The following is a 72,089-nucleotide window of genomic DNA, read 5'->3' on the forward strand; positions in this document are numbered from 1 at the left end:
AATCGTGTGGTAATTTGCTTTGACAGCTTCATAGCTACATATATCCTTTAATCCGTATTTAGGTATCTGTTCTTTATGTTAGAGAAACGATTTAAAATAAAAATAAAATATATCTTAAAGGCTTGTGATATTGGCCTGAATATTTTATTATGTATTGTATTCAAATATTTATACAATAGCACATCACAATCACAAACACGTGTCTGTGATTGTGATGTGTGTGTGGAAATATTTAAAAGGTACAGAGTTCTTCAGAAAAAATGCACTCGTAAACAATTTGCGATGCAAATACTGGACTTTACTATGACGTTATTCAAGAAACTGACGTACGGTAATTTAGGTAATACGATTTAAATTATTTGACATCTATTCACAATAGCATAAGCAAGAAAAATATTTCAAAATTATCAATTTTCGCAGAATGAAGGGTGGAAAGGTGATCAATGCGATCTTTTTCCCAAATCTTCAGGACAAAAATATGAGTATTGTGTATTTGGAAGAAAAGAAGCGTTCTAAATACATACTTCTAAGAAAAAGTGTTAGACCGATGCTTTAGTATCTTATTAAATAGGACAAAATTATCAGAAAAATGATTAAAATTATACTCTCAATGTATGAACCTGCGCCCCAAACTATATTCTAGTCATTTTGCGGAGTTTTTGCGTTGATGTCACTTCAACCCTGTATTAGCATATTTTGACTTTAATATGAAATCATGAAATCTTACCACATAAATCATAGAAAATGAAATTATATGTATCTTGTATCTTCGCGAGTAACGTCGCCATTTTGTTGGCAAATATTGCTTCTATACTTTATCACTAAACTACGAACATCTAATAAGTAAACGAGCCTACTACAGTCACCACTGCACAAAGACTAAAAGCGTTGGAATTGAAACATTCATTATAAACATGAAGTAATGTATTCCCGATTTTAAATGAAAAGTTACAATGACTTGCTAATAATAATATACGTAAGTCAGTTACAATTATCGCTCGGGAACATCATTTGGCATGAACTAATAACGAACAACCCTGTCTACCTGTTTATTGGCTCAATTTTCATATTTCATTTTCCGTCAAACTTCAAAGTAATTTCGCATAACGGCCGCTGTTAGACCAGAAAGGGTATCACATTTTTTTATTTGTGAAAGAGACATCGCTCTAAGTCGTCCATTGTGCTATCCCACTTCCACAACCGCAATAATATTGATTCAAGAGGCGGTGATTGGTTCTTAATGAGTTCCGAAATATCAATTATCAAAATCATCGGCCTAGCCTTTTCCCAACTACGTTGGGGTCGGCTACCAGTCCAACCGGTTTCAGCTAAGTACCGGGAGCGACTGCCTATCTGACCTCCTCAACCCAGTTACCTGCACACGATACCCCTTGGTTACACTGGCTGTAAGACTTTTTCAAGCTTCTGACTACCTGTAACGACTGTCAAAGATGTAGGAATAACAGCCCGTACGCACAATTTAACGTGCCTTCCGAAAAACGGAGGAACTCGTTATGACAAAGATGGTCACCCATCTACGGACCAACCGCGTCAATCATAGCTTAACCTGTGATCGAATCACTTAGCTTAGTCACGAGCTCCTCAAATATCAATTATCAAAATAGGAGAAAATAAGTTAATGCAACTACTTTTTGAGAAAGCATCTGTTCATGTTACGAATGAAAACGTTCTATTAGTTCCAATACTCGGCCTTTTACTGAGGAAGGGCTTTGATCTTTCATCTCTTTCTGCCACTTTATTTTGGGTGTATATTTCTAGTATGCATTCATTGAGAATGTGTCCTTGATGCCTGACGTATTGGTAATGATTGAGCAAAAGAAATTTCAATAAATAATGATGAAGTAGGTACAAAATGCCGTGTAATGGTGACTTTTCCATTTTACTCTTACTAGCAATATCTTAAGTGAAACAGCAATTTATTGTATGTTGAGTTACCTGAAAAATAAAGTTGCTTTTCGGATGAGCTTTAGAAGTTAAAGAAATTTAATGAAAAAGACATTGATTTCATTAGTAAAAGTAGAATCACAATAAAATCTTACCATGTTATTGTTTAGTGAGGGTTATGTCATAAAATTTTTAGGGTTTCATACCAAAACAGTAGTCTGTCCGTGAGTCACCAAGCTGTGTGTAGCTAGCTAGCTAGGTAGTTAAAATGTTCACTTATAATGTACTTATTTTCTTTGTCGTGTTTGTACGGAACCCCCAGTGCCGCGGATATGACTCGCACTTAACAGTTTTTATAAGTAAGATACCGTAGTAGGTCGGTCGAAATATGGCAAGTAGGTCTTTGTCCTAATGTGCAATGACAAAAACAACAAATATTTAATAGTATGTTTTGATTAATATGAAACAGGAGAAAGTATATTATGTAGTAAGGTACTAAGTAAATTAATTGTAATTTTCGCATCTATTAGCATATTTATGTTGTAAGTTTTCAGGCTGATGGGCCGTGATATATTATTTTTTGGAATTAATGTGACGTGATAAGGTGAGTGTATTGATTGTCATTTGTTTTTATAAATTTATGTCTATCACATATTCGTTACCTGGGCCTTTGGTAGGTACTGGCATGGACAACTCTACGGCAAATTCAGAGATCTCTACTATACTTACTGGTGTGGGAATATGTGTGTCTACTTAGTGAATTTTAGCATTTCATTCAGCTTTATTTTCGGAATGTGAGTTTGGCCTCGTGTAGGACAAGGTGCATTATTGGACCCTCTTCTTATCATCTGGAAACTTCCATTTTGAGGAGATGTAGTAGAATTAGGTATTCTCGGTTAGAAAATTTTTACTGATGACGCTTTTATGAATTTTCATACGACATTACTGGAAGGTTACGAAATTCTTTTTAAGCAAATCAATTATTTATGAACTAGATTTGAGTATTTCTTCAGAAAACTTTTATATCAGATTCCGAACAACATTTATATGATAAGAATTATCTAGAGAGTCAAAACAGTTAGATCTCCAATACCCGGCTAAGTACTCGTATGAGGCATTAAAACAAACAAATTATAATAAAAATTACCCATTTATTTCTGATCCTCTTAAAATTACAAGTCTTCTGTGTTTGTTTAAGCAGTTTTCTTTTTTTCATATAAAATATACCCTGTATTCTCTGCAAAATATTTGACAAAGTACCTAATGACAAAACTGTATTCTAATGAATGTATTGAATTACTTTCTAGAACTTTGCATAATTATATCATGATTACATCATTGCAAATACATCATAATAAACGGTAATAAGTTAGAAGAGCTCATTTGCGAACCATCCCTACTGCGTGTTTCCGTATTTTCATGATTTTATTTTATTGGAATGACACATTTTTTTCATATTTACCTCTTCCTAAAATCGTTATTATTACTAGCCTGGAATGTCCCACTGCTGGGCAAAGGCCTCCCCACTCTTCTTCCACTTGTCTCTGTCATGAGCCGCGAGTGACCAGTTCGGTAAGAACGAATCCAGGTCATCCCGCCATCTCCGTTTGGGTCTGCCTCGCTGACGTCGGTTTTTTGTCAGGTAAAATCGTATTTAGAATATTTTGTAGAGAACAAAGGATAATTAAATTCGTTTAAATTTGTACCTTTCATTAAATTGATGTGATCAAAACTGTTTTCGAAATACGTTATCCTAAATTTAATATAACAACTTAGAATTAAAATAATATCGTATATCCAAAATAAAGTATTAGCTATTTTACAATGACGAAAATTCTGCATATAATAATAATATTTGTAATCATGGCGACCGAAATCATAAGTAATCAAAATCAGTCATTAAAGGAATAGTTAAATCAATAAAAATAACAACAAAATTAAAGGAACGGATTTAAATACAAAATAAAAATAAAAGAAAGTAACTTATATTAAAATAGAGTAAGATACAAATACTGTTTGATCTAAGGGTACATTTACATGCTTTGCGACCGATCGTGAAGTCATATTTGCGGCTGATGTGAAAAAGTATAAAAAATTTGTGTTGGGTGCAGGGCGTGATGGGGCGACGGCTCATAATGCCAAATATGGCGTCAGATTCCGGACTTGCCTTCCTCCTGTTGTGCATATTCTAAATTGTATTTGGTTGAGGACCATATTTACACTCAAAATGTATCTACAGATATATTTCTAATATTTAAATACTTAGACACCACAATTTTATTTTCCTGGAGTGTAAATGACCATTTCACCGTCACTAAACTGCCATCGTTTTTAAAGTGGGCAGCGTCAGAAATCTTTTGCATTAGCCATAAACAGTGTAGCGCATGATACATACATAAGTACCTTTTTAAGATATAATACTTTGATAACTTATTTTCTCTCTCTTTTTTCAATCATCTATGGGGTGCGTTTTGATCGGCCGTAATGCATGGAATTATACCAAGGGCAACTTGCATACTTATGCAAAATCGAAGTAAATCAAAGCGATTGAATAAAATTTAATATCGCAAAAGAAAATAATATAAAAGAGTCTAGGTATTACAACATTGCATTGACGCAGACTCGATTAAAAATGTATGGAAATGACATTCTCATTTTGACACTGACGTACTTTTAATTTCGCAGTTCATTACATCTGAAGGATTTAACATTCGAATTCGCAATTGTCTTATAAACTTTTATTTCAAATCTTTGATCTTCTTCAACCATTTAGGCTATGCAGTATGAGTTGCCCGTCATTGAAAAACTACAATATTTCTTAAGAAGATCAAATTAAAATAAGAAGCGTAATAACAAAAGGTCCAATGAGTACGGATATATTAATATAACATACCTTAACCGAACATCCAACTATTTGTACAAATATACAAACAACTAATCTAATAGAAGTAAAGTCTATTCAGAATGTCGTTGTACTTTGTCATATGTGTTTGGGATTTTGCCCATTTTTCAAACTATCACACTTTGGTTTGGTATAAAAATGTTAATTGTAAGAGCTTAGATTAAGACTTCGAACATCTTTGTAATCCTCTCTTATCCTCTGTCAAGCATTTCTATAGTTCTTCACTCAAATTGATGAAATTTTAAGCTACGATTCTATGCCAAAGTTCCACGATGGAAAATTTCTTAATAATAAATCAAAGTTCACAATAAAAAAAATATAGTTCTTTGTCAACATTCAAACAGCAAAATCCTGAACACATAAAATATATCACACAGCAAAAAGCCAGTCCACAACTCGTTTAAATCTTAAAAACTAGAACTATCACAATTGAAGTCTTTTACTAGCACTCTTTGTCTTTATCATCTACAGTAACTTGGTTCTTTTGGGGGTTTCTGCTCTTGACGTAGCTGAGGTAGTAGAAGTTACCAAACATGTAGATGAAGAGACCAGCGTTGAGGGACAGTAAGAAGTTAATGCCCTTAGGGTAGTTGCAGTCACCGAACATTACACTAAAGTTGTGGTAGAAAATGATGCAGAATTGTATCTGGAAATAAAAGAAGAAGGTAAGTTTCATAAACCGGTTAACGTTTGCATAATTATGGACATGAACATGAGAAAACATATACTACGAAAGATATTGAATACATTTATCCAAACACATTGGGTTGAGTTTCGTAACCATGCATGTCACAGCCACAAAGACACCAGAACATTCATGGATGAGCCAAAGGCTTGTCTTGCAGGGGATAAAGACCGTGACACGTTGGTTTGGCGTGCTGACCTATACCACTAGGATATCAAGGCAGCGATACAAATATTTGCCTTGTTATTTACCATTTCTAAAGAGTAAAGAATTTACAAATGTAGTAAATTAGTAATTTACATAAAATTAAACTTTAGCGGATGTAAGACTTGCAAATTAATATACTTGGTACGGTATTTTAATTAAATTGCATAAATAAATTTTGTGGTTTTTAATTTCTTTAATTATTTAGCATTTTGTTAATTTCAGAATCTAATATATTAGTTGGCTAAGTTAATGTACCTGACCTACCTCCTAGTACTTTGAGTTATTATTTTTTTCTACCACGTATCTAGTTTTGAACCAAATAAAAATTAAATCGTTTATATTTATCGTTATCAGAAATCTAAAATGAAATCAATGATTTCAGCGTATGAAAGGTGCAAAGTCAGTTGTCCCTATTGAAAGAGCGTCTTTCTTTACGATTTCATAACAGAAACAATAAAACTCCTTTCAAAATACATACCAACTGCAGAGTAGTGACGTGCCTCTTCCACCAAAGGTATTTCTGGTACTGAGGACCGAGACCAGAGATCAGGTAGTAAGTGTACATGATGATGTGGATGAACGAGTTGATGACTCCGAGGAGTGTTCCATGGCCACCTGAAATATCAGAAGAAGAAGGTTAGGAGGTTATGAAGTAGTTTTTGTAAGAGTTTTGGAATGAAAAATAGAATATTAACTGTATCTAGTAAAAAATTATGCATATCCTTTTCTTTATTTCTTTTTGATTGCTAGGCATCGAATATAGTTTTTTTCGGGTTTTAGTTTTTATTTCATTTAACTATCACAATTTTTCGGAAACTTTATAGTTCTGTTGGATGTGTTATTACAAGAATAATGTATCCCTTGATTTTGATTTCATAACATACCTGGCAAGAATTTGACACCGATCCATGCACAGATGGGCATCATGAAGTGGTGGTACAGGTGCAAGAACGTGATCTGTCTGTTCTTCTTTCTTAAAACAAAGAAGACTGTGTCCAGAAGCTCAATGATCTTTGCTGTGAAGTACCACCAGACTGCCGCTGCCATCTGGAAAAAATAATAATCGATTAAGAAGTAGCTAAGTATACGTATAATCCTGGCCCCCCTCGTATATAATATATACCACAAATATTTAAGAAATAAATTTAATAATTGTTTTTTTTGTAGGTCATAATTTCACAAAACAATGCTCAAATGCTTAATGCTTAGCTGAACTTATATCGTATAAATGTGAATTATAAATATAATTGAATAAATAAACTTATATGAAGCACTTACTCTGGTAGCCTTAGGGCTGTTGGAATAGTCAACTGGTTGGCATGAAAAGTTGTAGTCATTCCACCATCCGGAAGCTAAACCCTGAAAATGAAAATTATTTCCTCATGATTTTACATATAACATATATTCATAATAACCCATAAAAGGGAATAATCTCTACCAACGACACATAAATTTTAATGACCATAAGTTCTTTTCCTTCAACCTTCAAATCTTTCTAATACCGATAGTATTGGAAATTTTCTAGATCTGGTGTAGGAATTCCGATTGCCATTCAGAAATTACTGAACAAGCATAACTGTCGAGTCTTGGTTTAGTTTGATAATACAAATTCAAGACCGAATCAAAAACCGAATCAAAATAAAAACAGAACCAAACTTTGAGAGTTAGGGAATATATCTGGCTTGTTATACTTACCTCATAAACCAGAAAGACACTCATCAGGATCTGTGAGACATTATAGAGAGCAATGGTGTTCTTCAAGTCGTATGGTTTCCTATCTCTCATGTATCGAGGTCCGACTGAGGTGCAGAAGTAGAGGTAAGTAGCCAAGAGTGTAAGTAGTGGCCCTGGTCCAGACATTAGCCACCAGTTCTCCGTCCGAGGATCTGGAAAAATAGAATGCATCTCTATTAATATTGACAGATATATTTATTCAAGTGGACTTGGTCTTGTTAAGTTTGTCGCATAGAATCGAAGTCATGAGCTAAAATTACCAACAAATAGTCCATAAAACAAAACCAATTTCAGCGAGTCAAGTCAAGCGAATCAGGCAGAGATAGCGAGATGACCTTCGATATTACCGAATTGGTCTCTTACGGCTTTTGAGAGAGACAAAAAAAGAGGAGAGGACTTGTGCAGTGGAGCAATGGCTCGTAATAATTATGTATAACAATTATGTAACCTGTTTAATTTGATCCAGGACACAAGCTTGATACTAAATGATGAGCCTTTTCCTTAGGTATACATTACGATATTTAAATAAACTAAACATTTTGCAATTTTTCACCACCTAATAAACGATTGGCACAAGCAAAGGTTTTCCTCCGCAAATGATTGCTATTGTAATTCTGAGCGGCTCTAAGTGGTTATTTTAAAATTAGAATTAGAATATTCTTATTATTTTAATTATTATTTAGGTAGTTGTATCATGGAAAGGTTGACGTTATCCTCTGCATCAAAAAATATTCACAGGACTTTATGTTATTATTATAGAGCTAAACAAGCCTTGTAAACAAACAAGATTATACAGGAAAATAAATAATAACTGTCGTTTATTTTATTATCTTGTAATTATTCCGTTTCCGTAATATTACGTAACGTCATAAGAAAGAGGATAATATTTCAATAATGATCTTAGTCAATAATAAACAAACGGGCAGAAAATCTGGTTTCTGAATACCCCATAATTCTCCTTCCATTCCGAATTATCAGAAATATTTCGGAAGCTAGTCATAGCTTAAAGAATAAATTATTCAAAAGGTGTGATTACCATTTAATCGATTGTTTTTTGAATGTAGACAGGGAAGGGCCTTAGGCACATTACATTGTATAACTATTTCATTGCGTCTGGATTACGTCAAAATAGGCGGAAACAACACTAAGTTGATTACAATAATAATCATATTTGTTTGCGGGGCTGTGCGTATGCGCAGGTTATGGTACACGCATTTTATTATAAGACAGAGCGGTAAAATGTAAATGATCATACATTTTTTACGGGTTTTAAAGAATCGAATTCGTAATACAAAAAAGTTTATTCAAAATATTAAAAATTTGCATTTTCATTATTTTAAATAAATTTATTTTGGGATAAATGAATCTCAACTGAAATGAACGTTCATTTTTCTTTTTAATTATTTCTTGTCCTGGGATTATTAATATAACTTAGTTTTTTAAGGATATAAAGTATTTAATAATCACTATCATAGTAACGCATTTTTTTAAATAATATATTATTTTTAATATGCCTAATGTTCTTTAGTAAACTAATGTTAAGCTCGAGATTTGATATAAAAATTAAAAATATGATCAAATAAGGATCATCTCAACCAATTCAATATTCCATTGGATTATCTGATTTAATCAGATCTGACAGCGGATTCCTCTTCAAAATATTCAACAGACTTATTACTACAGGACGGTAACTATATAAAACCATATCCTTTCTCAAGAATAAACACTTCTATAGTAGTCCTTAGTCAAATAGTGATCCAATCCTTAGCATCAAAAAACGATTGTACAATTTCCTGGTTTTTGTCAGACACTATAGACCATTATCACTGTCATAAATTCCATTCTAATAAGCTTCAAAGTGCGCAGAAGACGTCGTTCAGATTCGAAACAAAAACACATCTCCTAGACCCACCACTAAGAATGTACTTTCAAGTCCTCACACGTTTGTTCAATAAACATAGTGACATCGTCGATGTAACGATTTAATCACCATATCGCGATGGGTTTAAACTGGTAAACATGGTCAGTGTACTGTAATAATAATATTGGGAATATGTGAGTGTTTATCTATCAGTTTGCTGATTTTTTATTGCTATAGAACGATGTTGCGTAATTTTGGAGTTTATTTGGCAGCATGCTAGTTTTCTGATATTGAAAAAGAAATATTTTATTTGAATAAGGAATCTCTAATTTGACTATCCATCCTCCTTCTTTTCTTAAACTTCATCTCGGTTTTTTATTCAAATTGATCGCTACAACCTATTTTGCTTGGAGAACATCAGTTTTGCAAACTGTCAATCTCGTCGAATTAGCGAAATTTTTCGACCGTCATGGCTGTTAATGAGACTAGACTGAGAGAAGTCAGTGACTTGCAGTCAAGAGCAATTTGCGTGCTTGCCAAAATAACAAGAGATCTCTTTAACATGCTAACACTTCCTCTTCTTTCCCTTCGACACCGAACATCTGACGATACCAAACAAAACATCTAACCTCTATAAACAGTGCCGCTAACATTGGGCATCTTCTGCATCACAAAGAATATGTCTTAACACGAAAACCACTACAGGAGTAATACAAACAATTTGTCAATAAGCAACAATAAAAAAGCTTTATCGTCAAAAAATGCATAAAAAAAATTGGATTTTGTAAGAATATGAGTTACAGACCATTTAATATAATCATTATTTCTTTGATCATGTATTCTTGGTACTCTAAGCAAGCGTTGAGTCACTTCGCGCAAAATTTACAACACAGCAATATTTAAGTATAGTTGCAATAAAACATCTACGGAAAAGGTGCGATCGATCCTTTTACTATGAACTGTTTGTGGGACCACTATCATTGAAAAAGAGGAATGCAACTATACAGCACACGTAACGGCGTCTTGCTCACACAACGACAACAGTCCTACTCTAGGGCATCATATCAGCAATCAGTTAATTGCAATGACATCTCCATTCAGACAATTTTAGTCATCAATTTATTAAAAGACCTTTTGCATCAAGATTGTTGGGCTCGGCCTAACCTTTGTGACGTTTATTATTATTAACAACTGTATAATTTTATTATGAAGCCATCTAAGCGTTAAGGTATGTGCCTTTCCGTATTCCACCTGGTGTGAGAGCAAGATGGAATACGACATGTCGTAGAGCGTTGTCTCGCTTCGACAAATGAAAAAGTTTTACTTTTAGAGGTGGTGTAAGGCTTTTACTTCCCCTTTGTCATGCAAAATAATTTCCTTCTACGTTTTGATTCGGATGAAAAATAATCAAAATTTCGAATTGATTTGAATCAGTTTTGTAAATATTGTTATAATCGTCATAGTATTACAGATATGGTAAAATGGAGTAAAGCAATATCTTTGATAGTTTTTGGCCTCCCTTATATGAATGATCAATATTACATATATTAAACGGACTTATCCCCCAATCAACAATTAGATACTTAAATTTTCTTTTTTAATTGCCCGTTTTTGATCAAATACTTGAGTATTTTTTTCATTCCCATGAACAAGAGTTTTAACAATACGACCGTATTTCACAAAAGCTCATTACACATCAAGATAAAACATGTGTTTTATTCTACCAAACGTCAATCATATCATCATAAGTATAATTATAATCACCACGGAAAGTCTTGCTATGCAAAAGAATTATAGTAATTATTGCAGCGTGTTACACATATTAGGCAAGTTGAACTACATGCAAGGACGGTGTAATTGTCTTTAAATATAATACTCTTTAGTAAACACCATAGAATTACAAAAGTGAAGTTCATTATTTAGTGTAACGGTACAATGGCGGGCCTATGGCTAATAGTGATATTTTCCGGACACCCTTTGCTTAGACAATAAAAGTAATATGTAAGACTTGTAAAAACGTACATAAAATAACGTAGAGAAACTTTAAACATTAAAAGCAGTTTGTATAGGTAAACTTTGGAGTCTAAACCGCTTGGACTAGATCACGACTATCAATCTCTTTCAAAGAAACAGTGAATTTATTTAGTTGGCAAAAAAATTAAACTTACCTCAACTGTTAAGAGGTACTTAGTTCGCCCGGACAGCTAGTATATTATAATTATATGATACAAGGATAGACTTGGACGAAAAATATAGCTTGCTAGGTCTAGATGCGAAAGGCAGAGGACAGCAGTGGATCGTGGTAGTGTCAGTTCATTGAGTAAAATATGAGCTGATGCGTCATTAACTCCTGTTCTATTTGAATCTAGAGTGGCAATCCCAATACATGTGAGAACACAGTTCATTAATATGAAATTAATTGTATAGAAGCCCAATACATGTCTTGTAGGTTGTTGATATTTCAATCTAAATTAGATATTAAATTGTTAAGGTAAACTATAGTTTGGATTAGAATTCAATCAAGTTCTTATTTCGACCTTATATTTCCTTATTTCCAAAATATAGGCAATAAAATTTCAAGATTGTTTTTTTACTTAAGATTTAAATATTTGCATTTAGCACAAATGATTGCTTGCATTAACCTCTAAACCGAGAAGGCTGTAGGAACAATAAATACATATAAAGCTAACCAAACAAAAGGATTGCCTCATTTATTTTAATAGCCATGAAAAATTTAATGCCAATATTTTCACACCTCAAAATTTATGAATGCAATTCGATTTAAAATTTTATTGTATTTTACACACCTGACAAATAATGAATGCATAGAAATAAGGATGTCTGTATTAATCCTTCAAAATTTACTTGTTGTGCTATAAAACTAATGGCTTTTACACCTACCATCGTCTATCAAATTAAGGCTCATTTAAGTAGGCGAGATATCGTGCTGATTGCTGTACATTGCGGAGTCGGGTAGCTATGATATAAAAAGTGATATAACATAACCGGCAATGTACCGTACCTTCGCGATATTTCTCATAAAGCATTAGAATTGTTGTATTCGTGATAAAGATAATTCCACATCTGCAATTGTTTTACTGAAAGTCCTTTGCGATAGCCCACGAGAGCCCCCACCTTATACATAAATTAATTTTGTAATTTATACACATATACATTTATAATTATGCATACATATAATCAAATCAGGGTCAATGTTAAGTTTAAATGAAAATACAAAAGAATAAATTCCGATCATTTACATAAAAAAATGTATTCATACGGAATTTCGGTGATCTTTTGTAATTAGCAATCATAAGAATTTTTATTTGTTGTAGGTAATTATTCTAACAGTATTTTTTATAATACAGTCTTGAGTAATTAATTTGACTCTTTAGAATTTATAATTGGAAAACCCCTAATTGCAATTAATAGTTTATTAAATTTGTCGTTGAATTCTTTATAATAGTTTTTTTTTCATCACTGTTTACCGTCCATTTTTAGTCACCAAGATAAAAGAAAAAATACGTTTCCAATACTTTTTAAATATATCTATTTTTTTTTGTTAACTTCGTTATTTATTAGTTACCTACAAGAATTAATAAACAGAATACTCGTGTAATTAGAAGTAACCGTGATAGATTTAGATTTAACAATATCCATAACAAATGCGATTACGAAAAAAACACGTTTAATTACAATTATCACTCTTTAAATACAATGAAGCAAGATTACTCGGAATTAGTGAGGATATTGTGCCCTTCCGTTTTGGGCATGGTGGTTGTGAACTTTCGGTTTTATTGTTATTGAATATAAACTTTGATTCTAAAATTTGATTGATCAAATCATTGGCGTATCATTATCTTTTATTTCAAAATGAGAACGAAATGAGACTATACTTCGTGCAGTGGTTCCTGTATGGTGGTTCCAATCAGGGATTCTATAAATGAACTAAAAACAATGCCTTGCCTGTCACCCGGGACTTTTATTTTAGGGGAGAAGATCGTACCTACTCGGGCGCTTCTCTGCGCTACCCTATCTTACGAAAGCATATTTAGAGCTCGTACTTTCATCGTCCCGCGTACTAAGCTACCTTCTTCAGGGACATGACAGCCGAAAGCACGATGACGTCAACGCCTCACAACACCGACACATACCTAAGGATATTACTTAACTCTTTAAGCTACTATTGAACGTTACTTACAAAACACTAAGATTAATTAATTTATGCAATGACACCGGAAATTAATCTTTGTCCTACTAACAACGCTAAAGACCGGTGGCATTTATATCGCTGTTCAAAAACAAGAATATTTGCCCTTGACCCAAAGACCATGAAAACAAAATATACAATTTCATCTGATCGCAATCATATAAATTAAAATGCAGATACGTGTTATGTAGTAGAATTGACCTTCAAATTATGTAAATAAAAAATGGAAAACTAGTTTCGTTGTTACGTTTTCTAAAAATAAATATTTACGTGTAATAATATATATCACGATATTTTTATAATAGAAAAGTTGTTTTTTTTACTTACCGCTGTTGCGTTCCATAAATTTTCTGTAGGAATCTACGATCGACATCGTGGAGTTGTGTGTGGTGTGACCTGAAAAAAAAAACGCACTTAAATTAAACTTTAACATAAAATAAATAATTATGGAAATAAAATTAAAAAAAACGTGTATTTTTTAAGTCATTGACTTCGTAAAAAATTTACATAAAAATTAAAGGACCATTTTTTTTCAGCCAATTTCAAAACAATTTAAATTCAAATATAATTAAAAGATACAAATTTAAAAATACAACGCACTTTCCCACTAAAAACGAAACACCACAAAAAAGTTTGGCTCAACTTGAAAACCGTCAACGCACTGGCAGTTTAAAAAAAGCAAACCGCAGGACGAAACGCACTACTCAGTCAAACTACGATTGAAAACTGGCATTCAAACAAAATTGAGCATTAAAAGTAAATTAGTTTATTGCGAAAACATATCGTTGACCTTGAGTTGACACTGGCCCACTTGTTTTCCGTCATAAGCCTATCTGCTATCAACAATTAGGGATGTTAATGGTCATTTTTTTCTTTCGTTCTTATATGAAAAGCTAGTTCAGTCTTTGCTCTTTGATCCCTTTGTTAAAGGACAAAACAGTTTCGAAAACTTTTAAATAATGCCTCGTTTTTGCAAAACGTTACTTTGTGTTGTCATAAGCTATTTTTTTAGCGTAGCGTAGATGAAATAAACGATCGTCGTAAGAATTTTAATAAAAATAATCGCTGATAATTTAATTCTCCTTGTTATGTTTTATTTTAGTTTATTCTTGCTGGTTTCCTTAATCGTAGTTTCAAACAATACATTTCAAATTTTGTCATATTTAGTACGACTAACGTTGAAAAACTTGCAAAAAAAGACAGAGACTCAAATAGCCTGTTATAATTTAAAAAAATATTATAATAACGAGTTGGTTGGAGGTCAATAACACTAGTTTTTAAAGATGTAAAAAAATATTATTTTAAAATGGACATTCATTGCAATTACTTATATTTCTGCAAATGCTTTGACTTCCATTGTATTTTTGAACGTTTTCAATGAAATAATTACTTATGGATCTCTTTCATTTTTTGATAGGATTTCTTTTTTGACATTATTTCCATACAATTTATTTTGAAATTATTGCAAATATTTTACAAATAAATCATGCATATTTGGAAACGCATTTATTGCATCGATTGTTCCGGAAACATTCCAATAATTACGTAATGTTTTATCTTTAACGATTGTAATTAGCTAACATTATAATAATTAAGAAATTCCTCAAGGCTTAATTTCATTATTAGACATTATTGTAGCAATCATTCAAAAAACATTTGTGTAGAAATTTGATTAGCGACATTTTATTATTTCTAATTTTATTTATGCAGGATAATTGATTAGAGTGATGATATTTCACTTAGTAACACGATAAACTTTATCATTTTAGGTTGAGGAAGTTACGTATACGGGTTTTTTTTTAAATTACATTACTTTTTATGTTAGTTACCTATAATAATATTGATTAATATAACAAAATAATATCATCATCATCATCGTCAGCCCACATTCGTCCACTGCTGGACATAGGCCTTCCCAAATGCACGTCATCAAGATAAAATAATATTTAAAGTAAAGTTCGGCAACGACCGGAGTCCTTAATCATCAGTTGACGCGGGTGGCTTTTCAAGTCGAATAGTTTTATGAAGTTGTGATGGCCTTGTTGTAATGCTAAAGGATATTTTCAGACCCATTCCAACGCACATTTTGATAACTATTATATTTTTATCAGCGACCTCGTTTTAAAGGATATATATTTATGGTTGTGGAAGCGTAACAGGGCAAGACCAGCCCTGCAATAGCATCTTTCTTCCGCACTCTCAGTAATTAGACTTGGAGACGTGGCAGTAGACCCTTAGTACACATGTCATAATTACGGATTTTTATTGGAACGAACAGCTTAAATTGCTTTTCGAAAACCGGTATCGGTATTTTCAAAAATATTCATCGATAGAACAAACCTTTATCAGGTGAGACAGGGTTACACGCATCCACGAGCTTCGCAACCGTTTAAGTACTTTTGTTTCAATATAAACCATTGTTCTAAACAAATACTAAATATTGCAAGTATGTAATAACATCACGATAACGTAATATTATATTATCACACTTTAAAAGGACAATAAAATGCGATTTAAAAAGCCATATAAAAACGATATTCATTTTTTATCTGAGCATATTTTTTTTCTGATAAGATTCCATTGTTCTCTTTTTATAGGTACGTACGAATGATATTGAAATTATACCTCATTAAATGCAGATTTACAAGTTCCGAAATTTATATTCTATTTTATTTTTCCATTGTTTCATAATGTACATCATTCATTTCATAATCGGCTACTTAAGAATATACATATATTATAAAAGGAGAAAATTGTCTCCAGCCGTAGTCGCAATTTCATTTCGATGAATGTCGCCCAAGTGGTAAATATGTGAAAGTAAGGTCTCCTGTTTTAGTTCTTTTTTTTTCAAAATATTTGAGTGCGTAAACCACAAAACAATAAACAGTTTTGTATTCAATTCTTTTGTTTTTATGCAGAAATGTAAGTCAGCTTAAGAAATATTGTTTGACATATATTTATTTCCTTTGATCAAATGTAAAATAAAATAATGTCGAAAAAAGTATCACATAAATTCATACCCATAAAAATGAAAAGTTTTGAAAAACCAATTACGCAAAATAATAATCAACGCGTCCAGATCATAACATTAAAATGTTGTAATCACATTATGAAACAATAAATTCTCCGAAACGTCTGGCAAGTGTGGCAAATTAATGATTTTGGAGATTACCACTTAATATTAGGTAATTAAGAAGTAATTGTTACTGTTAGTAGTTTCATTATGAAATGAGGAAATAATACATTTTTTGAAAATTTTTGGATGGTATATAATGTACTGAAAGAATTGATCTCTGCTCAGATAGATGAGAGACAAAGTTACAGCGCCAAACCTAAACGTGTCTCGGGTTCAATCCCTGTTTGTGTCACACGAATGCTTATTCTGATTTCTAGGTGTCTTTGTGTATGTGACTTGAATGTTAGTGGAGCCCCCAGCAACACAATTATATTCCTTAATGTAAAAGTCGTTCTTTTTTGGAAATTCTAGCTGATGTTCTTATGCTTTAGAATACCTGGTAAATGCTGATGAATGAAACTTAACCTGTATTTATAAGAAACTTAGAGAGTTGCTCAAATGTGAATCTAAAAAGGCTCTACACTACAAAAAAGCTAATATAAAAAAGCTAAGATAAGCGATGTTTCGCAAAAAAAAGAAGATATTTGTGTTTTATTAGTTTCCATTACTTCCAGTATGCTTTTAACAGACATGCAAATTTTATACAAACAGTAAAATTGATATAGCAAATTAAATTTCGACCACAAGGAATTGTTTCAACACTACGTTAATTGTGAAGAAATAAAAACGGAACAACAATGCTTTTCCACTTAGTCTTTCTTCATTCCAACGCTGATTATTTCACTGGGATTTTACTCAAGGAAAATTATACCTTTATCTACTACAAATAAGGTTCTTTTTCATGTTCTTCGTCTAGGTGAGATACGACTGTTTATGATTTAGTAAGGTTCGTTGTCGTGAGAATATGGCTAAGGTTATTAGGTCTTGGTACAAGACTAGTTCTTTTACCAAGTAGTTTGTCAGTTTAGATTGTTTCCTTTTTACATAAAAACTGGTTTTCAATATTGTCTTGATAGTTGGCATGATTTTGACGTGGTTTGCTGAGAAGTTTCATGTGCAAGGCTTGTAGAGTCTTGAAATAATTGCTCTAAGAATATTTGAACAGTCAAATATTCTTGAACGCTGCCTTTAAATGACTTAAATATTAAGAGCGACTTAAAAGAAAGGGTTCAGCGTCAGTAAACCATTTAAATTTCTCCGAGCGGTAAAGCTGATTGAATCCTCCAATCTCCAATGCATTGAACTAAAAAGTCAAAGTCATTTATCACGAGTCGAATTAGATGCGACACCTTGGACTGAATTATATTTATTTTTCGTCGAGGTTCAGTCGGTCCTAATAAGTTTGGCGACACCATTATTTCCTTCACATTACTCTATTCGTACAATGTAATGGTGCTTTGCTTTACTTCTACTCTACTTCATTATTAAAACAAATGACGTTCCTGTACCCGGTCATCAGTAAATTATTTTAAGATGACAATTATTAACTTCATCAATAAAACATGTCAACAAACGGTCAGACAAACAGAATTTTTCCGATTATAAAATTGCAAAACGTCTCTATTCATTTCACCAAGTCAAGGCTTGAATGCATTTGAATATAAACATGTTTGTTTTTTATGTAAAACATGCTTTTGAGCGCGTCTTTGCTTCGTTTAGCGGTGACTCTTCTACTTGTGAAGCTTGTTGTAGTCCTGCAAACTAGTAGATTGCTATCGCTGATCTTATCAGTAGCTCGGTGAAACTGTTCTACTAAGCTATCTATCTTAGTCCACTCCCTGAAGTTCCTGATGATTGTCCCGCGGTTTTGCTTACGTTGATGTCCTAAAAACTCTACATATTGGATCAAGTTGTCAGTTGGCACCACGTTTGCACTAAACTTTATGTATATTTACATCTCATAATATGACTTATCAATGAATAAATCTAACTTAATATGAGAATTCATGGTTCTGGTGGCCGACATGACCAGTCTTAAAGTACTTGTAACACATTTGTGGAATCCTGCACACTACAAAGCCAAGATTTACCGGTGTTTTTCTTCAACAAGTACAAGATTACTAAAAGAGCTCATATTACCGATCGGTGTACATTATTTGTGCAGACATAAAAAATGTGTCGTGGTGGCTTTACGGCTCTATGATTTTTATACACGAAGTATGCGTTCAACCCCATTCAAATATGTAGCAATGTGGCTTTTTCAAGTTAGCGTGGTGATGATGCTCAATGAAAACTAACCCTATGCAGTTGAATGCCTTTGACTAGCTGTGGGACGTCTATAAGCTGGTACTATAGGTACAAAAAATAGTAATTACTTTTATAAATTATGTTGATAACCAAGTAGGATGCAGTTAATATTATTGTAAGCCAATAAGGAATGTACATTTGAATCGTTATCTAAGAGTCAATCTAGTGATTATAAGGCGTGGGTTTTCAGACGAGGTAGCAACCAGACTTAGGATGTACTTAACAGATGAAAAGGTGACTTTTTGTATACTATTTTTGGTTTGCTTTGGCATTCTGAAGACATCCCATGAATTATCTATTCAATAGTTTTTTCTCTTATACAGAGACAATACTTTGCAGAGCAATTAGAGGGTCAATTTTTTAGTTCTTTAAGTAGCATAAGAAGATTTATATTTTGAAAAATTCTTTCATTACGAACAATTAACCTAAGGTTAGATATGTAACAATAGTTAAAGTTTTTACTGATATACGAAAATAGGTGTTAAGCAACTGTACAAAAACAAAAATTCAAAACATTGACTTAATTCATTTATTTTTTATTAAAAAAAAATGGAGTTAGAGAATCATGAACCGTATAAAAAGTATCAAAGAGACATTGTTTTTTCAGCAACGTCAAACCATTTACCAACCATTAGATCTTTAGGTTTTTAATTCAAAATCTGTTTAATAACAAAATTTGAAAATAGCTTTTGCTGGCTTATTAAATTCCGTAAAGGTGTATTCAAAATCGTGTTTACTTCGGTGCCGGTGGTCGGAAAATCGACATCCGTGTATTCAAAATCGGTCAATTGATATAGCTATTAAAACATAATAGCGTACCCAGGGAAATTAGATTGCATTTGACATGAGTATGCAACGGCAATAGACATGAATCTATACTTCTATATCTATACTAATATATAAAGCTGAAGAGTTTGTTTGTTTGAACGCGCTAATCTCAGAAATTACTGGTCCGAATTGAAAAAATATTTTTGTGTTGAATAGACCACTCATCGAGGAAGGCTTTAGGCTATAAACCATCACGCTGCGACTAATAGTCAGGAGCGAAGATACAATTGAAAATGTGAAAAAAACAGGGCCGGTATAAATCATAACTTATATCTTCTACCCACAGCTAGTTTTAAATAAATACCTATGGTCCATTCTTAATCTTTGGGCCTCGAACCCTAATAACCGTCAATATTGAGGTTAAGTACAGATGCAAGAACCCTTGTTGGTGCAGGAGTTAATCAATTTTACCGGTGACCATTTTTTTTAGAATTTTTTTCTCACAAAAACGACTCCCGCACTAAGGAATTAATTCCTTGTCTCGCGGGGGATTTCACAAACATTCAAATCACATGCACAAAGGCACCCAGACTCAGAACAAACATTCGTGAATCACACAAACGCTTGTCCTACGTGGGAATCGAAGCCGCGACACGTCGCGCTCAGTGGGCTTGGCTTGGGGACCTCAATCACTGAGCTATCCGTAAACTCAATTTTCCTTTAGCTTAACGATGCGGAGTCCAGTGGTCCCGTCACACTCGACTCTTTTAATAAGTCTTTCATTTCTGTACAATGTATGGGTGATTTATGCGAGGAACAATATTATATGACGTCAAACAGGTAGCTTACAATAACATTACACTCAAAAGAAGTTAAATATGCTTACAATGTACCTACTTATGACGGTGAAGTTAGCTCAAGTGGTAAGTAAACGCATAAGATTATAGTTGAAGCAAGGTTGTTGATCCTTTTTTTCATTATTTTAAATATACTTAAGATTTGAAAGAGCTAAAATACTGCGTAGATATAAAAATCTTTATTAGAAATGAAAATCATAAACTTTTGGAACACCTGATTTATTTAAATTTTGATACATCCTTGAATTCCGCAATCATGGGGATCATCGTTCATGTACAAAATAATGTGACATAGGAATTATTCAATCAACAACATTTTTCGGAAAATTTCTTCTTTGAGATTCTCTACAGTTTCTAAGATTTTCTTATGAAAGTCTGCCCCAAGCCAAAGGAGAGACGCAGACTAGGATATAGTATGTTGCAAATTGCATACTCAAGTCAACCAGAATGAAACGAAATAAAAAAATAAACTGAGATCCAGCCTCCTATTTTAATTAGCCTTATTAAGATGGCGAACGTTCTTAACGTATTTAGATTTAAAGACGAATCCTTTTAACAGTTTTGAGAGATTCACTTTGTAAGAATACTTAGTAATATTAAGTACCATCCTAATAATCTTAATATAGAACTACTAATTAAGTATTACGACATAGCATTAACACGTCTGAGTGCGTGTCAGTGACATTACAATAGTTAAAGGTACTAAATAGGTATGTAATAGCGGATAAGAGCGAGCAGCCTTGATTTGATAGCTGTCAGCTGAGTTTGGCTGAGTTATTGGTTATGTGACGAACGAGGATGAAGCTTGTCGTTAAATTGATTTTTGAATAGAGACGTTTGTCTGTGTGTAAAGTGGGGTGATATAGGGCCTATTGCTACGTCTTAAATTAAAATTTAATAAAATGTATATTAATAAGTAAGTAAGCAATATTAAGAAATTTATTCTTCGTATTCCTTTTAAAATAACGATGCTATAAGGCTAAATTTGAAATTCCATGTATTCATGGTTTTCAATTGCCTTTACGATTATAAGCAAAATAACTGCCGTTCCGTGTTTCAAGGTGTCGCTAGCTCTGAGGTCCCGGGTTCGATCCCCGGTCGGGTCAATATAAAAATTTACATTTCTACATTGTCTCGGGTCTGGGTGTTTGTGGTACCTTCGTTGTATCTGAATTCCATAACACAAGTGTTTTAGCAACTTACTATAGGTTCAGAACAATGAAAGTGATGTTGTCCGCATTTATTTATTTAAATCGAATTATTCAGGGAACATGCATGAGAAACAATCGTTAAGAGACGCTTATTATCTACCATCAAAAAAACAGTCGAGAATGTAAGAATAAAGTTAATTATTTTCTTACTTTATAGAGTTAAAAGAGTATCTAGTACTAATCGGATTTTAAACCGTCGTTAGTGTTTATACCAAGAACTCAGACATAATCGTGTCATAAATATCAAATTAAAACTTGTGAATACAAACGGATACATTTGCATACCTGTTAATACTAATATGTGATTTCACTACTTTTAAACATGAGAAAATAAACTACAGGCTGTTATTAAACTAACCCTTGTCATACATAGTTCCCTTTAAAGGCAAAATGTATACTTAATTAAATACTAAGCTTCAATTTCTTAACCACTCAATTACGCCTAACCATCTATTATGACAAACAAAGAATAATTTCTTCATAAAAAATTAAAGAGTACGGAGGAAACAATGATAAATGGGCAGTAGACTTGGTACAAGTAAATTGCCCTTTACCTCGCTGTAACAACCAGCTGTGTTGCTTTAAATGGCATTTACCAGTAAGAGCTCGCCTGTTGGTTTTGTGTGCATAGAATGCCATGAGGCCTCCTTTTTTCGGATGTTATATCATCAATCGAAAATCAAATGACTTCTTCCGCTTTGGGTTGAGTGGAAGGCCCGAAGGGAATGTCAGACTTCTACTGATTAAAACCATTGAACCCAATGGAACGCATGTTGCTTCCTTGTGTAACGCTTTCAGACAATCCCACTGCCTCGGCAGGATCTCATGATTGAAGAGGTTCGATTTTCATCAAGGTTTTTTTTCTGATTCTTCGTATGGTTGAATTACAACCGTTTGGTATGACGTTGTTTTACGAACCTTTGGAGAATTATCAGATGTTCAACTTTATCTTTTGTTGTGTTTCGGAAAACATGTTAAACTTTTTCTCGAACACTATTTGTAACCTTTACCAGCCGTTAAATGGTTGCAATTCTGACGGATACGTACTGAGAACATTCCTTTTCATTACAATTTGATCAACAGATGAACATTATTATCACATAAGGTAGCGAGAATAATGAGTTACTAAGGAGATTTTGATAAATCAATAAATAGAAAAGAAGACTGGTCTATATTTTGCCCAAAGAATTAGCATTGCCATACAACGTGGCAATGCAGCCAGCCTTCTGGGCACGTTTCCCGACTTTGGCAGGGATGAGGATATCTTTTTTGACGCTTTGTAAATAATGTATATTTTTCTTTTTATATTGATATAGCTTTCAAAATGTAAATATTAGTTTAGTTTAGTTCCTAGATACCCCTAATTTTAGATGATGAAGATTAACTTTGTTTTTCCCAATAAATATTTGGTCGTAAATACTCATAAATAGAAAACTAGTATAGTGGGTATGTAGCTTCTAATACAAATATTGATTCATAAGACTGGTCTTTAATCACCACGGTAAGCAACTTGACCAAACCTACGTAACGTATTAACAAATACAAAGCTTGAATATTGATCAAATTCTTAAAACAATACTTGATTTATTTACTTAATTATTTCCGCATAAAAATGTTAATTAGCTATACGAAAAGGTACCTTCACCCAAAGTAATAAAGTTATAGAACGATGCGCATTTTACAGTTTATCCATCAATTTATAACATTATAAAAAGTTATGTTATATGGCAGATATATAGATCTTCTTTTTAATTCTCTAGAATTTGAATCTCTCTTGCCCCAGATGACTTGTTTCTTATTATTTCCTCTTTAAAATACTGACTCCTTGACTAATTTAATACATCGTTGGCAGAAGATTTTACAAACATTAAAATCAAACGCATAATAATTAGGTACTTAGTAACCCAAACTCAGAACGAGAATTCGTAGATCGCACAAATGCTTGTCCTACGCGGTGTGTTAGGCCCGCCACCTGTCACTGCTCGCTTGAGTTTAGCATAGTGACCTAAGTCTTGTCTATCCGTGCAGTCAGCTTCCCCGTTAGAGGTAGTGAGCATTAAACCTTTTTACTACACCGGTCTTTCCGCGTAGTTAAACTACAAGTTACTCAATTCAATTTCATTCGAGATTCTGCGTAAAATACGCATGCATGCCTCCGTGGTCGAGTGGCGTACGCACCGGTTTCAATGTGTCGCTAGCTCTGAGGTCCCGGGTTTGATCCCCGGTCGAGTCAATGTAAAAATTCACATTTCTACATTGTCTCGGGTCTGGGTGTTTGTGGTACCTTCGTTGTTTCTGAATTCCATACCACAAGTGCTTTAGCAACTTACTTTGGGTTCAGAACAATGTATGTGATGTTGTCAGCATTTATTAAAAAAAAAAATACAATCAGATGTTATCATGGTTCATAACTCTTCTCTCACAGCAATAGCACTTAGGAAGCGGTGTAGGGTGGACAAAACTGGGTGCTGTCCAATGTAATCTGACCTTCAAAAAGTGCTAGGTATTTAGTAGCCTAATTTGAATAAATGACTTTTGATTTTGATAACAACAAAATCTACTATAGTAAGGTGCGTTAATGTAAATAAATTTCTTGTTAATTACCTGTTTCTAAGATGCCTATTGCATGGTAATGAACTTCTAGCTTTGAATTCCCAATAGGGAAAAGTGATTGCACTATCATTAAAATAAGATAGGTCTCATTCTTTCTAATCATATATATTTTAGTTAAACAAGACTAAAAATGTTGACTCTGTGCATTAAAAACAATAGTATTTTTCTTCACCTGGACTGAACTAGGCGATAAGGTGCAATGAAATAGTTACACCACTATTATAATAATTAAATAACTTTCTGGTATTATTATAATAAGTACTTATACACAATAGCCCTTCCAGCAATACAACAATTGTATCAGAGCAACAAATTACAGAAATAGTGTAAACGTTTGCCTCCAAGCGCATTTCAAATGCGTTTTCGTCAATTGTTTCTGTCGGTGCCCCGAGATTTGTGTCATGTCTACAATTGTTATCGATAATCAAATAACTTAAATGTGATGAAATAATATTAGATTTTTTGAGCCCCGCTGTTGATTTGCCTGGCACATACTACTGATAAAAAAATTACTTAAACTAATTTACTTTAACTTTCTAAATGATCCAGTAAAACTAAAACTTAACCCATTTTTAAGGACATTTTTAAGGAGGATGAACATTTTATATTATGAAATTAAGTTAAGGTTTCATAGCCACTTCCAACAGTTAAATTGCCGTTTAGCATAGAATTTATAACACGGCTTTGTGTCATTTAATATAACAAATTAATATACGAGGTTCATCGTGTTTGGAATAACATCTGCTTCTATTAAATGTATGATTTATTCATAGACATAAATAATTATTAATATGTTAGCGTTGCAAAACTTTTCAATTTAATAGCAGATTTTCACCTTGATTTGTAAATTTTAAAGTTTAAAGTTAATATATTTAATTATACTTTCGAAATAGTATTAAAATGTATGGAAACGTACAAAACGAATAAAACACTGATATACAATGCGTTTGGGATTGTTTTATTTCAGAAACTAATATTATTATAAATTATTATTAGATACACGTGTCGCAAACAACGTTATTAGACTAAACATATAAATTTTACAACTCATAAACAAGCATTAATACTTGTACTTATGCAATATAATAAGGCATTTATATATATTAGAAACAAATTAAAAATATACTTATTGAAATGAAACTACTTTTACGGATTCTATCGCGGTTTAATTTTAGATTTTAGTTCCCGACGTTTCGAAACCTTTGCAGGTATCATAGTAATCTAAAATTAAACCGCGATAAAATCCGTAAAAATAGTTTCATTTCAATGTTTAACATTCGCGTAAACCTAAGAAACCACAATATACTAATTTTGAAGATATTGATGATCACAATGTTATGTTACATTTTAACTCGAGTGCTTTACAAAGAAGGCAAAGTTTTTGTTTCAAAAAGATAACATTTTTATTTTTTAAACTTTTTACGTTAATATTTATTTTTACATAAAACCCAACAAAACTGTTTGCAGTTTGTGTGTGGGCATGACAACTAAAACTAATTAATTTATTAAACTATCTTAAAACTAACATAATACATTCATACGTGTCACGTCTCAATCTGTTCTTTATCTTACAGAAATAAAAACTCTTTCTCGGTAGATACGATCTGACTTTTATGTAACATCAAATACTGGGCATTATAGTTTTCTAAGCTTTAAGTAAAGACAAGTACGCGATTACAAAGTGGTATCCTTTTATGAACGGACAACTGAGTTGATTAACCAACTAGCTTTCGGGAGGTCGGTTATATCGCGTTTCCAACAGAACTCTTCAAAAGTCCGGGATAAAAACTATCCTATGTTCTTTCTCAAGATTAACTCTATCTCCATACCAAATTTCATTAAAATCAGTTCAGTGGTTTACACGTGAAAGCGTAACAGACAGACAGAGTTACTTTCGCATTTATAATATTAGTAGGGATAATGCATCTATGCATTTTTGTAACACTACTTCTTGGAAAACTACAACATTAGCCTTTTATAGGGTTTATAAATGATGCATTAATTACAAAGATGTGATGAGGTTGAATACATTATTATGCAAAGCGGCCCCATTGATGTATTGGCAGTTCAATGTATACTTAATGTAAATAGTGTTTACATATTTGAAATGTACAAAGAAAGCTCTCTACTTGACGCTTATTTAAATTTAACGTGACGTCATGTAGCCTAGAAGGCATAACCAGACCAAGAACCAGTCAGCAATTTTAAAGGAGGCTTGTCATGGTCGTTTATAGCTAAATACCCTACTTTAAAAAAAAAAATAGAAGAAAATTATGTTTTTTTTCCTGTCGTCGTTTTTACTGAACCTAATATTTTCATTACTTATATATTTGATATAATCAAAATACGTATTAATAGATAAGTTATAAGAATCTTTCCGATATTTTCTTTTTTAATTTTCCTCATAGTTTTCCTTCTAAACATTAAGGATACTGCAAAACACTTAAAGATTTGTGAGTAAATACAATCGATTCATATTTGTATAGCAAACACTACTTATTTAGAATTGAAGGTTCAATATTCACGAGTAGCAATCGGCAATTAAATACGGTTTGACAGTACTTCAGTATATTCAAATTAAAAAAAAAACTGAGTGTTGTTGTTGACAATTTTAAACAAAAACAGCAAACATGTTGTCTGAACTAGAGAAGAGACTAAAACCCATAAGTTTGTTTTAATGTTTCTTCTCTTGGTAGACAGGGAATGACAACTTGAGCTAGCTTATAAAGTTCTCCATGGTCTATTTAACAGTAACAAATACAGCATGATCCCAATAAGAGCGAAAGTTTTGCCGTGCGTCATTTATGCATACAGGCAAGTAGTGAATATACACACTATGAGGAATTCATAATCATTTCATTATTCCTAACTATTGAATTCCGGAATGGAAATCAGTAAGTCTGGTAATCATTTATGCTCAACCCATATTCATATTAAACATTAAGGTGCTCCTTATTACAAATGGTGTGAGTGATAATTCATTTCAATAATAAATTGCGGAATCTTCTTTTTTCGTTTCATCTTCTACAGTATCATTATAACATTTTAGTCTACTTTCAAAAATTAACTCGATCTTGTAACCGTAGCCACCCATTGAACACAAAGTAAGCAAATGTAACATCAACTAAAATGAGACTGAACCTATCAAGCATGTCATTTTCTAACAAAACCTTTTCGCAATGACTGTCGAGGCTACTAACACATACATGTTACTTACGCCCATATTTACAAACAACTCTTTTCTAAGACGTTCTCAAATGTACATTTGTCTCTATATTCCTCTTTGTGATGATAGAGACAGCATGACTCGTGGCGAATGTGTGAATAGCACGGTTACTGTCATAATGTCATCTCGTTTATCTGTTACACTCGCTTTATTAATCACTTTTGATTTCTATGAGATTATACAAGCTCTGCTCCTATGATTGATGGTTTTAAATGTATGTCAAGTGCGTGTGTTTAGCTGAGAGGAATGGAACAGGTGATAGCTTAATTTGGGACGTTGGAACAACATAAATTTACTTATATATTTCTGAAAACGTATATTTTATAGATAAATTTCAATTACACTTGAATTAAATGGCCGTGGTCGTCACTCAATGATTTGTTCTAGGTGAGAATCGAACCTAATACCTCGGGTATATCAGTCAGGGCCAGTAGACACACTGGAAAGTCACAACAATTAGTAGAGATGGTTAACGGTAAATTTTAAAGTTTACGGGTGACCAATGTTTTTCTTTAACGGAACTCTCTATATCACGAGACCGTCTCGCACTTATTAAACTATATCGGAGTCTAGGTATACCAAATTAAGTTCAATACCTAACCTTCCGTATTCTATTGCAATTTTAGATAGGATTAAAATTTGCTATTCAAATTTTTAAAAGATAATGAAATCAGCAAAATTATTATTTATAATTGCTAATTTAAATAAAACAATTGCCTATCTGACCTCCACAGCCCACTTAACTGTGTAACAGTGTTTCATACTAGCACTAACATTACAATTCCTAAACGGCTGTCAAAAATGAACGAAAAAATTGCGCATTTCTAATTAAATGCTTGTCATGAATACAAATTATTTTTAATATAATACCTAGTTGTTTATTATTTCAATTAAAGTTAATAAATCTAAATCTAGGTGAATGTCAAACATTTATGTTATGTTTGCTTTTTCGCATTCTAAAAATAAATGTTTCTACATCACATTATTTGCTTTTTGTTAGTAAAAAAAAGTTTATTTTAGATTGTAATTTCGTAAAGCGGATTGTTTACTAAATAACGAGTCACTAGTTTCGGACCCAATCGGAGTCCTTAGCCACTAGCGGCCGCGGTAGCGGAGTCGCTCACTCCACCACTGGCGTAGTCCTTTGAGGATCGGCCACGAAGTATCACGAAGCATTGGACAAGCATTTGTATCAACAAATAAATCTGTGTCTTTGTGTATGTGAGACGTTGCAAGCACGCCCCACCCAACGATATAATAATTGAGTCTTTTTTCTATTGTATGAAGGACAAAAATACTATTAATTACAGAGGTTATTGAAATGATTTAACGGAAGTCACCGAAAATAATTGACAACAACAGTAACTATTTAGCTATAAGGGTCCATAAGATACAGCCAGACAGAAGGACACACATCGGAGCCATCGTAATAATGTTGCGATTATTTCTTTGCGTACGGAATCAAAACTCTACCAAAGTCTAATGCCAACACCTACAGCAAATGTTTCGAAACTGACATTGACCTTAGCCAAACTGCTTATTGTTGTATTTGATACTAATTGTTAACGGCAGCTGTTTCTACATGTCGTAACGTCACGTCCTATAGAGCCTCGAAAAGAGCGTTCTTTATATTTTTATAGAGTCAGGAAGTTCAATGAACCTTGAGTTATTGTTGAATAATTATAATAATATTGTTTAATAAATTACTTCTGCTTTTGTACCTGGTACACAGTTCCTTAAAAATAATATAGTTTAACTAATAAACTTGTTATAGTTGTAATAATACAGTTAGTTATGTTCCGTTTTGTTACCCAAAAATGACCTTTTGGTATATATAATTAAGCTCAATATGTTTCCTATCATTATTCTTTCCTTAAAACTAGCTGACTCTAGGAACTTCGTTCTATATAATCTAAATCATTCAGGGTGCCATCCAAACGCATACAAAAAAACCATTCACATCGCTCTAGTCATTAAGGCGGAGTTTATTAATATATACACATACAGTAAAATTATAAATATAAAGAAAAAATCGGAAATATCACCTAACATCCATCAAAATATTTTTCATTTAAAGGTATCCTCTTTCAAATAATTAGTACAATTGTAATTGTTTCAAATAATTGGTTTCAAAACATTTGGTAGTTCTTTAGTTGCGCGGTAAATAAAACTTAAAACGTTATTCAGTAGGTTGCTGGTACTCGCCAGTCAATTAAATTACAGTTGCAGTTCACAGAGACAGGTTATCATCGTATCGTTCAAACCAGTGGTTAAAGTTGACTCATAAAAATACCCGACCACGTTTAACGATAGATGTTTATCATTGCGTGGGAGAACCATCGGTAGTCTATTATTGAAGATTTTTCCAAAGATCACGCTAATAATTCTTAAATCATCACCGGCCTAGCGTTTTTTCAACTGTGTTTCGGTCAGTTTCCAGACTAACCGGATTCAGCTAGGTACCAGTGTTTTACAAGGAGCGACCGTCTGTCTGACCTCCTCGAACCAGTTACCTGGAAACATGATAATCCCTCAGACTGGTTGTCAGACATTCAAGCTTCTGACTACCTGTAAAGACTGACAAAGATGTATGAATAACAGCCGGAACCCATAATTTAACGTGGGTTCTTAATAATTTTTAAATATCACAATCAATTCATTGGTATATAATTATATTACACTGGCAGAATATTTTGGATATCTAACCCCATGCGCGTGATCTACACCCATTCGTGTTAAGCAAAATTTCAAATTCATTCAAATCGGTCGAGTCGGTAAGGAGGAGTACAGTGACGTATACACGTGCAATAATGATTCTACTGTAATTGAAACTGACTGTAAATGGATACATGAACTGGGCTGCTTTTGTAAGACGACTAAAAAATCACGGTGTATAATAAATATGATTAGATAACTGGGTTTAATAAAACTAAATTTTATTTGTATGTACACGGCAGTCAAAGGTTGACTGACTTATGACATTGAAGTTTAACAAACCATTTACTGTTAGTAACCCATTTATCTCGAAAAAATAGTTATTGATGTTTATAAAATATAGGAAAACGGAATTTTATAAGTAAAGTCACAACCGAGTAGTAAACTATGAAAAAATTCCTTGCGTGGAAAAATCTAATAAATACGCCAATTAATTAATTTACTTTAAACGCCAATAATTATGTAAGTAATTTTTCTGCGCGAGTCACTCGGAAACTCCCCCTTAAGATTGTTTACGTTAACGGCGCATGCGCAGGTGTTTATGACGCACATTGCACTTAAACCCTAGTTGTAAATAAGAAAAATATCAGATCTCACATAATTATGGAAGTAAAACTGTTAGGGTTAAGAATACTTCAATAGATTTTCAAATTACTATAGAAAGTAAGAAACTTTGTATTGATCTTATATAAAGTCTTGTTTATCAGTAATGATGGCATTAAAAATAAATACAAAACGGAATCGATATAAAGTAAAAGCTAAGCTAATTGTTGAAATCCTTAAAATTCAAAATTCAAAAAATAGCCATTCATTTTAATGCAGCCTTAATTGAACTCAAAGAAATATTCTGAATGTATTCCATTTTTGTTGAGAAAACAAAAAACATTAACAATTTGTTGTTATTTATCAAACGAAGTAATAAAAATCTTATAAGTTCATCCCATAAGTCAACTCATGTGTAAGAGCCCTAACATGTTGCATAAGAGTCATCATACCTTTATTGACGTTATTTACAACTAATTTAAAACTGGTTATGCAAAACCGAAATACGCCTAGTTTATTTTTAGAATAGTTTTTTTCTGCAGGTAATAAATAATATAACAAGGTCAAAATTTAATGGCCTTGAATCGTTATGAAATTTATGCCTAGGTCGTTAATCTGAACTTTGATCTCAAATAGTCAATGTAACAAACATGATTTTTGAATAGTAAGGTCGACTATGACTTGCAAAAATGCACTCAATAATTAAGTACGTTCTTGAAATGTGGTGTTGTTTCGTTGCAGATTTAATTTCAGGTAATAAATACGATGATTAATAAATTGGAGGCCTAGCTATGCGGACATCGAAAACGCGCACGCATTTTCATAAATTGAAACTTTTTAATTTATTAGATACTGTTACAATTTCTAGGTGCCTGAATGAGTGTGTCTGATGGATGTCTGAATGCATGTGACTTGAACGTTTGTGAAGCCCTCCGCTACACAAGAATTAAATTCTGGAATAAGGGAGTCGTTTAAAAAAATCTAGCCAAAAAAGTCCCACTGCTGGGGAATCACCAGCCTAGCCTTCTTCCACTTACATCTCTTTTGCTACCTACTTACTTAAAATATTTATCTACTACTTAAAAAATCAAAGTAACGCAAAAAACATGACCCAAAGTCAATAAGTCAACAAAGACTTCAAAAACACACTTTTTCCGTTTACATACTTTAACACTTTTTACTGTCCACATACGAACGTCATAAGTAGGTAAAATGAATGACAAATACCAAACGCAAGAATTTCTTCAAAGTTCAAGGTTGATGACCTTGGTACAGATATAATGTTACAAGGCAGTCCAAGCCATGAGACTAAACGGTATTTCATAAGATGTTTAGGAATAATCTACATATTATTTAATGCAGAAAAACATCGTTGGATCTGTGACCTGTCAACTGGTTAGGTTACGAGGTGCCGCCGCCTACCCATTACCCGCAGGTCCCTACTTCACCTGGTCAAAGGTTGTGACATGGTGAACCCGGTCAATCCACAACAGAATTTTCACATCGAGAAAATAGTTTTCGTGGAAAATAAAAGAGCATCAACCACATTAGGCGTCTGGAAAAAAAGATAAAAGGTAAATAAGATGATATATTTGAGAAAGTAGAGCAAACTTCATTAATACGAATTGCAATACATGTTACCCAACTTTTTGATGCTTATCGATGAATGCACTGATATACTATCATTCTACAATATAATTTCGAAAATCGACATACAAGATGCCATTGAACCGTGGAAGGTGAATGGAAATATTATTTGACTGATAATATCCGTTATAATTACTTTATAACGACTTGGAAAATTCCTCCCATTTTTTAAACTAGTTCATCCTATATGATAAGATAAAACACGCCTTCCAAGGGTGTTAAACTGAAGAATTTTACTGAAATCCGTAAACAATATATAAAAGTTCAGAGGAATGATGAAAAGGTCTCTAGGCGTGAACGATACAAGGTTGAAGATGATAATGACGAAACAGAACAGTAAAATAAAATAATTAACATAAAACACCAAAACAAATCATCTTAAGAACAAACTAGGGCAAGAAAACCCATAACTCGGTTAAAACCAAGGTCGGAACAGCGCGATGATTGCGCCCATTTCATTGATAACTTCAATTAGAGGAGCCTTGGCGCCTACATAATGATCTGTTACCATAATACCCAATAGCACAGTAATAGTTAAGTTGTCATTGACTAGCACCCAACGGGTTTTGTTAATAGTACAATAATGTTACAACATACGTGATTTCGGAGGAATTCGGTGGTTATAATCCATGTAGCATTTCGAAAGTAAATTTGTTTATTGACCTTACCGCAGATCGTAAAACATTGCGCCGAGATTTTTTGCATAGTAATAAATTTTAAGATAAAGAAAGATGCAATGGCATTTGATGAGTGTTTAAAAAATATCTTAGCTAGCAGATAATGTTTCCTTAACTTGATTTGTGGAGTCATTTCAAATTATATCGTCGGTTATTCTATTTTATGGATGGGGAAATATTATAACACAATTTTTTGCTAGCGCCACCTTCACTCATGGGCTTGAAAAATATTTCGAAAAAGTTTTAACAATTATGAAAACACCGCGAGGGGAAAATGTTGTCTCAGATTTTCGCTTCAGCTCTCTAAAGTTTTCGTTTTCACTATAAAATGTGTGAGATTGTGAAAGACAGTGAATTTCATTTCATCAGGTTTGCACCGCTTAATAAACAGCTGAATTAATAAGCCGCAACATTAGCAAAGTATGCACTATTCACTTTAAGTACTTCATTACTTTAGGCTTTGGTTGGAGATCACATTTCACATGGAGCAACCGTACTTCTGGTCTTTTAATCTAAATTACTTTTTTCGATTTAATTTCTGAAGTGTAATGTAGAGTAATATTAAACCGGAATAGAGTGTCTTTATTTAGCAATTACTAATATTACTTACTAAGCTATGAGTGTGTGAAATGAAACAGACTTTTTTTGGGTATGTTAGCACAATATATTCACACGTCACTTTTATTCAAACATGCTTAGTTAACAGGCAAGTTAAACCGCAGGCGTGGCTACCAAGATAGCATAGCATAATAATTATCACTTTTCGCAATACTAATTTCAAGGCATCACGCTACTCTCGATGTTAAATATGTCTGACCTTCGAATTTAAAATTAACTCTCATATTTAATCTGTACTAATATTATAAAGCTTAAGAGTTTGTTTGTTTGTTTTAAAGCGCTTAGCAACTACTAGTCCGATTTTAGCAATTCTTTCAATAGTAGATAGCTCATTCTTTGAAGCAGTCTATATGCTATAAACTATCAGGCTATCAATAAAAGGATCAGAACAGCAGCGAGAAATATTACAAAACGGAGAGAAATTATAATCATTAACTTTTGTGTGTCCAGTGCGTCAATGGATAATCATCTATGAAGGAATTGTTCCTGAAAAAAGGTCCAAGACAAACCAAAGCAAAACAAAATCCGAACAAAATTTTTCTTCAAATCCATTATTTTAATCGAATATCCTAGTAGATGTCACTGTTTTAACAAAGCTCCGCAGCAAAATAATTATAATTGTTGTTGATTGATTTTCAAACATCATAACTTATAATATCGCTGCCACGCGGACAAAGTCGCGGCCAACAGCTAGTGGACAATATTAAGTAATCCTAATTGCTCAGTACTTAAATGACATGTACGAGTACTAACACTATCAATAACGTGTACCTGCTAAATACAGTGCAAAAATGCATCCATAATGAACACAAACCACAAAGTATTGGTCGTATTCGTGTTTTTCAAAATTGAACTTTGTATCTTTGCTGTACATACTACATGCTCACTGTATCATGCAGTGTTATTAGGTAAAATGGAAAAATAGAATTGTCAGCAAAAATTGTGCCATGATTGTCTTCAAATGTTTAATTCATGTGATGTTTATGGCCTTAGTAGTCATTACGTATTTAGTGATCATTAATTATGTATTTTAATGTCACATTTTGATATTATAATAGTCTTATTTGATTCTTAATACTGTTAGGGATTTTCAGTACACGGGGAAAAAATGTCTGCGATTTACGATGTCAAACATTCTCCATTGAAATCCGAAACTTTAGTTCATTTATTGTTGCTTAGAACTATGTGCTTTTAGCAGTTTATAGGTAGCATTAACCATAATAAATGACAGTAACAGGTATTTGATAGTCAGTTACATGATGCAAAGCATTTCTTTGAAATCGGATAATTTTAGACTCCAATTATGTTTTTTTATCGATACTTCCGAATAAAATTTAAAGTAAGAATACTAAGGTGAGATTCTTTTTTTTTGCATAAGATTATTATCCAGATTTGCTTTTAATAAAAAAATAGCCAAGTTCAGCAATGTGTGTATGTGCTTATCAATGGCTGGTTTCATAGAGATTGCAGTTATAAGATACTGCAGATCTAGTATCTGCAGTATCCAAATAAAAAGTCACGTTAGCAGTAATGAATTGAGATGTCCTTAATGATACGATAATTCGTCAAAGATCTTTTGTCGAACATCTCTACATGGGAAGAGGTTTTGGTCCAGCTTAGAACTCTACAAATCCATATTATCATATACTATTAAAGCCCCGTGGTTTTATCCCTGCCCTTCTTAGTTGCTGTCTTAGCTAAATAGGCTATCCAACATTGTATGATGTAATCGGACTGTTAACTCAAAGGTCGCTTATTCGAACCCTGGCATGCAAAAATGTCTTTACACATATTTCACAGTTATTATCACTTGATAACAAGAGCGAAGAAATAATATTGTGAGGAAACCAATAAAAACAATCAAACCTGAGAATATTTCAACAATGTGCTTACTGCTCGAATCTTAAAAAAGAAAAGGAGAAAGATATATATTTTTCAAGTGAATCGTTGAGATATATTATGTTGTTCAACCAAACAAACAACTCAGCCTTATAACATTAGTCTATATTATTATGTAGGTATTTAAACCAGGTACCTATATGTATCACACAGCTGTCTAGCGTGACAACCGATCGCGTGTCTTTATTTACTTTATGCTAATAACCTCTTGGAATCTTGTTCTTATTCTAGAAATATAACATATGCCCTTTGCGACAATGGTCGGATTTATTGCCTATTGTGATGGGCTATGATTGGACTGATGGGCAACGCATTTTAATCTATATTTAATGTGTCCAAGGTTGAAATTTTATTTGGTTAGTAAAATGATTTCCGATTAAGTGTTATATTGCAAGTGTTCCCGAATATGTCTTGGGGAACAGAACAAAAAAAAAATCTCATTTGAAAAAGGTAGTTTCTTGTTTTTCTATTAAAAAAATATTTGGGTTAACAAACTTTAATAATTTTGGAAACAAGATTCCTGAGTGTCATCTGGTTGCGTTTAATTGTATTATTTAATTAATTTCGCGAAAAACTAAATAGCTTTGTAACTTCAAAATAATTTCTATCAAAATAAGCAGATAAAAAGAAGCCATGATAAATAAATTGATATTTTAATATTATTCTTGCACAACTTGACATTCTGATTGACTTGATAATTTAACTGTCTGTTTCGTATCGAACTTCATGCTAAATTATTTATTAATTTAAAATTTTAAAGACAAACAAATAAAAATATATTGTTAGCTTTTTCTTTATAAACTTTTTTTACAAATATTTGCTTGAACTAAGAATACTCGAATAAAAGACGGTGCCAATTACATTAACATAAAATAATACGCGATTTTTTTACTTTGATTAGCCCGACGTTTCGACTAAGTTACAATGGCCGTGTCACGACAGTGCTAATTAGGTATCAAGTCTAATCAAGTTATCAAAAGAGCAATTAATCAGACATAACAAACAAAAGGCAACGAATAAAAGAAAAAATACAACAATGTGTCAGTTAATGGGAGCAAGTATATTAATGGCATATAATTAATACACGAGTTGACATATTGCTCAAATAATTCCCAAACTCTTAAGTAATGAAACAATAACTCACCGTTCATATTTGTCAATTCCAACACTAATTGGTAATGTCTAAAACCACAGCCGTTACACTAAATATTAACTAACAAATGAATCTAACATTTAAATAAACACTACACTTAAAAATAAACACGAGTTATTTAAAAAACAAAATTCTTGAAAAAATGTTTGTAATCAATGTTCGTTTTTTTTTTGAAATTTAAAATGTGAATGGATGCTGCGTGCGGGCGCGCTTGTCGTTAGATCGGAACAAAATGCAAGGGTGTTGCGCCGACGCAGGTATAATAAACATTCGGTGCGCGCTGCTCGATAAAGGTTTAGTAGATCGATGTACGTGACGATACGTGTTATCTCACCAACGTAATTGAACACGTAGTTTTATGTAACGTTTATTTTTTGTGATACATTATCGTTTTTTTTTTGTGGTCGATACTGTTGTCAATGTAGTGTAAATGATTTATACCTTCTCTTTTCTATAAATTAAAATCAGTAGTTCAAGGACTGAAGGAACTTTTTGTTAATATAAGTTAAACAATAATATTATTTCTCCATAATTTTGCTTAAGATACCTATAAAATGAAAAAAGACCGTATAGAAATATAAACAAGGTTGTAAAATAAAATACTATGGGCATTTCTGATTTTCACGATCTATGAAGGCAGTCTTCATGCATTCTATAAATATTTATAGTCTACACCTTTTATTATACTGTGTTTCGAGAATTTTCATACAATGCTAATCGTCACCAGCAGCTTGTCTCCGTCCACTGCTGGACATAGGCCTCTCCCACGGCACGAGACTGAGCTCAATGCTACGTAGCTTAGAGCTACGAATATTATTCCCACCCTCTAGATGCACTCCCTGCATGGATAGCCTAGTGGTTGAGTTCATCCCGCTAAACCCACAGTGGCGCAATGTGTCGCGGGTTCGATACCCGCGTAAGACAAGCTTTCGTGTGATGTGACTTTAATGCGGGAGACGTTTTTACTCAAAATAAAATTAATAATAATCCCCATCTCCCGACACTACGTTTACCGATGCGCGGTCTACACTCAGTTATCAGTCTGACCCGATCGTTTCATCGGCATCATATGTGACTTGGGCCAATTCTGCTATTTACAATGGCTTACGAACAAATTGAAATTGGATCATTGTAAATAGGAGAATCGGGATCCTGCTCACTACCACTTCGAGACCAATTCTCACTCCTCCTTTTTCATAAAAATATGAGGAAATTTCCTTGGAGTGTTCTAGGACCTTAACAGGACAGAAATGATTCGTCTTCTAAGTTTATCAAGTAAGACCTGGAAACCAGTTGAACAGATGATACTTGTAGATCGATATCTCAGGCGAGGATACAAGCAAACGGACCGACAGAGATAATACATTAATTACGTTAATTTGTCTGTTAAGTTCGTGTTACAAAACACGTCGACACGACACCTAACAATTACTGTGGTTTACAAAAACTGATGTAAATGTAGAGGTACATTAGAAGCGGGAATTAATAGCTTCCTTATAGATTTGTTAATTGTAATAACCATCAAAATATTAATGAACCAGCATATTTGTGGTAAGGAAGATGTTTCTTTCGTTGCTAGGCAATTATCCTGGAATTTATCTTAAAATTAGGAAGTAACAACAAAATCAAAATTTAAATCTCGTCTTATTTATAGCAACTTTCTTTATTAGGCGTGACTGCGCGACTAGTTTTCGACCCAACCAAAGAAATTAGTCGGGCAATCCCGATTAATATTATTGAGTAAACTGTTGCATCATTTAATAGATAGTAGTCGGACTTTAAAGGCCTCTTAATTATAGTGTTGCAATTTTAAAAGCATCACGATGCACAAGGCCTAAAATCTCTTGAGAAACTAGAACAGTCCTACTTTGAGGGCTAGTGATAACCCGCCAGTGGTAATGTATACGTTCGTCGGGGATCATAATAAGGCCAGTCAAGAGCGAGTCGGAATCCAATCGTATGCGAGGATTCCGCAAAAATAGGCTAAAAAAGAACAAATCGGCTGTATTACAAATAAATAAGTGGGTGCTACCTTCAAATTTAGAGCCAAGGGTCTCTTCTTACCGTTAAGTGTGCAGAAACCTACCTATATAAGGATACAGAGGCCTCTTCTCATATAGGAAAGGATATAGAAATGATCACCACACTCGCAACCCGAAGTGACCTACTTCGGGTTGCAATTTCAGATACGAGTGGAAAAATCTAATCGAGGCCTTTGCCCTGCAGTGGGACAGTAATGGCTTAATAAAATAAAAAAGTTTCCTTGTGCGATTTCTCTTCACCGTTAGTGGTGTCTTAGAATAATTAGGACAATACATAATTATGACTTTCAAAAAGTCACATTGGTTTCTAGCCTGCGTCAGGCTCGAATATGCATTTGTATACAGTAATAACAACATAAAGTCGCAAGACCACCAAAGCCCCGACTCTGCTATTCACAATAGCCAATGAATGAATAAAAATTGGATTAAATTGGCACTATTATTCTAAGTATTTTTCCAACACAATAATTGAAAATTCAGTACGGAGGGGGGAACACTGACGGCCAATATCATTTTCAATAGAATAGAGATAGTTTCAAATTGATTCCAATTGCCATCCATTTATCGGCCATTGTAATTACCAGAATCCGGGCCCAGTGGTGATTTTTGCATTGCAAGTTTATTTTTTCACAAAGTATTTTATAATACTTGTTTTCTACCAAATCATTGCGTTTTCTCTCGACGACAACCTTTTTAATAAAATATTTAATGCTTATCATGTTATAATTATAATTGTTAATGGACTGGACGCTAATCAATACCTTTATAACTGGTTTGTAATTACTTGTTATGGTTTTATAATTACTGTATCTGAAGTTATTTTATCACCGGACACTACAATAAAATTGTCTTTAGAAGTGTGGGGAACGATGAGTTTGCTTGCAGGTTATCTGTCTGGTGTTTTAGGGCTGAGTGAACAAAGAAAAATCAAGTTTATTTTGAAAAACCTGAAGAATATTCTGTAATGATTCTCATTAATCTCTCTATCAATCGTATTGTAAAAAAAATGTCATGTCAAGTTCATTGCTAAATGATTATAGAATATTAATATTTTTTTTGTATCTGTTTATGATAACTTAATAAGCCTTAAAAGTAAAGGTAAAGTGAATCCGAAACTAGTCGGGTGATTCATATAAATACGCGTGATTATGCTTAGTCAATGAGAAAAAAATTTTTTAGACATTTGATAATCGCTGCAGTTAGCTTAAACAGCGGCTTTAACTACTTTACCGGTCTTATTTAATAAGATTAAATTTCAATAACACATCTCCAAGATCTAATAGATATGTGCCCTTTATTTACTTGTTATTTCAATTGAAATAAAAAAGTATTGTCATAAATCTTACGAATCAGCCGAGTCAGTTACTGTTTACAAACCCTCATAATAGCATGCCTCCGATACATAATAATCTTCACCAGTTCTATCACGTGCATCCATGCAGTTTCAATCCAAAAAATCATTACAGTAAATGATATGCACCATAAAAGTACATTTTGTGAGATAAAGTCTTCAGAATGGCCGAATCGATTATTTTATCGACTACAGAAAATTCTTCCGAAGTCAATTTTGTCACATCGCAACCGGTTTTTCTATAAAACTGTGCTTTCTTTACTAGAAATAAGTACTTTTTTAAGCGTGGGTAAGTTTATAGGGTAACAGTATGGGAAACAGTATCGATAAACTGCCTAATAAAAGTGCAATCAGCAAATTGTGGATATTAAATATTTTTTATGCATTTTTCGCTCCACGGGATATAATGCTAATGAGAGATAAGTAGCATGTTAGTTAGAAAATAACTGTATTTTTTTTTTGATAATTGAATAAATTAAGTCAAAATCACTACATGGTTAATAGTATTGTAATAAAATATAATTAATCCTAACTAAGCGACGACGGTTTTTGTGACGGGCTTTAAACTGTAAAAATCTTTGAGAGAATCATATTAAAGATAAAAAATAATCTGGACTTGCGACTTGGGTTTTGCATAAATAGGTCACTTATAACATTTTTTCAATAAAAATTAAAATCTTGATGACCGTAACAGACTGAACTGGATTAGAATAAACAGTAACAACAACATTCATGCATTATTTGTGAAAATGATTCTAGTCATAATTCTACGGGACCTTAAATTTTGAGAGCAGTGTCTCGCCGATTTTTAAAGTAACGCGCAAATCCCATGAGCACTTAGATTTCCTAACAATGTGTTCACAATTTTGAAAGTGATAATTCATTACAAATACAAACGGTTTCAAATCATAGTTGCTTGCCTCCAATGGCCCAAAATTTAACATCCCATGGTCATAGCTTGTTTGCTGAAAGCGTAACTATTAGGCCTATGTACTTACTTTTGTAGTAGTAGCTGGGATAAATCAGTAAATTGCTGATAGCCTTGGCATGTTAGGCAGTTTAATTTGTCATATGAGAACATATTAATCAATTATTGATTATTTAATTATTTAAAAAATAAAGGTACATAATTTTTGACACAGAATCTTGTTGTTTTTAGAAACTGATGCGGGCTAGTAAAAAATAATACCATTTAAAATTTTAAACATAATATTTGTTAAACACATTTAAGTTACGGATATTTTTATTAACGACGATTAAATTACTACTTTTACAGTAGAATCCTGATGATTACTATTAAGCCTTTCTCTGAATTCGTCACTCATTACTCAAAGTAAGTTAAACAGCCAAATATTTAATGAACAATGAGAACAATGCTTTTTGATGCAGTGTCTTTAACGAAACAGAAGATTCAAGAATAGTTATTACCTCCTATACCAATGACTACTAAACCAAAGCCACATGACATCAACAGTGATGTGTCCCACAAGTTTTTGCTCTAAGTCAGATTTTATCTGTGCAAACCAGTTCCAATATTTTTTCTGCACTCCAAAATAGGGTAAGACGTTTATATTATATTAAGTGCCGATGTCAAAACATATTTGAAAGGTAAATCTGGACATCGTTATATCTCTGTCGGTGTGTTGGAAGAGGAAAAAAATGGATTCATCGGAATCAGAAATGTCCCCGACGTATGAATGACTGTTGTAACAAAAGTTGTTCCGTACAAAGACACTTTTTAAAATTGTTGCACTATTATTTTATATATTTTGGTCATTTGAATGTATAATTTTCATAAGATAGATAACTTGGCTAGGCAAAGTGATAATGACTGGCCCGTAGAAGATGGACTAAGGCAGTGAGAGAATGGTGGCAAAGGCAAGACAAAAGAAGCGGCAGTTGCCCGGGAGCAAGAGTCGACTAAAGTTTCCATGATGTTTGCGGATCTTTGAAAATAATGGAGCTGCGTGCGTGTCCAATAAGGCTAACATCTCTCTTATTACAAAAGAAACCGCAAATTGGGTGCTAATAACACGACTTTTACAACGCTCTTTTAATGAAGTCATCATCGAAGTTCTCGGGAGAAAATAATGATGAAATTGTTAAGCCTCGTGCTGTCTTTATCCAGCTAAGGCGATAGGAAAGAAACAGGTAGATCATCAAGAATCTTTAAAGTAAAGTTTAGTTTAAGAATTTGGGGTTTAGTGAGGGAAAGTGTGGTAATTGGTTGTGAAAGATGAAACAAGTGAGTGTAGATAATGACTTACTTTCGTGGAGGTCTTATGGAATCTTGAGGTCGGCAATACCTTGAAACTTGAGATGATTATGCTAATTATGTGTTAACAGAATTTCCAATTATAATATCGAGAAACGTGAGATCGACTTCATCTTCATCGATTTGTTTGTGAAGATTGAGTACTGTTGTGAAAAAAAAAAGATTTTTTTTAAATCTGAGTGGTAAGACCCCACAAAAATATGAAAAAATTATCAATCTTCAAATTTCATTTTCAAATTTCATTTTTTTTATTCATCTGTATCTAATTTCTGGCTTTGCACAAAATTTCAGAACAAACCTTTCGATTACATCTTACAATCCTTCTTAAAGAGTTAGATATAACTAGACAGGCAATATATTTTAGTTAAGAACGCTATCAAAAATTCCGCTCACCGCATTTCCATTTAATTTAAATTATAATTGATGTACATTATAAGGATTAAATAAAAGCCTTATTTAATCTGCAAGATAAAATAATAAGGGAGTAACGATAATCAGCGACGATTTTAAAAAAAATCTATTTTTTATAAAGGTTATACTATAATACTATAAAAGTAACTAAAGTAAAAGTGTTATTATTATAGTTATTACATTTTTAGGGAAAAACAAAACCTGTATGTAGCAACATGAATGATTCATTCCAAACAAATAATTAAAATAAAACATCAAATGATTTTCTAGGAAAATTGAAGGCTAAACTAATTGTCAAGTCACTATTGAAATATTGATTCAAGCTTTCAATCGGACATACATTTTGTAATATTCGAGGCATAAGGTTAAGGTCTAAGAATCGGTTGAGTCACGGTTAGTCGACGAGAAATGGCCAATGCTTCCTAAATTCCAACCAGTAGTTTTCAAGTACAGATTTCTAAACGGAGACCTCAAAATCAAGGTCATTGATTTATTGATGAGATTGAGACCCTTTTGTATAAAGAGTTTGTGTAAATTGTTTTTTTTTTACATTTTTGCAGTCAATGTCTTCAAACTTCATTTGGACTAAAAATAAGGAAAAAAGAGATATACTGGAGCTAATGCGTTTAATATAATTAGATTTTTGAATCTACGATGAAAATAAATTCTACTTAATTAAAATGTAACAAACAATCATAGACAAATTCATGAGGTAGAAAGATGGCTTAGTTGGACTACTGTATTGCCCGGCATAGTGCAAGGTATTTCCTAAGCATTCGTTCAAAGTTCAGAAATATGACGTCTATTTACACCTTGAAAGATTGAGCCTAGGTTTATAAATGAACATCAATAATAATATAGAATATTTCTCCAGCGAACTGCTTGTGACTTGCATTTTTTGTTCACACACATATTTTCATTGCCGGGATAGGCTGCGAAAGCGTTTATTTTTAGACTCTGACTTCAAGGAACGGAGAAGAATTCCGGTTGGTTTAGCCAGCAAAAATCCGACAGATCCCTTTACCTTCAAAATTAAAAAATAATAAATTGCAATGCATTTCCATGCATCAATACCAAAACGCGAATGACATAGCTCAATGCTTCCTCGTCCGAGGGAATGGAAGCCTATGAGGATACTACCGCCAAACAAAAATACCTAGAGGGACACACCATCAGAAATCCTTCCAGAAACCATTTATTTAGATCCAGACAGCTTCTTGGCTCAAGTGACAAATATAATTCATGTTCTATGACAGAAGTTATAGATCTATCAGTCAAGTGTTATATTTCCATTAGTTTTCCTGCATAATAAATTTCAAGTAGAACAAATATATGCAGCTTTATGTCAACACTTGTGTTTTATAAATGGTCCGTAAAGGCACATAAATAAAGTTGTACTTCTTTTACAACACTGTACTTAACTTACTTATATTTTTCGCCTTACCAAGATGTTAATGTTTTTTCAACCAATTTCTCAACCGATTTTTCCAACAGGTTTAACCATAAGCCTTTTTTCATCAGCGTACAGTAGTTTTGATCCTGGCCCGGCTGTTTTTATATATTTCCATCTTCTTGAAATAAATATCATCTACGCCTAGATTTTTCGACTAATTGTGTTTGGGTCTTCTTTCAGTCTAACCGGATGCAGCTAAGTCCCAGTGTTTTACAAGGAGCGACGGCCTATCTGACCTCCTCAACCTAGGCAAAACGCCATCCCATACTAAGTCTGATCAATAAATAATCCGGCTTTATCTGAGCATGCAATTTAAATTAATAAAATAAAATATTAGATAACAGCGTCACAGTAATAAATCAACTACAGTGGTATTTAAAAAAGGAGGAATTAATATGCAATTAAATATTCAGAAGTGTATTTAAAAAAGGTTGCATTACTATTTATAGCGTAGGAAAATAATAAAGAATAAATTTTGCTATAATTATTGAAGATACTTGATAGCAATGACCTTCTGACGTGACCACGCTCATCAACCTACTCTTCGTTACCCACGATGGAGACGGAAATCAAGAAAGCTATAAACAGACTCCAATCCCGTCACTGCGAAGTTTTTATATGCGCAAGTGATCCGTGTTGGAAGCGAGAGGAAGCTTCATGGAGGTAATGCGCTATCCTTGTTCCTCAATTCCGATAGTATTAATACAAACTTCTTGGTACCAGTTTTTTTTAAATGTGAAAAAGTCATAACAATTTTGACGTGAAATACGGTGCAATGTAGGTGTTAATGGAAACAGGTACGAATATAACTCTGAAATCATTACCATGTCTTTTATTATCTACTAGTTTATTATTAGTGTAGAAGCCATTATGACCTTAATATTAAATATCTTTTGCTGTTTTAGTTTTTGCACTTAAAGGTTAATAATAAACTGTATAATTATTACTTATTGATACAGCGGGGATATGATTACACGATAAGTGGTTGAGATCACAACGACAAACCCACTCAAAAAATTCAAAGCGTTTACCAAAATAATATTGAAAATCCTTCAGACTACTTGAAACTGAATAAAATTGTTAAAAAAAACGTAAAACCATCAGATGATTTCCTAGCTACATACTATGATACAATTGGCATCCTTACTTGGAACAAACATGACGATAAAAATAAACAAAGGTATACCAATGATGAACACTATTCTACCACTCAAATATTATAGTATTGACATTTAATTACTAATAATGATTACAAAAGCACATTTAAGTTAATTGAACAATCATTTAAGCATTGATTTGACCAATTTGGACATTTGCTAATAAGAAGAATTGGCGATCGGATTCGACGTTTTGACGTATGAATTCCTAACAATAGCCACACTGCTGCAGTGGTAGGTTCAGAATAAGACAGCGCTCTATACGGTGAATAACGGCATCTCACTTCAACAGCTACCCGAGCACGGTTTTAGGAGGTTGTGGGTTACCAACTACGAGTCCTTTACGTAACATTTGATCCGCTTAGCTTCGGTCAATACTGCGTATGCCGATCGCCATGAAAGTTGCAAAACATGTTAAATTACAATAGCTAATGTTGTTAAATTTTATGCGCGAAATGAATGAACGGAGGTCATGGTCAAGTTTTGTAAGTATCTGGCGCACCTTAATGAAGAGCGACTTTGTTTTGTTGATTGAATTATGTTATATCGTACAGTTTTATTGATGGGCTATTTTAGGGTTAAGCTATTTTAAGATTTAAGTCTTTGGTAGTAAAGATGATGTTTGTACAAGAAAAGCAATATTAGGAGGGTTCAAAGAGTTATGTATCCCCAACTTTATCATCGGCACTGGGATATTGATAAATATTTTTAATGTTGCAAGCTTGCCGCACATGCCCATCTTTGCTAAATGAGATCTGTCGTCGTTACATGGGATCCAAAGAATGCCAATCTATTGTTTTCGACGGCGCGGTGGGCATCGGATGGTTGTAGACACAAATAAAAAATATGGTTTAAGATTTGTTGTATTAGGTGCCCCAAGAAGTAATATGAGAAATAAGCAGAGAAATGAGTTTCACCGGCAAGAGGAAAGTTTATAAATAAAGGATGATGTGGGATGACACTTATAGCGGATTTTGAAATAAACTTTAGATCTAGACGGCTGTTTCAATAGAAATGACGTACATCATAATATTACAAGCATGACATATAATGACTTACGAGTAAATTACGTGTTTGTGACCGAAGATGTAAGGTTTTTCACGGTTTTTTTGTTACCGACATTATTTTACCTGCTTTTGACCTCATCAAAATTCGAAAAAAATACAATCATTTTAATAAATGATGTTCTTAAGCGCAAAAAATGGTTCCATGTCCGGCGAGATACGACAAATTAGAAAAAAAAAGATTAATTAATATCAAAATTCTAGATTGTCTAAGGAACTGGGGTGGAATTCAGAAATCATTTGCAAAATAAATGCAATACCAAACCACTCCCCAGAATTACCGTAAATACACAATTATTTTAATTAACTCTAAGTAGGCCGTTCCATACAAACCACGGCCTAATACATAATTGTTTCAACACCTCCCATTCACGAATTACCGTGACATCTTCATTCAATATTCGCAAATTAATGATCTCAAATTAATTCTTCTACACACATTCTAGAAGTACCTACTACTAAGTATTATCCCCATAGCTGTATTTAAATGTGACAAAACCTAAACGTGTGTAATGCCATGATTTATGGTGTAAAGTGGTTGTAAAGATCGCAAGGACAAACCTTTCACTTGACAAAGTAATGTAAAGTACAGCGTATAATGTTATGTTTTTGTCTTGTTATTAGAAATGGGCAACGGTTATGAGTAATGTATTAAGGTTTTTTTAAGAAAAAAACAATAGTAAATACATATACCCTGTTTTTTGTTTCAGATTTTAAGTCTTTCGGAATTTCGGAACATTTTTTCGCGGGCATGTAATTATACCATCGTATTATAGCATCGTAAAAAAGGCCTTTTCCCATGACACAGCTTCTATTGAACTTCAATCGATGGAGGACAGCGATTTTTTCTTTGTACCTAAAGTTTTGAGGACTTTTTATACTTCGTTAGATAATGCCTATGTCAGGTAGTGGGGAATTCAATTGAATGATGATCATGAAGATAAAGTCAAAGAAAGGATATTCTAGATTTTTTTTTGCTGCTACAACTTTCCAGAATGTCAAGGACCCATGCCCACGAGGCAGGCTTCCTATATCAGTCATTGGACTGTATTAAATTAAACAGTAATAGTTGTGGTGACCAATTACAAGTGGTTTTTCATACTTGACACACTAAACATTGTTACTGAGTAGTGTCTAAACAAAGCGAAATGAATTTCGTTCTTGAAAACAGATTTGTAAAGTTGAGTGCGCACTTATTTATTAGTTTTAGATTTAAGTCGATGGTGATTAAAATTGTGTAAATTTTTGCTTAAAAGTTCTGCTTGCTAGAACTATAAAATTTGACCAAAAATACCTTTCATGACATTGATATTTTGTTGTAATTTAAAAATCAACTAAGAAGTTGTTTGCATCTTGATACCAGCAAATAGTTTTTTACTCTCATCTCAACCTCTTTAACCTTCCAGTTAAAACCTTCATTAAGAAAAGGGTGACAGGTTATTTTTTATTGAAAGTCAAAAGTTAGATCTTGCTGAGTCCGGTCCATCATGTGAAATCAGTTCATTGAACCTAATAAGTTATCCCTCTTGATTTTGGTTTTTTTTTACTGAGTGATTTTTAAAACCTTTGTATGTAAATAAAAAATCAGGCTCAGACTGTGCGCACAGTAAGGGCCAGGCCACACGGTGCGGTGCGGTGCCGCACCGTGTGGCCTGGCCCTTACTGCCAAACGGCGGCCAAATGCAAAAGAGGTTATAAAGCGGTTAAGGTTCAGCCAATAAAACTCTGACATCATACACTTCCTATCCCATGGAGGTTGGTGTACATGAAGATTCCCCAGCATTTTCAGAAAAGAGGCTGTATAAGTTGTGAAAAATAGTACCAATAACATTCATTAAAGTAAAATAAGTAAATCCATACATTGACCCAGTCATTACCGTCTTAACTTTTGCTCAAATCCTGCGAAAACAGAACAGGGGTCGATCATTTTACAATCTATTTTTCAACGCCATCTATTTACAAAATTGCAGATTAAGATAGCGTGCGACATCAACAAGGTCCACTTTCCAAACCATTGTAAAGGTAGGCGAGAGCGACCTTTCTTGTTTATCATTCACTTCATAGATGGCGTTTGTACCAGCATTCCATTCCAGTCGTCGATTAGATAAAAAATTAATTAGGTATCTACTGTTTTCAGTAGTGTTCGTAAAAATTAATTATAAAATTCCGTATCATAAATACCTAGATATTAAGAAGGTTTAGTCAGATTAGGTCCGACTAAGGCCTCTCGTTTATAACAATTCAAAGTTTTAAGATACAATAAATGTCATAATGATTTAATTTTCTCAATAAGGTAGGATTTATGAAATCCTTAAATCACAACGTCTACAATACCAAAGCGTTTAATACAAACGGACTTTACCAGAATTTCGAATGATATTTTCCCAAAATAATGCCACAAATATTAATTTTGGCAATTTGTTTTAATTTGTTTGCAATTTACAACGCCATATTGCGTGTTCCGGGCTATTAGTGGAGTTTGTACCGAAAATATGAAATACGCCTACGATAAAATGATTAGCAATAAGTTCTGAACTTACTCTTTGTGCAGTGTTATTTTTAGGCGCTGTTGATGAATGTTTTATGTTCTGTTCTATATTTTTCGAAATTGCTCCATATTCTTACAATACTTTTTAAGAAAAAAAAATGTGTTGAAATATTATTAGCCGACTAAACCGATTTGATCCTTGTACAAAAAAAATGTAAATTAAGTAGGAGTAGGAGCTAACCCATTGGCATGAAAGAAAAAAAGAACAAAATTAATTAAACTCACTAAGCAATTAAGTTCTTACAAACGTTTCTATAATATATTTACTAGATAATTATCTGGTTACTAAGACAATACTTTTTTTTAATAATCACTATCGTGAGACTGATTCATTATTAAAAATGTAACGGTTTACTCACGTGTATTTATCGGGAGTGCCCGACTAAGACAATACGTACGTAATCAAATGCCCAGTACCTCGTCCGTCCTAAATTTCTGAACAGCGTAGAATTATCCGTAAAGTTACGAAATTACTCAGTGAATAATGGTATTCTCTAATAAATGGTGGTTCGAACAAGGCGGGAACAAATGAGTCCAGAGTGCAAAGGTCTGCGAAGCTTTATTAATCAGTTTATAGACGCCCCAGACAGTTTGTTAGCGAGAAGATAAAAAACGCGAGTCTTTTTTTTTAAGTGAAATTGAATTTGGCGATTGGAACGAGAGGAGAAAACGGCAGTTGATTTCGAATGGACATTTGTAAAAGATCAGAAAGATAAAAACAATCCTATCCTTAACAGGATAAAAGAACAAATTGAGATATATCAGTATTTGACAAGTACGGACTGGTTTCCGTTTTTACCCTTTTAGAACGGACCCTTAAAGAGGAGTAAGTAAATGATGGTGTAAAAAAGCTACTATTCTAAGTAGAATTGGCAATAAAGGTTCCCAACTCTTAGCATAATTGCTTCGAGATTTACCTCAAACCGCCAAACTTTCGGTGCCGTACTCCCAAAATAATATTCAAGTGTGCATTACGGTTGTAACGCCTTATAAACAACTTTTATGCTCACTACATTACGCGAAGCGTTCCCTAATGCAAACTTATGGTATGAAAGACAAGTAATGTACAGCGAACAAGTCTTTTAAATTGTTAAACTTCAGCTATTCCGGATGATTTCTCGTACGTTGTACGATACAACTGTTGGAAGTAAAAAGTCTTTGTAATAATTTATCACTTGTACTACGTGGATTATTCTCGTTTGGTTTAGAATCTCTCTGTTTTGTGAGCATTCAACAAAATCTACGTAAGTTAGGAATGTTGGTTGAACTTAGGTCCTAACGCCATGTCCATGGTATGGACGATAGACTGATGCCGCTCACACTTTGTATTGCATTGTCACGTTTCCACAACCATTATGGCATTAAAACGTTATAGTAGAGCCTCTAGGCATGGTCATGACTGACGATAGATCGCTAGATCATAATAAAAATACTAAGTTTAAATATTTATTACTTTATTAAATGATGTAACGGTTTATTCACGCGTATTTATCGGGGTAGCCCGACTAGTTTCGGACCCAACCGGAGTCCTTAATCATGAGCAGAAGCGGCGGGATCGCGAGTCGAACTGTTCGACTCGCGATCCCGATAAATACGCGCGTCGGGCTACCCCGATAAATACGCGTGAGTAAACCGTTACATCATTTAATAATGAATTAGTCTCACGATAGTTATTATAAAAATTTATTACTTTGTACCAATAAATACAAAAATTGTTGCAAACTGCATGATCAAATATACAAACTGGACTTTACATGCCCTTTCCACTCCCTAATCGCAGCGACACCTAACTCATTGGTCACGTATTTTATTAAAAAACCGTTAATGGAGTTTTGTTGGTGACTGTACTCCAAACCACAGTCTGCATACAAGCATAAGATTCATGTAACTTCAAGCCACTTCAGCCAGTTCTGTGTTAGTTGGGCCATTGTACTAATTTTACGCTGTTTGCTTCCTTGCGGCACCAACTTCTCAAATATGAACTAGTAAATGCAACACCGCATAGTCCAGGGTATTCGAAATTAGATTTAGATATGCGTATATATTTAGATACTTGGATATACATATATTAAATGCAGACTAATAATTATTATGATACTCTGAGTCTGAAATTGACGGATGCGACGGCTCCATAGATTGATGCAGATCCGCTTTGAGAATGATCTCCGTACAAAACTCTATTACTTTGTATGACAAATATCGGAGACTGGAATTCCCGTGTTTTTAAAAGGCCCAAAATATAAGACTCAGCCAATCTCTCATCTAAGATAATATATTTATAAGACGAACAGAGATACAAACAGTGGTGGCTCAGTGATAGGGTAACGTTTGGGAATGGAATCCGAAAAATTATATCTCTTGAAACAAAATATGAGAGGTCTTCAGTTAAAACGACCATCGAAGCTAGTATAATAATTATTATTGTTCTATTTCCATTTTAAACAGTATAATAAAATGTAAAATACTCCAAGAGTAAATTACAAGTAAGTACCTTCCAGAGTCCATTAGAAGAAAATAACAATCTGACAGTGACGTTTTGAGGTCGAAGTGACGTCATAGTTAGCAAGTCCTGGTTGTTAAGCCAAGTGTGCGGGAAAGTTTGTTCACTTCCTATTAAATTGCCATCAGGAACCTCTGGACTATAAAATGCATGTAAGTTATGGTATTTTGGTCGTTAAAATTTTGGGATTATTAATTCTGGTCTAGTATTGACGCGGTCGGCAAAATCCCTCAATCATATTGCGATCAATTTTACTGTTGTAATTTAAGGCTTTCTTTGCGGTTGCTGAACTAAGATGCTGCCCTACATCACGTAGAGCAGGGAAGCATTTTTTGTAATTTACGTTTAATTTTTTACAACCTCTATTTATTGCGGTCATATAATAAAATTGAATAAGTTTTATAGTGTACCATAGAATGACATCAATAAATCACATTAATTACATACAGTGTTACGGTACAATTGCAGTCTTATCACTTATAGTGATATCTTCCGGTCATTCCGGAGACAGTGGTTAAGAATTATGATAAATAAGAACCTATTAATTTATGCATTGAAAAAAAATGGAATGTCAAGAATAATTTTCTCTTAGAGAACAAGAATTTTTTTCTAGTATTTACTAAAATATATTATAAGTATTTGGGTGTGAAATGGTGATACATTATCAGTTTGACGTCAAGTTTTGACAAGGGTCAAAATGGCAGCCTCCATTAATATATCCGATACCACAAAAAGTTGGTTAATTTTTTTACGTTTTCCTGTATTTTATTTGACAAATAAGGGTCTTTATTCGAAGTCTTTGAAAGGTCATCTAGATTTATATAAAAATGGGAAGTGTAGACACATCTTTCACTTAAAAAAGATTTTTATTATAATAACTAGAATTTCTTTCATTTTTCATTTCACTTTGAGAGTATTTTTTGGGTTGTTATAGATAGTCTTATATCTTGAAACTAAAAAAAAAATCAATTATAAGACTAGATGTCACTGATACCGCTGCAAGTCTAGTTTTTGTTTCCTTTCAGTCAGTTTCGTTATTATATAAGTTCGAATCCAACTTATAGCTCTGTTTTTTGGAATCCATCCATTTCTAGAAAGTGAAAGTCTTAAAGTGTTTCTATAATTTACTGTTAAAGTGAGTATTGCATGTATGAGTTATAACACCACATTTGAATATCCCACTGCAGGTCTCTGTAGATACAGGCAAGGTTTGAATATTTATCACCACGGTAGCCTAACCTTCAGGTTACAGGGGTATTGTGTCCTAAAGAAAAAAACCTTTTTTTCCAAAGCCTTTTTTATAACTTAACACATTCAGACATTAAAAAATCTCGAATGACGAAAAAATTTCTTGGATTACTCCAAAATAAAAACAAACAAAAATAAGGCAAACACATCCCAATGAACATCAGTTTGTCTAAACAATAATCGTGAATAATTATAATTTGACTTGTAAAACGCTGGTATTATAAATTATTCATGAACATGAACGTCTTTGGCGTATGTTAGTTATGTAGGTACTGTGCTATCGACAATTTAATCTGGTTTACATACAGGTTTCATGTGGCTTAATAATTTAGACGAAGGAATTATTTTGACTTTAGCATTGCAATGTTTTAGAAAAATAAGATTATTTTCTTCACCCTGAAGTGGCATCAAGTCGTCATCTTCTAAGCCTTTTTTCAACTATGTTGGGATTTCAGTCTTACAGGATGCAGCTAATTACCAATCTATACTAATCTATCCTCTATTACTAAGGATAATACTACTACTACTGGTCTAAATTGAAAAATTCTTTTTGTGTTGAATAGACCATTCATCGAGGAAGGCTTTAGGCTATAAACCATCACGCTGCGACTAATAGGATAAGAGCTAAGATACAATGGTATATGTGAAAAAGAACCGGGCAGGTATACATGAATCATAACTTATATCTTCTACCCACGGGCACGAAGTCGCGTGCAACAACTAGTGTTTTATAAAGATTGACTGCCTATCCAAAATCCTCAACTCAGTTCCCTGGACAATACAACACACCTTAGTAGACTAGTTGTCAGACTTTCTAGCTTCTAGCTACCTCGAACTTGAACAATTTAACGACCGAATCTTTATGACATAAATGCTCACCCATCTACAGACCAACCGTATCAACCGTAGCTTGACCTTTGATGGATCAACTAGTGTAGTTGTAGCTGAGCCGCGATCAATTGGGAAAGGCTCTTGCTCGGTAGTAGTATGACTGTTTTATGTCTGCCAGAGAGATTCACATTTCGTAAACTAAGCAAGTCATGAAAATATTTTAATGTCAATCTTATCCATCACAAAATTTGATCACGTAAACGGCAATGAAATTAGACGAAAATTTTGCTAAGAATTCAGTGAGCATAGTCGGTTTCGTCTGTATTAAAACCGGACGAAATAAGCGTTTTACAGCGATTTCAGTCTTTATTATATTTTTCTTTCAACGTTACTGTTGCATTGTACATCTAAATAGTATCAGAAGTTCCACTTGATTCTTTCTTAATAATTTATTTTCTCTAGGCATATCTAACTAATTAATTAATGCGTTATTTAAAATAATTATCCCTCTTAATTAAAGGCATAGAAAAAGACTAGGATGCTGATGAATAAATTTCACAGACGATAAGATTAACTTACACAAACAACATAAATATCATCTTCTAAAAACTCATGTCAAGACATGCCATCGCTTCAGTTACATCCGACTAAAAAGATTTTCTGAACTATTACTTAAGATGTGATTTGCCCCCGTAAATATTAAGACAGTAGGTATAAAATATATGTATTTTTTTAACCAACTTCAAAATGGAGGAGATTTTTTTATGAATAAATAAATAAATGTTATATTAAGAGTTGATCGGTTCTATGTTTTAGTTGTGGCAACATATGAAGTATGAACCTTCTGTTGTCTTCTATACTATGACTCCACCATTCATATTTGTTCATTTCTCTTAAAATTTTTACTTTAGCAAGTAAAACCGTTGCAGTGTGTACCTTATTGTTGACTCATGAATGCTATGGAGTAAAAGGTTCGAACAAAGGAAAAACTTCATATTATTATGTTCCGTTGTGTTTTCGTGTATATTTTATTTCTCTTACTGAATAAATTGGCTTTGTTTTATTTTAACTTAATTCTTGTAAATTTCGGTATCGTTATATTGTAGTAAATACGCTTACTCTACGGTAACAGTCCGTTCCGGAGACAAAGGGTATACAAAGAAAAAAGTTTTTTTTTTAATAAATCGGTAACAAACGTCAAGTCAAGCATGAATACTTGAAGTCTCTTGTACCCTACATCTAAACCTACTTAATTCTGTTTACAAAAACCTATCTACATAGGGACGTGCTCAAGCTAAGTAAATAGAAACTTTTCAATCCGTTCGTACGAAATAATATATTGAATTTAAAAGTTTCGACGCTAATTTAAAACTAAGTTACTAGGACTCGTAATTCTGTTTACAGATTTGAAAACCAATTTAGTTTTTAGGGGAAACGGGAGTGAGTTAGTTCCGCGCGAATGAGTTTTTAGTGTAGTTACAGAATAGTTTTTACGTAATTCAGCTGTATTGAAATGCAGGTTTTGCGATACTTAGTTAATTCAGTGGCGTGCAGTCCATAGAGACAAAAAGACACTGCCTACCCTGAGAAATTCAGATATTATAGGTAGGTACATAATTACTGACCATAAAATAAACAATATTCGTAAAACACATATCAGCACCATCTATCTATTACATGGTAAATTACTTTGTAGCCTCCATATTACTCTATATTATGTAGAAAAGGTTAAATTTATGCCAGTATTGAATGTCATATCTAAGCTGCCAATTTTATTAAGATATTGTTAAGTGTGTGTTGCACCTAAGAATATTAATTTATTTCTGTTACAGCTTGAATATTATATTTCTTAAGTAAAGGTAAGTGACAATTAAAGAAAAACGAAGGCTATGGATAATTTAGCGCATTAGCTCATTTATTTATTTATTTATTTATTTATCATTTATGTACACAGACCAATAAAAGTATCACAAATATAGAAAGAGGTGTACAAAGGTACTGCTTATTTCTTTGAGAAATCTCTTCCAGCAGACCTGCGAAAGGATAAATAAGTTAGAAAAATAGACAATAGTGTACAAGCATTGGAAAAACAGAAAGAGGTGAATATGACAAATACAATTTTAACAAAAGAAGAAAAGATAATAAAAAGAGACAAACTAAGATAAGATTACAATTACATAAATAAATACATATATACAATATAAATATGACACAACAGAAATTAAGATGACAGGTAGTGATCCTTTACTCGTCTCTTAAATATGGAAATAGATGAAGAATTCCGTATGTCAGGCGGCAGAGAGTTCCATAATCGAACTGCGTGCACGGTGAAGGAGTAGGAGTAGAAGTCCGTGCTGTGGGGATGGAACTTGAGGAGGGTTTTGAGGTGGGATCGGCACGGAGCGTCGCGAGGCTTGACGTATGAGAAACGCTCTCGTAGATACGATGGGTAATGTGGATTATGAAGGATGTTAAAAAGGAGACATAATATCCGAGTGTTCCGGCGAAGGCGGATAGGAAGCCACTTGAGATCCTTGCGAAAGTTGGAGACGTGGTCGTACTTACGTAGCCCGAAAACAAAACGTATGCACAAGTTTTGCAAGCGCTCAAGCTTGTTTAATAGCTCCTCAGTAGCGTCTAAAAAGCAGGCATCAGCGTAATCAATAATCGGCTGAATCAGGGCTTGAGCCAGCGAAATTTTACATTTCAAGGGAAGGAAAAACTGGAGGCTCTTAAGCGAGTGGAAGGAGTGATACACTTTGCGGCTAACCTCGTTAATATGAGATCGCCACGAAAGGTTCGAGTCGATTATAACGCCTAGGTCTTTGGCTGTGTCGGAGTATGGGATAGCTATACCGTCGAGGTATAAAATAGGGATGCAATGGGCGTCGAGTAAACTACGCTGATGTCGACTGCCGATGATTAATGCCTGAGTCTTATCTGGGTTCAGTCGTAGTCCGAAGGACTTCGCCCATGAACTAATGCGGACTAAGTCAAGGTTTATGGCAGATATAGCAGCATCAGCATCAGCTAGTGCGAAATGCCGATACACTTGCAAATCGTCTGCGTAAAGATGGAAGTTAGAAGTAATTGAACGTGTGCAAGAGTTAATGAAGATAGAAAATAATAGAGGAGAGAGGACGCCACCCTGGGGCACCCCCGCAACGAGATTACACCAATCAGAAAAAGAATCATCATGGCGAACGCACTGCGAACGGCCCCGAAGATAGGAGGAGAACCAATCTACGGAAGAGGAAGAAAAGATGAGAGATTGTAGTACACCCAAGAGTACATCATAGTCCACTGAATTAAATGCGCTACTGAAGTCGAGGAGAACAAGTACTGTTAGGCACTTGTTCTCCATAGCAAGGCGAATGTCATCAGTGACATTAATCAGGGCAGTGACGGTACTGTGGCCCGGGCGGAAACCAGATTGGAAAGGAGAAAGAAGAGAGTTATGAGTTAAGAAGGCAGATACTTGGCGATGTACAATGTGCTCGAGGACTTTGGATAGGAAAGGAAGGATTGAGATTGGTCTAAATTGGGAGACAGTAGTAGCGTTGGATGATTTTGCCAAAGGAATAATAAAAGCTTTTTTCCAAAGAGACGGAAAGGTGCGGGAGGAGATTGATAAATTAAAAATGTAAGTAAGGATAGGGAGTAATTCTTCTAGGATAGGTGTAATCATCCTCGAGCAGATATTGTCAAAGCCAACAGCAGAAGAAGATATAGCAAGGACAGATGTTTTTACATCCGAGAAGGAGACAGTGTTAAGATTGAAATGAGGACAGCTCGGTATTGGTGAACGAGACAGCTCCAGCAAAGTGGAGGACTTTTCAGTTGACCCCAGAGTAGTTGGAGACAAGGCGAAATGGCGATTGAGGTCATCAAGGTCCACGTCTTTGCGAATGTCAACTCTAGGAGGTTACCAATACCGACTGACTTGAGGAATTTCCAAGAGTCGGAAGGACTAAGTTTTTCAAGAGATTCGTGGAAGTAGCGCCTCTTTGCATCCTGACACAGACGATTACAACGGTTTCTCAAAAGTTTGTAAAAAGCCAAGTTAGAGTCGGATGGCCTTCGCTTGTACCTACCCTTGGCCCTGTCCCTACTGATCATAATCTCCTTGATTGACGAAGTAACCCAGGGAGCAGGGTCGTGTCTAACCTTGACTCTTCGCTTCGGAGCATGCTTGTCGAATAATTCTACCATCCTAGAATTCAAGATAGACACTGCGCTGTCGATGGACTCCGCAGAGAATAAGGGCGACCAGTCAACCGCCACAGCATCGTACCTTAACGCTTCGAGATCCATGGTACGGAAATTACGTAGCTGCAAATATTGAGGTTTGATTCTGGGACGGCGGATACGATATGATATATATACGAGGTCGTGGTAGGAAAAGGGAGCAGTGAATTGACCATGGGCGGAAACATTGTTCGGGGAAGAAACTATCATTAGGTCAAGTAGAGAAGGGGTGCAGTTGGGAGAAAAGTGAGTAGGAGAAGAAGGTAGGACGGTCAGATTAAAGGAAGACAAAAGTGATGTTAACTTGCTTGAACGATTGTCACGTTTTAAGAGGCAGGTATTAAAGTCGCCCATTATGACAATGTGGTCATATAGGGGACAGTAATTGTGCAGATGGGATTCCAGAGATTCGAAATAATTAATATGCAGATTAGGGCAGTATACTACGACTAACAGAATTTTGGTGTGGCGGACTATAATCTCGATGAAGAGATACTCGGCAGATTCAGAATATAAATTGGGAGATGAAAATATAACTCTAAAGGGTATCTCAGCACGAAGATAGATAGCCACACCACCACCGCCCTTGCCAGTGCGGTCGTTGCGGATTAGCACAAAGCCGGGGAGAGGATATTGGGTAGAGGGGAGGGAGGGTTTCAGGAAGGATTCCGAAATCAACAGCGCATCGACAACATCACCACTAATAGACGCCAGAAGGTCATTGTAGTGGCCAGGAACACTCTGGGCATTAATGTGGACTAGGTGGAGGTTATTAGGAGTATTGGAAAATGCAGAGGCGATTCTGTCGCGTAAAGTGACAGAAGGGGAATCACTGTCCGCGCTGACATAACTATCTAAGGAAGAGCAAGAGACGAAACTATCATCAAAATTAGAGGATACATCTACCATGTCAAATTAAAAACAGTATTAATAATAACAAAAAAAAAAAATACTTTAAAAACAAACACAGAAGGTAAACAAAAATAAGCGAGCAACTGTCAGTAATTAGCGTCGCTTAAACTAAAGACTGCCAGCCACCCTAAACTCACAAAAATCTAAATTAAAAAAATAAAATAAAATGAGGCATAAAATCAGCACTTTGCATTAGTGTATAAGTTGTTTTGTATCGATAAGCTCAGAAAATAGCAACTAAACGGTAGGTGTGAATTCACAACTATTTAAAAACAAAAGCGTGAATTGTTAAAACTATTTACCATTACCGAAACAAAACGCACAAAAGTCCATGCAATCGCCAACATGCCAAGTAAAAAATAAATTAAAAACTAAACGCACTGAAACGTCAAACGGATTAGTGACAGTTAGAATTATTATGACAGGAGTGCGAGTGACAGATACAGAGTGAGGTTAGGATATAAATGTTTGTCATACCTACTTGAGAATTAGAAAAATTGAAGATGAAAAGTAATACAATGTTGGTAGATAGCAAAAGCGGTTAGATAAGAATAGAATAATAGATACATACTTGAAGTTTTGCAAAAATACGAGTAGAGATTAGCCAATAATCCGGTCAATTACGCCGCCGCACCTTCCTTAAACCCTTGGCAGGGGCCTCTGGCTCCTTTGGCGAACCGAGCTGCTCCGGAGGAACAGAATCGTCACCTGCACTCATCGGGAAACGCGCTGTTAGCCGTCGGAGTTCGTCCATAGACTCCAACTTGTGCCGAGACATGTCCGGGGAAACAACAACAATCTTGCCCTCGATGGTCCAGCAATTGTTGATCCCGAAGTGCTTGCGGGCTGCCATAAATGCCACATGACGAGTACGGGTCAGGAATTCGGAAACTGTAATACCGGAACCCTTCAGAAGTTTTTTGTTGTCCCATACGAGTTGCCGATGCTCCATGGTGAAGAACCGCACTAAGATGGGTCTGGCCTTCTGCTGTGAAGTTCCCAGCCGATGACAGACGTGAATGGAGTTATTTGTGCTTGCCTCAGATAGCTTAAGACGCGTCTTCAGTATCTCAAGGACCGTTTCCGGCAACTTTTCTGAGGGTTTCTCAGGGACACCATGCAGCAGAAGAACTTTGCGGCGCATAGCAGTCTCGTGACGATCCACAGCAGAGTTTAAAGCATCCAGCTGCATCTTCATTGTGTTCAGTGCCTGCCACACAAAGGATTTGAACTCTGCAAACTCGACGGCCAATGAAGCAAGATCAGGATGTGCAGAGTTGGAGCTGGATGTAGCACGCTGTAACTTGTCTTCGTACTGGTGCATCCGGCTCGTAAACAGCTGTTCCAGGTCACCAAGTGTGTAGTTGGCGTTCATGATTGTCGGTTTTTCGATTTTTACTGGGGTCAAAGTTCAGTGACTTATTGGTGTATCAAAACTTGTATGTAACACAAGGACTATGTTCTATGGTGAGCGAAGGGTGGCTAGACATTCAATACTAACATAAATTCATGTAAATAGTCAACTTTACTATTAAAAATTAAATATTTGAAGTAGCGAATTATTTTCACTTGTGTCCACTATGCCTACCCACAAAGGAAAAAACTCATTGTTTAGGTATTTCCTAAAATACGCAGGACCTCATAAAAAAACTTACTCTTGAACAAATTAGGAACATTTTCTTACCTTTGATCAAAATACACGTCAATATTTTAGTTCTTGTCGTAACCTAGTTAGAGTAAGTATTGTCGTATGCTCACATTGCTCACTTTACCATCTCGATCTGATACGTTATTGGTTCTGTGGCGAGCGACGTGCTTTATCTGCTGTAGTGAGACGAAACAGTCTTGATACTTGTAACATAAATTAATTATGTGTTGATAGAGTTTTTGAAAATTTGATTAGAAAATGTGAAGTAGGTAAAACCATGATTAGGAATATTCAGCCAGTACTAGTATATAAAATATGTATAATAATGGAAGACTACTATCAGACCGTTTGAAAGTTCTTAATTATAAATGACTCCTTTACTTCATCATCACCAGCTTCAGCATTGATTAACTCACTACTGGGCATAGCAATGTGTATGTAATTCTTTTTCGTATCTCGCCCTTCAATCAATAAAAGATATAATATTGTTGATAACAGTACATTTTCAAATGATATCGCAAGTATCATGATTGCAATCGAACGCATCCCTACAACGAACTCCTATTGTTAACCGCACAAAAAAGATCAACAAATTGTTCACAGATACGATTTTATTGTAAAAAACGGTTCCATCAGTTTTCTGCAAAAGAATTGCTATCATACTTTCGGCATGGTCTGTTGGCGCTCCATATAAAGAGTCTTTTGAAACAATTGATAACGAAGTAACTGGAAAAACCTTATGTCATATAGCGAATAAATCTTTTTAATGTTTATCGAAGAAGGCGAATGAAATTTTCACAGAAATATCAGATATACCTCTACAGTTTAAGCACAGGATGGGTGCAGGATAACCAAGTTTTGTTACAAATTTATTTTGCTTAAGTCTATTTGACTTTTATGTCAATGAAACCAAATTATTCAGACTTGTTTCAAATCGTTACAGACGGCTAATTACTCTAACTACATTATACCTATCACCATATCTGCACCCTACTCTTTGTCCCAGCTACATCCCTTTTCGATACAACGTTTATATTAAAACTCGATGCGTCTAGGAAATTGCTATCATACTTGATCTCAAACTGTCACCGCGGTGCGACTGCGACGCGTGGCGCGCGGAGCGGGGATTATTTGACATAGAGAACAAATTAAAACGGAGAGAAAGGGCTGGGTGGAAACGTAATTATATAAACGGATAAAGGAAGGGTATGAGTGGAACTAGAAGTGCATCGAAATGAATCCTTTTATTTTGTTTAATGGCTTGTGTAGTTTTCTTACTGACATTTCTCTATTTTCTGCAGTTCGCTCGTCAGTCGTGGTTATTTTAAGTTCCCTTGGTTTTATACAGGATGCTTACTGTAACTTTTAAAACAGGACTGTTCAAAACAGACGCCGCTTTTGCATTCTTTTCACGGGATTGACACAATTTTATAACATAATAACTTACAGTTAAAATCGTACTTACTCATTGAAAGGTAAAGAGGCATTACAAAGAAAGTTGATAGTTAAATAAAACTCAGTTGATTGTTCTACTATTTAAAAAATATGTAAACAATACAAGTCAGAAATAAAAAGGGGAAAAAAATAAAAAATAATATTGTATTCGTATTTCTTAGCACCGCAACCGCAACCTAAAAGCTTTGTTGTGCGATTCAAGCCGCACACAATCCCAAGGGAATATCAACTTTATGTTACAACACTATAAATTCATTTTCATAAAGCCAGCATGTATCAATGGGGGATGTTCATAAAATAGAAACCGTAAGCCCGTCGACAGATCAGAAAGTGTTTAGCTTTGTTGCATTGTGAAGTGCGAGGGGTATCTCAGACGCTGTGACAATGCAACTGGTTGCCTTTGGCAATCGCTATGGATTCCGACAACTTCGGTATTTGGATGTTGTCTCGTATTGAGCCTTTGACAGTTTCGATATTTGAAGCTGTTCGGAATCCGCATCGAATTGCTCTTCTTATTGAATCGATTCCAACATTTGGTGGCACTACAGTAGCAGTTAGGAGTTTTGCCGCTTTATGTCATAAAACATGATCTTTACGGTAAGCCACATGAATATAAGTTGTAGGATAGACAATGTGGCTTTACGCACAAGTTAAGCAAGCCCCTACCTACAAATCCGATTGTTCACAAGTAATAGAATAATGCGTGAAACTTTATTAATATTCCCTTCAACTCTTTTATCTAAGTCACAAGTTACTTGAGAGAGTAATTAATGATTACTTACAACTTCTGATATTAATTGTTAGGAAGCTTTTGAGAGTGAGAGTTTCCTATTGAATTTCACTACATTATTCGACTTTAGAACATTATTGGAAACGCTGAAATCGTTTCAAGGTCAAGGCTCTAAGAAACTTCTTTTGTGAATCTTTGCGAAGTCATTTAATAAATCAATTCAATGCCAAGAAACATTTTTGAAAGTATAAAGTAAATGATGACGCAGCTTGGTAAAGACCAACAGTATGTAGATGAATAATTAAAAAGACAACAGATTTTGAGAAACATAATATTACGAAGATATAAAAAATAAAATACAGCGACCCAGAGACATAAATGTTGTAGTTTCTGACGTTATTTCATGAATGTAAATAATAATATAAGTGTTTCAGGGAAAATAATTATCATAAAAGATTTTGACGCAAAATGTTCTAGGAAATTAATTTAAAAATAAAATGTAAAACTAAAAGAGTAACTCTTACTGCCACTTGATACACAATCACAAATGTATCTTAATTTCGAGAAAACTTTATGAATTATGGGACTCAGTCTTATTGGGTTACAATGATTAAAAACGTTGGACCGCTGGCGTCGCTGAGCACAGTCACAAATCTGATTACAATCCAGATAACCAACATCAGACAAATCGTAGATTTAATTTTTAAAAATCTTGAAAATTTCTCTTATGTTGGTAGAATTTTACTTCTGACTATGTAAATTTTGAGTGAGAATTCAATTTTGGTCGTAGTGCTGAAAAGCTTCATATTTTAATGGAAATATTCCGTCATATTCTTGATATTATCATAGTATTGGCATAGTGACATTTTCTTCGTTCTCAAACATAGATATAATAGTTTTACACATACTGACAATTTCAACTCTGAACTTTATAAAATGATTTTGCATAAAAAAATCTAAGTAGTCCATCAGAAAGATTTCTCAGAAATGTTGAAAACGTATTATTCATTTTATCATATAATTAAAAGTTTAGGCCGATTAAAAGCGATTAAGTAAGGTAAATGTATGGTATTGTGGCCTGGTAACATCACTGGCTGGTAAAACGTTTACTGGTAAGTGACGTCATACGAGATATTATTTTACTATAAAATCTTCATTTTTTGTCTATGAGTTAAAAGATAAAATACGTGTCAAATATCTCACTTAACAGCTTTTCTTTTGTCAAATACCCTCTTGGTATTAATAATAGAAGACAGTAGAAGCGATTGTCATTCTTTTGCTATGAAGTTTTTGTGGTCTTGTGAATTATCTCTGACAATATATCTCCGTCCATCCATAAGTCATTGCACTCAGATATCGCTTGAACTAAATCCAGCGTCAATATTCTTCGACACAAACAAGACGAAGACAAAAGCGTCTCCTTCATCTGTTATGACGGTGTGAAGGAGAATTTTCAAAATTTCCAACTGGATTTGCAAGTATTTTATATAAATCAGGCTTTATTGGCATCGAGAGGGCCGTATCATTTTAGTAGATATCTATTCAGGGGCTATGCCAACCGTACGTGGTTGGAATACCAACTATCGTTAGACAAACTTAATTGTACAACCTAGAAACTGATGACTCTTATATTAACGACCTTAATGCCTACTACTTAAGGGTGATATTCACACGGCGGTTGATGATAGAAACTGTTATTGAATAGGGTGGATTTGCACAATGTACCCAACACTATCTGTCAAACCATGAAATAAAGTGAGAATAAATGGAGATATTTTTACGATTGTTAAATTCTGAATGTTCTTTAATTCGCTTTTGATATACGGTGATTCCTTAATGGATTTTCTATATTCATTTATCAATCTAAGGCAAATCTTTTAGAGATCGATATAATATATATAATAAAATGTAAATTAAAAATATATGACAAAGGAACACAGAAACATAATCATATTGAACTGGAAATGTCCGATGTATGGAACGTATTGGTTTTATGGAGAATTGCAGCGAGTGAATGAAAAACAGGAAGTCTGCATGAATGGGAGCCGTCGATATGAGCGTAGTATTTCTGACTGAACTTTAATTTATTTATGCACCCACATTGATTTGCGAATTCTTTGACGCTTTAGGTACAGACAATTGTAAAATAAATGTAAAATATTTTTACGTTTTTTTATAATTTTATTAAATTCGAAATGGTTTTGTTTTTGATTTATATTAATATTCCTACCAAGGTATATTGGACTTTAAGTTAACAAAACTCTTTACCAAAACTGTACCTAAATAAGTTTCGCAACTTACATTCTCCAACTTGTTTCTTACTTCGCTTGGAAAACTTGTGTTTACGTAAATTACGTTCCTAATTTTTTTAATTTTTCAAATCAGTTTTTTTTTCGATATTCTATCTTCATCTATGTATTTTTATTTTTAGATATATTCTACATTCACTTGTAGCATACTGTGCTTCTAGATAATAATATGCAATGCAAGATAGTTTTCGCGAGGTAGTTTTCCCGAAAAGAAATGCCATGAATAAAGTACATAGATGAGCAGACCTAAAACTTTTCCAAATCTAATCTGAACTAAAATCGCAGTAATCTGATTAAAATTCAGCGAATGTCCATTCCTATAAACGAAAACAATATACAAAGCGATAACACTTGGAATCTGTCCATGTTACATTGTTCAGATTTGTAGCAACACTGTAAAATTGTTATATCAGATGAACGAAGATCGAAAGATTTTTAGTTCCACTCTTATGCAATAAAAATGATGAATTGGTGAAATTGGTGAAATTGGCAATCAGGAAAATCAAAAGACCAAATATAGTAGAAACAATATAATGACCAGTGCTGATTAAAAGTAATTTGGTTGCAAATTATAGCGTAATGATATGATTGCAGCTGCTCGTTACTAGTTTTTTTTTATTTATTTGTTGTATGGCAGAGGAATCCGATATTGGCAGAAGACCTGAGAAAACTTTTGACTTTAACTCTAGGTTTATACATAAACCATACGTAAAGAAAAACGATTTATAACTTAATAACATTTACAGCTTATTGTTGCGTTTTGGATTCAAAGGGATTTCTTTATCATGAGCCGACGCAAGTGCAGCTACAAAGCTGCACCGACATACTTTAGGTAAAGTCTTATTTATTTATTTTTAATAATAATTTATGTTCACACAAAATAGAAAAAAACACAACATTACAATATAGGATGTACAAGAGTGCTGCTTATTTCTAAAGAAATCTCTACCAGAATTCCTGCGGTAGAAGTTGATATTGGCAGTCCACAGTGTGCAACTTAATATTCTTCACTACTGTAAAATATTAACAAATCCACCTCCTTAAATTTATCTCTCGAAATAAAACGTGATTAAATCATTTCAAGACGTCCAAATCATAAAGATTCGTCAAAGACATCTGGAACAGATAAGCTCTTGCGAAATATAATGACGCTATAAGCGGTTAACCAAATGTATACAAGACACGAACATCAATAAAACCATGGACGCACCATAAAAATCATCCAATATCAAAAGCTTACGAGTATTTACAAAAATTTACAGCGCATTTAAAATTTAACTGCACTCATTTGTTTTTGTGCCAAAAATACGCGGTCTCGTTCCACGGGGCATTTCAACTTTGCTATGATTTCTTGGCCGCCATTACAAACTTAGCTTTACAGCTGGAGAAATTCTTAAGTTTATGTCGACGACGTTATAGTGTTCCAGTGCAACTTGGGTTATAACAAACTTAAGTTAATAATCTAAGGGATATAGTCCTGTTATAGCTTTGCTATAGGAATTTCTCTTCTCTGGTATTTTCGTAAATTTTCAGTTAGATCTAGTAAGTCTTTCATTATTTTTTTTTACCTTACCATAACGCAGTAATCACTGACACAGTCCCATTCTCGGCAAAATAAGAACTGAAATCAAAAATTGCTCTTTATTTTCAAATAGACTTTTTTTAGATTTGTATTGAGTTTTCGTTTTCTTATCTTCCCTTTGCATCTTTCTAAACCAACTAATTCTTCAAACGACCATCTCACTAAAAGTAAGTATATTTCAAGAACCGCATCATAACTTGGTTTCTCATATGTGCAGCTTTGTACGTATAAATACGCGTAAGGCAAGGAAACCGCGTTCATAACAGCAAATGGTGCGTCTACAAACGAATACATTAGCAAGTTTATCACCCGGATACAAGGTGCTGATATTATTGTACGACTTCAATATTTTCGCGGAAACGAAAAAAATGTTACGCTCATGTTAATTCTTTTGGCATCACCCACTGTTTTCGTCGTTTAGCCTGTAATATGGATGTTAGTGGGTCGATTTTTTGTGAATTTCTTTCGGGTTGGACCGCTACGTTTTATGTCTTTGTTTTTTTTACTTACTCTAGTAAAAAAATGTAGTTATTTTATCATTGTCCTCCTATTCATTTTACTAGTCTTATTATTCTCTCCTATTACTAAGCACACCTATGTGTATATATTATGTCTAATTAACTACTTCTTACGCAGGTCTGCTGGAAGAGATTTCTTTAATAAATAAGCAGTTCACGTGTATATCTCTTTTTGATTCTTTTTTTTCTGTAAATGGTCTATGTGCATATTATATTGTTAAGTAAAGATTAGTGTTACCTGTACATCAGCGTTGTACACTGATTGAATGCGTGTTTCCGGCATTTCACTTTATACATTTCTGATAACCGCTTTTATTGCAAATCTTGCTGTAAAGATAGTCATATAAAAAGCTTGCTGCCATACGACTTTTTATAAGTTTTGTGTGTACTCGAAATGTAGAAACCAATCTCTATTACTGTGACTACGATGTGTGTCTGTCAGTGCGTTTGCCACCACGCTCTCTTATAAACCATTTTAGCAAGATAGCACAAACAAGTCTCAGCATTTTTTTATTTTAACAACAATCACATAAGTCAAAAATTGAAGTCACACAAAGGCATATAGATGGTTGACCATTTTCTTACGAAAAGTTGATTATCTTTAGGCTTTTTTCATGGAACTTTTTTTTATTTTTGAATGCTTTATATTAATCCTAAACTTCCCCAATGTTATTTCAATTGAAATAAATAAGGATTTAATTAAAACAAACCTCTTCAATATTCCCGAAAGCGGTTAAAAAAATATAAAAGAACAAAAAATCTAAATGTAATCCAAATATTTACTTCTTCTCGCTTACGATGTTTTCTTACTAAACATATTAAATCCCACTTTGCTTAAAAGTAGGGTGACCAAGTCGACAAATAATAAAATCGGACAGGTCTTTTGTAATCTCGAATAAGCTGCCACAATTTTATCTGTTTATTTACGAGCTCCATAATTTTGTTTCTAATGCATATTGTAAACAGAATAATATAATGTTGACTAGAACATGTATTTCGGCCAGTTGCCAGGACTGCTATCGGTTAGGATCCAGTACAGTTTGCTCAGCCTTGCGAATCTTTGATAGTAAGTTTGTTGGCTCACAACGCTTGAATAACATTTATTTAGCACATATATTATGTGTTAGGAATAAGCTTCTAAGATACGGATATCTACGTTATCTATATCTATACTTCTATACTAATATATAAAGCTGAAGAGTTTGTTTGTTTGTTTGTTTGAACGCGCTAATCTCAGGAACTACTGGTCCAAATTGAAAAATTATTTTTGTGTTGAATAGGCCATTCATCGAGAAAGGCTTTAGGCTATAAACCATCACGCTGCGACTAAAAGGAGCTAAGATATAATGGAAAGTGTGAAAAAAACCGGGCAGGTATACCTAAATCATAACTTATATCTTCTACCCACGAGGACGAAGTCGCGGGCAACAGGTAGTATAAGATAATTGTTCAGGGGTTTAGGCTTGGGTCACATATGCATTCCCTATTCAAATAGCAGATGATAAATAATATATTTTTTTTAACGTGGAATTTACTTGTACAAAAGTTCCGAAATAAAAAACGTTACTAAAATTTAAGAGCACATAAAAAAACTTAAATCAATACCATCAATAAAATTTCTAATGAGAACGTCCAAAACAAATCAAACTCTTGGATACCCTACACCGCAGTAACATGTTGAATGTAACCACATGTTCAGTTTATTATTTAAAGTTTTTTGCGTCGATCTCCAAAACATCTCACAGATGTCAAATGCTTAATTTTCTAAGGATTTATGTTTGTCAGAATTTTAAAACGGGTGCATATTAACTTCATTATGAGCAAGTCTCGATTTAAATTTGAATCCGAGGAAAAATGGTTTTGACTCCAGATGGTACGAAAAAGTTGAATGACATTTTGAAGTATGTTTTTAAATATTTTGCATAATATCCGTTATATTTAAAGTCAATAACCAGCTGTTAGATCTATTGAGATCCTAACACAAACGTTAGATCGTAAATAAACTTAAGGAATTGTAAAACACTGGTACTTAGACTGAAAGCCGACCGAACATAGTTAGGAAAAAAGCTATGATGATGGTGACGTTTTTCGGCATACTTATAGGCATCAAATCATTATTACAAAACTGTCATGTTGAGACAAAGAAGTCTCAAAAATTTAATAAAGTTAGAACAAAAATATGCAAAACCACAACCAATAAATTAAACAAAATCACTTTCTTTATATCTGGATAATTGCTTAACACTTACTTTTAAACTATGAAGTCCAATAAAAACGCGGCGGAAACTTTCTAATTAGTTTCAGAGCGGAGGAGTTTAACTTAAACATCGGTTTTAACATCGTTGGCAAGTGTTTAATTGCATGAAACCTTAGTATAATGAAAAAATGTAGCAGTTATTTTTTTAGTAATTGCATTTATAGCCGATTGACAAAATGTTAGTCGCAAAATATAGCGTGAATAATAATATCTCCGCATAATTTAAGGAACTGGTGCACTTAACATGTCTTATATAGCCTAATTTTTGCATCTACTTTGGATTCTTCATGTTCGTTCTCCAATAGAGCGGAGGTGAATGATCCCTAGTAGCTGCCCCATCACATTATAGATTAAAGTTCTTAAGAAGGCCTCTGCACGTTGGACCTGCGTCCCCGTGCAAGCCTTTAAAAAGGACCGGGTCACTTCTCATGAAGTTAGCCCGTGAATGAAAAGAAATACGAAAGTAATTTGATAAGACTTACACGATCTTTTGAATCTGAAATGACACATGACTGCTTTTAGTCGCAAAAGACTACTCAACTTGGAGATACCAAACCTAACCACTACCTTCTAAGCATTCCATGCTTCGCTACGCATTAATAATAACACAACTTCGGTGGTTAAATTAAACTACAAATGAATTTGATAAAGAAAATATGATCTTAATAACTGCTACTTATCCTCGATCTTTATTTTTAGCAAGAGGAATATGAAAATTCCCATTTGTTTTCTTTAGTGGTTTAAGAAATACACCCTTTTGGCGAACGGATAGACAGACAGTCAGACAGCGGAACTTCAATGAGATCTATTTTTACCATTTGGATATGAAACCTAAAAAAAAAAAATATTAAACAAAATAGTTATGATCCAATTCATTAGTTACATTACATCATAATACAACTGAACACATACATCCAAGCACGAAAATTTACAAACTAAGTTGCCACACCGCCCCTATAAATATATGAGGATACTGCATCTAGCTGCCGAGTCATTGGCCAAGTCAAACAAACCGGGCTTAGGCTCAGCCGTAACTAAGCTGCTTTTATTTGTACACCCGACGTTTATATCAGACATGACTTCTAAATGAACAAATAGACTTAAGTTTGGATGTGTAATGCAGATTACGAGGCACGTAACGCTGGTTCTAAGAAAAGGTAGGTTGAATGGTTTGGATGTATCGTTGTACCGTTAGAAACAGGAGTCTATAGACGGAATCAGATGTACAAAACACAAACTTAGCATCCGAAGATAGATCTAGATGGCGTGTAATTGAGGAGGCTCATGTCCAGCAGTGGCAGATGATGATGATGATGATGATGATGATATAAAGAAGTTACAGTAATGCATATTTTGTGGTCTTCACCTTCTGTCCATAAGATACAATTTTGATTCGGTTTAAAATATGAATGCCGCGTTTTTATGTAATAATCAACTGCAGATTTTAAAATAAGCTGGATGTATTACCCAATAACCAGAGCTAACCTATATTGTAATATAATAATCTGATATAATAATATACCAAATTAATTTTCATGCAGTAATTTAAATTTTTCATTCATCTCAAAAATCGTCCACTATCATACTGAATTATTCAACGACACTTTAATTGAGGGGGTTGGGTGGCGCCAATAGTGTTGCCACTATGTTTTAGGGGTAAAATAGTTTTGATTTTTTCGAGTATTATAGCAATACGGTGTTTATTGCTTTGAACTATACAGATGCTTAATTTTTTTTTTGTCGACATCCTAGATAAGATAGGTATAAGGAGGTTGCGTTTAAAAGCTCTTATATTCAATAATATGAGAAACGAGAGTAAATTTCAGTATTCCTACTTTCCATCGTTTTATTCATTATGTTTAATAGTGATTTGTTTTCAGATCTATCACCAACTGAAACCCAACTTTATTTTTAATTTTGCTTTAACATTCTTTAAATTCATATTCTTGTCACTAAAAAGCCGCTTCCATACGAACATTAATTGAATACCCATACCGCAGTAGCAAATGATTAAAATATCACTATAAAAATCCCCAAATTACAATCAAGATTTTCCCTAATAGCTGGCCACCCAGAGCGTCTAGGGTTTAATTTACTCTTGCACGCCGGATGGGCTCACAGAGAACTTTATTGGAATTTTTACTGACGTGCACCTTTTGACTCAAAGGTTATGATTTGGATACGGACTTACCCAGCACCCACTAATAACGTTTATGACCAGAATAGAACTAAAAATTAATAAAGGATTTCCTTTTACTGAATCTTTTAGGTCAGTAACTGCAGTTTTAACAATATTGGAGTAACTTTTAACTTTATATTGCACACTCAATAATACAGCTTAAAGAGAATTATTTAACGGTTATCCATAGTCATCAACTTAAAGGGTATAAGAGGATTATCGTATTTTATTAAATTCAGTTTATTACCTACTGTCGTATATAAACTGCAAACTTCCAAAATGTGATTCGTTATATATAGTATTTAAAAATGTTAAGAACCGGAGGCTTTTCCCCTACAGTGGGATACTAAAAACTGCTAATAACAATAATAAAACCGGTCAAGTGTGAGTCCGACTCGCGAGATTAAGGGTTTCGTACAAATAGGTTAGGTATAGCACAACAAATCGTCTGGATGGCGAAAAGTTTCATGACCTTATCAGATTATTACATTTTTTTTAAAATCTCCTATTTTATTTATCTCCATCTATATTTTTAATATTTGTTGCTATAGCGTGGACAGGAAAACATCATTTGTAAGAAGTTAATCTGCTTAACTACCACGATTCATTACATTTAG

At 33.8% G+C, this 72,089-nt stretch overlaps 2 protein-coding genes across 2 annotated transcripts in view; both read right to left on the reverse strand.

Moving 5' to 3' along the window:
* Window positions 1–1,311, reverse strand: part of LOC113495429 (elongation of very long chain fatty acids protein AAEL008004-like) — a 5,780-nt gene extending 4,469 nt beyond the window's left edge. Inside the window, exon 1 of the mRNA XM_026874144.1 lies at window positions 728–1,311. Coding sequence (XP_026729945.1) covers window positions 728–788 — 61 coding nt within the window. The 5' untranslated portion in view covers window positions 789–1,311. The remainder of the gene's footprint in view (window positions 1–727) is intronic.
* A 2,217-nt stretch (window positions 1,312–3,528) lies between these two features.
* Window positions 3,529–37,117, reverse strand: LOC113495291 (elongation of very long chain fatty acids protein AAEL008004). Its single transcript, XM_026873960.1, has 7 exons — window positions 36,746–37,117; window positions 13,832–13,900; window positions 7,395–7,585; window positions 6,978–7,058; window positions 6,584–6,746; window positions 6,178–6,314; window positions 3,529–5,453 (listed from the first exon to the last, which is right to left on the reverse strand). The coding sequence occupies exons 1-7, from the start codon at window positions 36,750–36,752 to the stop codon at window positions 5,250–5,252; spliced, it is 852 nt and encodes a 283-aa protein (XP_026729761.1). The 5' UTR covers window positions 36,753–37,117; the 3' UTR covers window positions 3,529–5,249.
* Window positions 37,118–72,089: the final 34,972 nt, after the last annotated feature.

The sequence above is a fragment of the Trichoplusia ni genome, chromosome 6, assembly GCF_003590095.1.
Source record: "Trichoplusia ni isolate ovarian cell line Hi5 chromosome 6, tn1, whole genome shotgun sequence".
Taxonomy (NCBI): domain Eukaryota; kingdom Metazoa; phylum Arthropoda; class Insecta; order Lepidoptera; family Noctuidae; genus Trichoplusia; species Trichoplusia ni.

Bases quoted from the DNA above. Each gene is read 5' to 3' on its own strand.
- LOC113495291 (XM_026873960.1), bottom strand. The intron at 7,586-13,831 runs GTAAGTAAAAAA...CTATTTTTCCAG, and splicing joins ATTTATGGAACGCAACAGCG to ATCCTCGGACGGAGAACTGG. The intron at 5,454-6,177 runs GTATGTATTTTG...TTTTATTTCCAG, and splicing joins ACGTCACTACTCTGCAGTTG to ATACAATTCTGCATCATTTT.